The sequence below is a fragment of the Squalius cephalus genome, assembly GCF_949319135.1.
Source record: "Squalius cephalus genome assembly, chromosome: 9".
NCBI lineage: Eukaryota > Metazoa > Chordata > Actinopteri > Cypriniformes > Leuciscidae > Squalius > Squalius cephalus.
The window spans coordinates 44,831,786-44,903,874 of record NC_137130.1 but is presented as its reverse complement, the minus strand read 5'-3'; the positions used below and the strand labels follow the sequence as shown (position 1 = coordinate 44,903,874).

Here is a 72,089-nt window from a genome sequence, read left to right as displayed (position 1 = left end):
CAATCTTAGGTCGGGGTCCCCGCGGGGGAGGCGGCCTGTTGCGGCTGGTCGAGCGCGATCTAGGGCGGCTGCCCTGTCGTCGCTGCGAAGACGGAGGTCGAGCTGGACACTGTGCTGAGCTCTGCGCAGGCTGGTCACGTGGATGGTGTGCAACAGAGCTAGAGCATCGAGGCAGGAAAAGGTTCATAGCCTGCGTGGTCTTTTGTACCTCCGAGAAACGGTCGACGATCCCGTTGACCGCTGGGCCAAAGAGGCCGTGGGGGAGAGCGGGGCGTTGAGAAACACTTTGCGCTCAGTCTCCCTCATGTCGGCAAGCGTCAACCAGAGGTGCCTCTCTGTGACGGTCAGTGACGCCATGCACCTTCCAAGAGCCTGGGCAGCGGATTTCGTGGCCCGAAGGGAAAGGTCCGTCGCCCTGCGCAGATCCATAATGAAGACAGGGTTCGAGCCTTTCTCGTCCAGCTCACGGAGGAGATCAGCTTGGAGGACCTGTAATATTGCCATGGAATGCAGGGCTGATGCAGCTTGTCCGGCGGCAGAGAAAGCGCGGCCGACAAGGGTAGAGGTGGTCCTGCAGGCTTTAGACGGGAGGGCAACCTTTGAACGCCAACCAGAGGGCGGGCAAAGGTGCGCTGCGACCGCCTCTTCCACGGGGGGAATGGCATTGTACCCCTTCTCGTGGAGAAAGGGGCGTTCCACGATTTAGAGAGTTCCGCATGAAGCTCTGGCAGGAAAGGTGCAGTCCTGGATGCGGGTGCCCGGCGACGGCGAGAGAGAAAGCAGCCGTCGAGCCTGTTCGGCACTGGTTCCTCAGGCGGCGACCACTTAAGGCCAAGCTGGTCAACGGCCTTGGTGAGAAGGCGCAGAAGCTCCGCATCCTCGCCGGCTCGAGTACGGCCGGGTTCCAGAGGCCAGGATAGAACAGCTGTCAGTGGCGGCGTCCTCCTGTAGTTCATCTGCCTCGTCCCCTGAAGCGGCGGTGGCGCGGGCGAGTACCGGCGGCTGCGCGGCCGGGAGGGGGGGGCGGAGAAGGAGAAAGAGAAGCTCGAGGGAACGGGTCCGGCGAGCTTCTCGTTGCCTCAACGGCCTCCGGGGTCTCTGGGGGCGGCGCTTCTTCCTGCGCAGCCCCGCAGGGACAGGCGGAGTGACAGCTTTATCGTCGAAAGCTTCAAGTCCAGCCCGCAGGGTCGACATTGAAAGCTCTTCGCACTCAGGGCAGCCGCCCGAAGAGAGTGCGGCAGCGGCGTGCTCGCAGCCCAGGCAGAGAGCGCAGATGACGTGGCGCTCTCCACTGCTGAGCGGGGCTTGGCACGAGCCGCAGAAAAAACAAGGCATTTTTAGAAAAAAGCTTTGCGCTCATTTAGGAGAGAGAAAGTGTGTGTCGCGGGGGCGAACACACACAGCAGAAAAGGATATGTCGCCGGATGGTGTAGCAGGCACGGATGGCTGAAGGCGGCGAAGACGGCCGGCTTAGTCAGACGCTTCCTAGGCTTGCTGGTCTCTGAATTCAACGGCGGCGGCTCTCAAGATCCAGCGATGCGAAGAGCTTTGCTGAAGACATGAAAATCAGAATTCCAGTCTGTGAGCCCCTCTTTTATACACGCTAGCCACACCCATTCTGGCAGGCAAAGCGCGTGGAGGGCGCAACGTCACTCGGGGCTCACTGGTAGGCTGCTGCAGTTGCCGCAGGACAGCCAATGAGCACACTTTATCAGCCTGCTTTGGTCTGCTGTCTGCTGCACTGCGTTGACAATAAATACAAAATTAAGGATAATTTTTGGCTTCAGATCTCGAGAAAAGACAACTATACCCGTAGCGTAAGCAACTTACGCAATATGAGAGAACCTCTCGTAAGAGAACTAAACATGCGTGAGATGAAGAATTGCATTATTTCTCAGTGTAGATGACAGTGACACGGCTTTGTATTGATGTGTGTGTGTGTGTGTCAGGTGGGCGTATCTGGAGGTCAGGACCAGTGGCGTCTATAATGACTCTTTGCAGGCGTATGTGGCAGGACCAAGCGTGCCGCACAAGCCCTGAAAAGTGAAGCCAAAACGTCTCGATCGCCCCCCGGTGACTGGTCCTAGTATAGGTCATAAGCCCCGCCTCCCCGTGTTATTCAACGGGACGTGAGACCAACTAAACAATTAAATTACACTTAAAATATCTTTTTTCCAAAGGTGGTTTCTTTCATTTGCTGTCGTTTTTATCACGCTGATGTAAGTTCAAGTGTCTGTTTCAAAAATAAGTTGTTTTTTAGTTAGTTACGTGATGCGGTGGTGTAACGTCATGATTGACAGCTGTGATTGACAGGTCGAGCGAAGTAGTCACTGAAGCACCAACGGACATTTATTCCGGATCTTCGGAGGACTGAGGAGATTGTATTTACTTTATTTTAACAAGCCTTTTGTCGTACTGCAAACAATTTTTAAAAAAGTGAGCAGAATCCACTCTCCCTGAGCGCATTCTGCGAGAGTGAGGGCGGAGCGTTGATTTCGCGGCTTTACTTCCTGCTCACTACTGCGCAGGTCTGGTCCCGAGATCGCTACTGCGCAGACTCAAGTTCCAATATGTCAGCGCCATATCGGGACGCTGGTGGCTTCAGTTCTCATCAATGGAAGAGAGCGAAGGGGCGTCGTCCATCTTTTTTACAGTCTATGTGGAGGCCTCCGTCACCTCACAGGTGCACGTCTAATCCATCACAACAGAGATCAGAAACACAGCGTGCTCTTCATGACAGACAGCAGAGTCCATGAGTGTAAGTGAGCTAACGTCTTCTGTGTGCTGCAGCTGATCTACCAGCACTGGAGGAACACACTGATGGGTTACTGTGAGCCATCAGCACTAACCTGCAGTGGCTCAATCAGCAGATGGACACGCACGCCGACTCGCCATACTGGCATCAGGTGCGTGAAGAAGAGTTCCCCAAACACCGCTTCTTACGGGGGGGGGGGGGGGGGGGGGTGTCGTCACCGCCGGAGCCACTGCGGTTACACACACTGAGCGGCAGAAACACTGAGTGGAAGCTTTTTTTTCAGCGTGAAACAAACAAAAAACACATCTAAAACAGTAAAGAGCTTTGAGATCAACTGTATAAATAGATTTGATAAGAAATCTTTACAAGTATAAGTACAAGTACAAGTATAACTATACAAGTTTTAGAGCAGGACAATATGATGATATACATAGCATTAAAATAAGTGATCACCCAGACATCTGTCATACTGGCAGTCTCAGACGCAGCACTAACATGGTAAACTGAATTGGGTGTGGCTATTGATAAGGAGAAATGTTTTGACCTGTGATCCTGTCTCGCTACTCTTGGGATATAGAGACAGTAAAATCAGTCCTGGTTCAGGCAGACTATATGATATTCTCAACTATGCAGCACGCAAGAACATTTTCCTGTCATGGATTAGCGACAAACCTCCTTCTAAAACATCTTGGCATAAATTCATCACGGAGCTCTTTCCTTTGGAATACCTAACTTGCCTTCTTCATTCCACAAAAGTTTTCGCTTTACCAACTCTACTGTTGCATCTATATTGAATGGCGTCGCTATAGATTAATAATTTTTATTTGTATTGTGTCATATGTCCTGTATATTGTCCAGATGTATACTGTCCAGATCTTTATTGTGCTGAGCTTTGTTCTCTGTTTTTCTATTCTTGTTTGTTAATCCTAAATTTTTTCAAAAGAAAATAAAAAATATTTGAAAATAAAATAAAATAAGTGATCACATGGATTTAGACCTATATATTATTTTTATAATGCGTTCACAGGCAAATTTGCTTTATTTCCCCGGCGTCGAAATCAGGCTCAAATAAATGTCAGGAAACACAATTCCTGCTGCATGTCAATATCCATGATCACTGGATCGTTGGTAAGTTGTTAGGAACACTATATCGAGTCCAACCATTAGTTTAATAATCGTTTGTTTCACTCAGTCCGGATGGACAGTCCGGATGAGGGAGTGTGTTCCCATGGGAAAGTGACATCAATGCATCAATGTAATGTAAACATTACACCCTTAATGACATCTATTACCTTGATCACCTACTGACAGCAGTCATTACTGATTGGTCTTCCTACTTGAATTCATTTGCATACTAAAGAGTGATTGGTTGCTCTTGCATCAGTGTCACATGACAATGATAAAGCATCTCTCATGCACTAGCGAAGCCTGCAGGACTGCTTCTTCTAGTTCATGGCCTGTTCTCTCTCAGGTCCTCTTCTGGTTCATGGCCTGTTCTCTCTCAGGTCCTTTTCTGGTTCATGGCCTGCTCTCTCTCAGGTCCTCTTCTGGTTCATGGCCTGTTCTCTCTCAGGTCCTCTTCTGGTTCATGGCCTGTTCTCTCTCGGGTCCTCTTCTGGTTCATGGCCTGTTCTCTCTCAGGTCCTCTTCTAGTTCATTGCCTGTTCTCTCTCAGGTCCTCTTCTGGTTCATGGCCTGTTCTCTCTCAGGTCCTCTTCTAGTTCATTGCCTGTTCTCTCTCAGGTCCTCTTCTGGTTCATGGCCTGTTCTCTCTCAGGTCCTCTTGTAGTTCATGGCCTGTTCTCTCTCAGGTTCTCTTCTGGTTCATGGCCTGTTCTCTCTCAGGTCCTCTTCTGGTTCATGGCCTGTTCTCTCTCAGGTCTGCTTCTAGTTCATGGCCTGTTCTCTCTCAGTTACTCTTCTAGTTCATGGCCTGTTCTCTCTCAGGTCTGCTTCTGGTTCATGGCCTGTTGTCTCTCAGGTCCTCTTCTGGTTCATGGCCTGTTCTCTCTCAGGTCTTCTTCTGGTTCATGGCCTGTTCTCTCTCAGGTCCTCTTCTTCTGGTTCATGGCCTGTTGTCTCTCAGTTCCTCTTCTAGTTCATGGCCTGTTCTCTCTCAGGTCCTCTTCTAGTTCATGGCCTGTTCTCTCTCAGGTCTGCTTCTAGTTCATGGCCTGTTCTCTCTCAGTTCCTCTTCTAGTTCATGGCCTGTTCTCTCTCAGGTCCTCTTCTGGTTCATGGCCTGTTCTCTCTCAGGTCCTCTTCTGGTTCATGGCCTGTTCTCTCTCAGGTCCTCTTCTTCTGGTTTATGGCCTGTTCTCTCTCAGGTCCTCTTCTTGTTCATGGCCTGTGCTCTCTCAGGTCCTCTTCTGGTTCATGGCCTGTTCTCTCTCAGGTCCTCTTCTGGTTCATGGCCTGTTCTCTCTCAGGTCCTCTTGTAGTTCATGGCCTGTTCTCTCTCAGGTTCTCTTCTGGTTCATGGCCTGTTCTCTCTCAGGTCCTCTTCTGGTTCATGGCCTGTTCTCTCTCAGGTCTGCTTCTAGTTCATGGCCTGTTCTCTCTCAGTTCCTCTTCTAGTTCATGGCCTGTTCTCTCTCAGGTCTGCTTCTGGTTCATGGCCTGTTGTCTCTCAGGTCCTCTTCTAGTTCATGGCCTGTTCTCTCTCAGGTCCGCTTCTAGTTCATGGCCTGTTCTCTCTCAGGTCCTCTTCTGGTTCATGGCCTGTTCCTCTCAGGTCCTCTTCTGGTTCATGGCCTGTTCTCTCTCAGGTCCTCTTCTGGTTCATGGCCTGTTCTCTCTCAGGTCCTCTTCTTCTTGTTCATGGCCTGTGCTCTCTCAGGTCATCTTCTGGTTCATGGCCTGTTCTCTCTCAGGTCCTCTTGTAGTTCATGGCCTGTTCTCTCTCAGGTCCTCTTCTAGTTCATTGCCTGTTCTCTCTCAGTTCCTCTTCTGGTTCATGGCCTGTTCTCTCTCAGGTCCGCTTCTGGTTCATGGCCTGTTGTCTCTCAGGTCCTCTTCTGGATCATGGCCTGTGCTCTCTCAGGTCCTCTTCTGGTTCATGGCCTGTTCTCTTTCAGGTCCTCTTCTTCTTGTTCATGGCCTGTTCTCTCTCAGGTCCGCTTCAAGTTCATGGCCTGTTCTCTCTCAGGTCCTCTTCTGGTTCATGGCCTGTTCTCTCTCAGGTTCTCTTCTGGTTCATGGTCTGTTCTCTCTCAGGTCTTCTTCTGGTTCATGGCCTGTTCTCTCTCAGGTCCTCTTCTTCTGGTTCATGGCCTGTTGTCTCTCAGGTCCTCTTCTAGTTCATGGCCTGTTCTCTCTCAGGTCCTCTTCTTGTTCATGGCCTGTTGTCTCTCAGGTCCTCTTGTAGTTCATGGCCTGTTCTCTCTCAGTTCCTCTTCTGGTTCATGACCTGTTCTCTCTCAGGTTCTCTTCTGGTTCATGGCATGTTCTCTCTCAGGTCCTCTTCTGGTTCATGGCCTGTTGTCTCTCAGGTCCTCTTCTAGTTCATGGCCTGTTCTCTCTCAGGTCCTCTTCTTGTTCATGGCCTGTTGTCTCTCAGGTCCTCTTATAGTTCATGGCCTGTTCTCTCTCAGTTCCTCTTCTGGTTCATGACCTGTTCTCTCTCAGGTTCTCTTCTGGTTCATGGCATGTTCTCTCTCAGGTCCTCTTCTGGTTCATGGCCTGTTCTCTCTCAGGTCCTCTTCTAGTTCATGGCCTGTTCTCTCTCAGGTCCTCTTCTTCTGGTTCATGGTCTGTTCTCTCTCAGGTCCTCTTCTAGTTCATTGCCTGTTCTCTCTCAGTTCCTCTTCTGGTTCATGGCCTGTTCTCTCTCAGGTCCTCTTCTGGTTCATGGCCTGTTCTCTCTCAGGTCCGCTTCTGGTTCATGGCCTGTTCTCTCTCAGGTCCTCTTCTGGTTCATGGCCTGTTCTCTTTCAGGTCCTCTTCTTCTTGTTCATGGCCTGTTCTCTCTCAGGTCCGCTTCAAGTTCATGGCCTGTTCTCTCTCAGGTCCTCTTCTGTTTCATGGCCTGTTCTCTCTCAGGTTCTCTTCTGGTTCATGGCCTGTTCTCTCTCAGGACCTCTTGTAGTTCATGGCCTGTTCTCTCTCAGGTCCTCTTCTAGTTCATTGCCTGTTCTCTCTCAGTTCCTCTTCTGGTTCATGGCCTGTTCTCTCTCAGGTCCGCTTCTGGTTCATGGCCTGTTGTCTCTCAGGTCCTCTTCTGGATCATGGCCTGTTCTCTCTCAGGTCCTCTTCTGGTTCATGGCCTGTTCTCTTTCAGGTCCTCTTCTTCTTGTTCATGGCCTGTTCTCTCTCAGGTTCTCTTCTGGTTCATTGCCTGTTCTCTCTCAGGTCTTCTTCTGGTTCATGGCCTGTTCTCTCTCAGGTCCTCTTCTTCTGGTTCATGGCCTGTTGTCTCTCAGGTCCTCTTCTAGTTCATGGCCTGTTCTCTCTCAGGTCCTCTTCTTGTTCATGGCCTGTTGTCTCTCAGGTCCTCTTGTAGTTCATGGCCTGTTCTCTCTCAGTTCCTCTTCTGGTTCATGACCTGTTCTCTCTCAGGTTCTCTTCTGGTTCATGGCATGTTCTCTCTCAGGTCCTCTTCTGGTTCATGGCCTGTTGTCTCTCAGGTCCTCTTCTAGTTCATGGCCTGTTCTCTCTCAGGTCCTCTTCTTGTTCATGGCCTGTTGTCTCTCAGGTCCTCTTATAGTTCATGGCCTGTTCTCTCTCAGTTCCTCTTCTGGTTCATGACCTTTTCTCTCTCAGGTTCTCTTCTGGTTCATGGCATGTTCTCTCTCAGGTCCTCTTCTGGTTCATGGCCTGTTCTCTCTCAGGTCCTCTTCTAGTTCATGGCCTGTTCTCTCTCAGGTCCTCTTCTTCTGGTTCATGGTCTGTTCTCTCTCAGGTCCTCTTCTAGTTCATTGCCTGTTCTCTCTCAGTTCCTCTTCTGGTTCATGGCCTGTTCTCTCTCAGGTCCTCTTCTGGTTCATGGCCTGTTCTCTCTCAGGTCCGCTTCTGGTTCATGGCCTGTTCTCTCTCAGGTCCTCTTCTGGTTCATGGCCTGTTCTCTTTCAGGTCCTCTTCTTCTTGTTCATGGCCTGTTCTCTCTCAGGTCCGCTTCAAGTTCATGGCCTGTTCTCTCTCAGGTCCTCTTCTGTTTCATGGCCTGTTCTCTCTCAGGTTCTCTTCTGGTTCATGGCCTGTTCTCTCTCAGATCTTCTTCTGGTTCATGGCCTGTTCTCTCTCAGGTCCTCTTCTTCTGGTTCATGGCCTGTTGTCTCTCAGGTCCTCTTGTAGTTCATGGCCTGTTCTCGCTCAGTTCCTCTTCTGGTTCATGACCTGTTCTCTCTCAGGTCCTCTTCTTCTGATCCATGGCCTGTAGTTTTCTCTCTCAGGTCCTCTTCTTCTGATCCATGGCCTGTTCTCTCTCAGGTCCGCTTCTAGTTCATGGCCTGTTCTCTCTCAGGTCATCTTGTAGTTCATGGCCTGTTCTCTCTCAGTTCCTCTTCTAGTTCATTGCCTGTTCTCTCTCAGGTCCTCTTCTGGTTCATGGCCTGTTCTCTCTCAGGTCCTCTTCTAGTTCATTGCCTGTTCTCTCTCAGGTCCTCTTCTTCTGGTTCATGGCCTGTTCTCTCTAAGGTCCTCTTCTTCTTGCTCATGGCCTGTTCTCTCTCAGGTCCGCTTCAAGTTCATGGCCTGTTCTCTCTCAGGTCCTCTTCTGGTTCATGGCCTGTTCTCTCTCAGGTCCTCTTCTGGTTCATGGCCTGTTCTCTCTCAGGTCCTCTTCTGGTTCATGGCATGTTCTCTATCAGTTCCTCTTCTAGTTCATGGCCTGTTCTCTTTCAGGTCCTCTTCTGGTTCATGGCCTGTTCTCTCTCAGGTCCTCTTCTGGTTCATGACCTGTTCTCTCTCAGGTCCTCTTGTGGTTCATGGCCTGTTCTCTCTCAGGTCCTCTTCTGGTTCATGGCCTGCTGTCTCTCAGGTCCTCTTCTGGTTCATGGCCTGTTCTCTCTCAGGTCCTCTTCTTCTGGTTCATGGCCTGTTCTCTCTCAGGTCCTCTTCTAGTTCATGGCCTGTTCTCTCTCAGGTCTGCTTGTGGTTCATTGCCTGTTCTCTCTCAGGTCCTCTTCTGGTTCATGGCCTCTTCTGGTTCATGGCCTGTTCTCTCTCAGTTCCTCTTCTGGTTCATGGCATGTTCTCTCTCAGTTCCTCTTCTAGTTCATGGCCTGTTCTCTCTCAGGTTCTCTTCTGGTTCATGGCATGTTCTCTCTCAGGTCCTCTTCCGGTTCATGGCCTGTTCTCTCTCAGGTCCTCTTCTTCTTGTTCATGGCCTGTGCTCTCTCAGGTCCTCTTCTGGTTCATGACCTGTTCTCTCTCAGGTCCTCTTCTTCTGATCCATGGCTTGTTCTCTCTCAGGTCCTCTTCTAGTTCATGGCCTGTTCTTTCTCAGGTCATCTTGTAGTTCATGGCCTGTTCTCTCTCAGTTCCTCTTCTAGTTCATTGCCTGTTCTCTCTCAGGTACTCTTCTAGTTCATTGCCTGTTCTCTCTCAGGTCCTCTTCTGGTTCATGGCCTGTTCTCTCTCAGGTCCTCTTCTAGTTCATTGCCTGTTCTCTCTCAGGTCCTCTTCTTCTTGTTCATGGCCTGTGCTCTCTCAGGTCCTCTTCTGGTTCATGGCCTGTTCTCTCTCAGGTCCTCTTATATAGTTCATGGCCTGTTCTCTCTCAGGTTCTCTTCTGGTTCATGGCCTGTTCTCTCTCAGGTCCTCTTCTGGTTCATGGCCTGTTCTCTCTCAGGTCTGCTTCTAGTTCATGGCCTGTTCTCTCTCAGTTCCTCTTCTAGTTCATTGCCTGTTCTCTCTCAGGTCCTCTTCTGGTTCATGGCCTGTTCTCTCTCAGGTCCTCTTCTAGTTCATTGCCTGTTCTCTCTCAGGTCCTCTTCTTCTGGTTCATGGCCTGTTCTCTCTCAGGTCCTCTTCTTCTTGTTCATGGCCTGTGCTCTCTCAGGTCCTCTTCTGGTTCATGGCCTGTTCTCTCTCAGGTCCTCTTATATAGTTCATGGCCTGTTCTCTCTCAGGTTCTCTTCTGGTTCATGGCCTGTTCTCTCTCAGGTCCTCTTCTGGTTCATGGCCTGTTCTCTCTCAGGTCTGCTTCTAGTTCATGGCCTGTTCTCTCTCAGTTCCTCTTCTAGTTCATGGCCTGTTCTCTCTCAGTTCCTCTTCTGGTTCATGGCCTTTTGTCTCTCAGGTCCTCTTCTAGTTCATTGCCTGTTCTCTCTCAGGTACTCTTCTAGTTCATTGCCTGTTCTCTCTCAGGTCCTCTTCTGGTTCATGGCCTGTTCTCTCTCAGGTCCTCTTCTAGTTCATTGCCTGTTCTCTCTCAGGTCCTCTTCTTCTGGTTCATGGCCTGTTCTCTCCCAGTTCCTCTTCTGGTTCATGGTCTGTTCTCTCTCAGTTCCTCTTCTAGTTCATTGCCTGTTCTCTCTCAGGTCCTCTTCTGGTTCATGGCCTGTTCTCTCTCAGGTCCTCTTCTGGTTCATTGCCTGTTCTCTCTCAGGTCCTCTTCTTCTGGTTCATGACCTGTTCTCTCTCAGGTCCTCTTCTTCTTGTTCATGGCCTGTGCTCTCTCAGGTCCTCTTCTGGTTCATGGCCTGTTCTCTCTCAGGTCCTCTTATATAGTTCATGGCCTGTTCTCTCTCAGGTTCTCTTCTGGTTCATGGCCTGTTCTCTCTCAGGTCCTCTTCTGGTTCATGGCCTGTTCTCTCTCAGGTCTGCTTCTAGTTCATGGCCTGTTCTCTCTCAGTTCCTCTTCTGGTTCATGGCCTGTTCTCTCTCAGGTCCTCTTATATAGTTCATGGCCTGTTCTCTCTCAGGTTCTCTTCTGGTTCATGGCCTGTTCTCTCTCAGGTCCTCTTCTGGTTCATGGCCTGTTCTCTCTCAGGTCTGCTTCTAGTTCATGGCCTGTTCTCTCTCAGTTCCTCTTCTAGTTCATTGCCTGTTCTCTCTCAGGTCCTCTTCTTCTGGTTCATGGCCTGTTCTCTCTCAGGTCCTCTTCTTCTGGTTCATGGCCTGTTCTCTCTCAGGTCCTCTTCTGGTTCATGGCCTGTTCTCTCTCAGTTCCTCTTCTAGTTCATGGCCTGTTCTCTCTCAGGTCCTCTTCTTCTGGTTCATGGCCTGTTGTCTCTCAGTTCCTCTTCTGGTTCATGGCCTGTTCTCTCTCAGGTCCTCTTCTAGTTCATGGCCTGTTCTTTCTCAGGTCCTCTTCTGGTTCATGGCCTGTTCTCTCTCAGGTCCTCTTCTTCTGGTTCATGGCCTGTTCTCTCTCAAGTCCTCTTCTAGTTCATGGCCTGTTCTCTCTCAGGTCCTCTTGTAGTTCATGGCCTGTTCTCTCTCAGGTCCTCTTCTTGTTCATGGCCTGTGCTCTCTCAGGTCTGCTTCTGGTTCATGGCCTGTTCTCTCTCAGTTCCTCTTCTGGTAAACATTGCATCAATTTTAAAATATTGCTGATCACGTACAAAGCACTAAATGGTTTAGCTCCGCAGTACTTGAGCGAGCTCTTAACGCATTATAGTCCTTCACGTCTATTGCGATCTCAAAATTCCGGCCAGTTGATAATACCTAGAATATCAAAATCGACTGCTGGCGGTAGATCCTTCTCCTATTTAGCACCAAAACTTTGGAACAGTCTTCCTACCATTGTCCGGGAAGCAGACACACTCTGTCAGTTCAAAGCTAGACTAAAAACACATCTCTTTGACCTAGCTTTCACATAATACATTATAGACTTCTATAATTCAATATTAGGCTGCATAGATTAGGTCAGCTGGAACCGGGAACACTTCCCATAAATCCTGATGTACTCGTTACATCATAAGAAGAATGGCATCTACGCTAATTTTAGTGTCTTTGTTTATCCCGAGGTTTTCCCGCAGCCTGCCGGATCCAGGCCGTATCCAGATCTGATGAAGGACCTTCGCCTGGACCCGATGACAACGCAGTGCTGAAGTGCCAACTAGTCTCTCCCTATGGAGGATCCCTTTACCACTCTACAGATAAAGCGTTGTCGGGAAACTCAATTCGCGTATCTAACCCCGAATTGATAAAATAAAATAAAATTCTGTATCAAAAATTATAAGGAAACACCAGTACTTTGTTTAGGCTTGGTTTGTAGGGAATTACAAACCTGCATACATATATTCAAACGCACATAACTATAGAACCAATTCTTAATGCGCATGTGAACGCCATCAGCGTTTCTCACAGGTTTGCATTTAAAGTCTATGTAGAAAGAATTGTGTCGTCTTAGCGTCCCCTAATTTAATAACAAATGATTGTTGCGACGGAAGCGAATCAATCATAACTAACCTTAGCTGGAAAATAACTTTACTAAAGAACCGCTATAAAGCCAAAACAATCTCTGTTACCATAAATTATACGTTTATCTCTGTAAAGCTGCTTTGAAACAATCTACATTGTTAAAAGCGCTATATAAATGAAGATGACTTGACTTGGTTCAAGGCCTGTTCTCTCTTAGGTCTTCTTCTGGTTCATGGCCTGTTCTCTCTCAGGTCCTTTTCTTCTGGTTCATGGCCTGTTGTCTCTCAGGTCCTCTTGTAGTTCATGGCCTGTTCTCTCTCAGGTCCTCTTCTGGTTCATGGCCTGTTCTCTCTCAGGTCCTCTTCTGGTTCACCTTCCATTCAATATGCCATAGGTGTGTTTCTGGCTCCTGCACAGTATGGGCTTTCTCCATGAGGGTAACAGGACTGAGTGAAAAGTCAGGCACACGACTATAATATGTATTTTATCTCAAATATTAGATCGAATATTTATTCTCATGAAAAATAAAACATTTTAAACCATAAATGTTATATAAGCATTGGATATAAAGTCACACAACAATGCAAAAAAAAAAAAAAAAAAAAGATTTCTGAAGGATTTTAATAATTATATTTCATGGTAAAGTTTAGAGATAGAGAGTGGGGACATGCAATAAATGCTATTTTAGTGTTCCAAGTAGTCTGTATTAAAGTTTTTAATTATACATTTTAAATGTTTAAATTTAATTTATACAGTGAGGACTATGCAGCGATATTTTACATGGATATTTTGGTTAGACCTAAAAAGCATTGATTACTTCATTTGTGTCTTTGTTCTTTTGTATTTATTTGTGCTATTGCTGGTAATTCTGTAGAAAAGGTTATCAGCATTGAGGACTGCATGTGCCCCAGATTGCGATGTACAAGTAGAAGCCAAAAAATAAAACTTTTTTTGTGGATTTCCCAATTAGGGTAAAGTCAGAGAAATGTTCATGTTATATATGTTGTTTGCATTTGTGAGTTAATAAAATGTAACTGGTTGTGTAAAATGGTAATAATACATATAATATACACATAATATCAAAATATTGATATACTGATGATGAATATAACCCTAAAAACTTATCAAATCGTAATTGTATCACAGAATTTTTTGAGGTATTGGCAAAAGTCATATTGCTGTCTATGATAATTGATATCAGATCATAATATGTGTAATGGTCACCAGCTGGAGTGCCCTTGAGAGCCACCAGAGGGCATTCCACATAAGACTATTATCACTCACAAACTACATTTCCCATAACTCACTGCCCGGACTCATCATCACTTATCACTGATCACATTCACCTGTACCTCATTCACTGATTGCATTCACCTGTGTCTCATCATCCTGTTAGTCTCAGTCTATTTATACCATGTTCATTCATTCACTCACCGCAAAGTCTTGTTTTAGTGTTACATTGCATTTCTGAGCATTCTCCTGGTTTTCTTGTCTCTTGGTTTTGGATATCTTGCCCTGTTTCCTGGATTACTCTCTTGCCTCTGGTCCCTGGATTACTCTCTTGCCTCTGGTCCCTGCCTGTTTTGTTTGTTTCTTTGTTTCTTTGTTTTGACTGCCTGCCTGTGTATGACCCTTGCCTGTACATTGGATTACGCCTCTGGATTGCCCAATACAATAAAGCTGCGTTTGGATCTCAAACCTCGTCTCGGAGCAGTTCATAACAGAAGACTTCGCCACACACCCAGATCCAGCAGCTATGACCTCCAGGAATCCAGCAGTTGAGATTATGCGTCTCTGTCAGGAAAACCGTCCCATTGAGGAATATATTATTGACTTTATTTAGCTGGCACCTTTAACATCTTTTGATGAAGTTTGCTTAATGATATTTTTCCGTGGAGGACTATCTGAGCCGCTTAGCTCCTTTATGCCACTTCATCACCCTAGCTGGAGTCTTAAACAGTATATTGTCAATGCTCTTTTGCTGGCCGGTTCACCTCTCACTTTGGGTTTTGCAGAGGAGCCCCGCAAACCGACAGTATCCCCTGAGCCCGAGCTCCACGTCAGCCCTGCTGAGCCTGAGTCTCTTCACGTCAGCCCTGCCGAGCCTGAGCCTCTTCACGTCAGCCCTGCCGAGCCTGAGCTTCTTCACGTCAGCCCTGCCGAGCCTGAGCTTCTTCACGTCAGCCCTGCCGAGCCTGAGCTTCTTCACGTCAGCCCTGCCGAGCCTGAGCTTCTTCACGTCAGCCCTGCCGAGCCTGCACTTCACGCCAGTCCAGCCGAGCCCGCACTTCACGCCAGATCTGCCGAAGCCAAGGCAGTATGCGTCATGCCCGCCGCGCCTGAGACAGCAAGCGACATGCCCGCCAAGCTAGAGCCTTCACCGTTGGTCTCGTCCAGCACAGAGCCTTCTACATTGCCGCTGGTCCTGTCCAGCTCAGAGCCCTCTTCATCGCTGGTCCTGTCCAGCTCAGAGCCCTCTTCATCGCTGGTCCTGTCCAGCTCAGAGCCCTCTTCATCGCTGGTTCCGTCCAGCTCAGAGCCCTCTTCATCGCTGGTCCTGTCCAGCCCAGAGCCCTCTTCATCGCTGGTCCTGTCCAGCTCAGAGCCCTCTTCGCCGCTGGTCCTGTCCAGCTCAGAGCCCTCTTCATCGCTGGTTCCGTCCAGCTCAGAGCCCTCTTCATCGCTGGTCCTGTCCAGCTCAGAGCCCTCTTCGCCGCTGGTCCTGTCCAGCTCAGAGCCCTCTTCATCGCTGGTTCCGTCCAGCTCAGAGCCCTCTTCGCCGCTGGTCCTGTCCAGCTCAGAGCCCTCTTCATCGCTGGTCCTGCCCAGCTCAGAGCCCTCTTCATCGCTGGTCCTGTCCAGCTCAAAGCCCTTTTCATCGCTGGTCCTGCCCAGCTCAGAGCCCTCTTCGCCGCTGGTCCTGCCCAGCTCAGAGCCCTCTTCGCCGCTGGTTCCATCCAGTTCAGAGCCCTCTTCATCGCTGGTCCTGCCCAGCTCAGAGCCCTCTTCGCCGCTGGTCCTGCCCAGCTCAGAGCCCTCTTCGCCGCTGGTTCCATCCAGTTCAGAGCCCTCTTCATCGCTGGTCCTGCCCAGCTCAGAGCCCTCTTCATCACTGGTCCTGCCCAGCTCAGAGCCCTCTTCATCGCTGGTCCTGTCCAGCTCAAAGCCCTTTTCATCGCTGGTCCTGCCCAGCTCAGAGCCCTCTTCGCCGCTGGTCCTGCCCAGCTCAGAGCCCTCTTCGCCGCTGGTTCCATCCAGTTCAGAGCCCTCTTCATCGCTGGTCCTGTCCAGCTCAGAGCCCTCTTCGCCGCTGGTCCTGTCCAGCTCAGAGCCCTCTTCATCGCTGGTCCTGTCCAGCTCAGAGCCCTCTTCATTGCTGGTTCCGTCCAGCTCAAAGCCCTTTTCATCGCTGGTCCTGCCCAGCTCAGAGCCCTCTTCATCGCTGGTCCTACCCAGCTCAAAGCCCTCGCTGACGCTGGTCCCGTCAAGCTCAGAGCGCGCTGATCCTGATGCTGAGACTGAATCTGTTCCTCTTCCTCTTTCTGCGCCTGTGTCTTCGGACAAGATGGCCGACTCCACGCCTGTGTCTTCGGACAAGATGGCCGACTCCACGCCTGTGTCTTCGGACAAGATGGCCGACTCCACGCCTGTGTCTTCAGACAAAATGGCCGACTCCACGCCTGTGTCTTCGGTCAAGATGGCCGACGCCGGGCCAGTGTCTCTGGACAAAATGGCCGCTGCCACGTCGACTGAGCCCTCAGCAGAGATAGCCGCCGACACGCCTGAACCTGAGCCCTCAACAGAGATGGCCGCTGTCACGCTGTCGGTTCCTGAGCCGGTGTCTGTTCCTGTACCTGAGCCTGTTCCTGTTCCTGTACCTGAGCCTGTTCCTGTTCCTGAGCCGGTGTCTGTTCCTGTGCCATGGCCGCCTGAAGGGTCGTCTCCTCCCTGGCCGCCTGAAGGGTCGTTTCCGCCCTGGTCACCTGCACAGCCTGCTCCGCCCTGGTCTCCTGCACAGCCTGCTCCGCCCTGGCCGCCTGCACAGCCTGCTCCGCCTGCTCCGCCCTGGTCACCTGCACAGCCTGCTCCGCCCTGGCCGCCTGCACAGCCTGCTCCGCCCTGGTCTCCTGCACAGCCTGCTCCGCCCTGGTCACCTGCACAGCCTGCTCCGCCCTGGCCGCCTGCACAGCCTGCTCCGCCCTGGCCGCCTGCACAGCCTGCTCCGCCCTGGTCTCCTGCACAGCCTGCTCCGCCCTGGTCTCCTGCACAGCCTGCTCCGCCCTGGCCGCCTGCACAGCCTGCTCCGCCCTGGCCGCCTGCACAGCCTGCTCCGCCCTGGTCTCCTGCACAGCCTGCTCCGCCCTGGCCGCCTGCACAGCCTGCTCCGCCCTGGTCTCCTGCACAGCCTGCTCCGCCCTGGCCGCCTGCACAGCCTGCTCCGCCCTGGTCTCCTGCACAGCCTGCTCCGCCCTGGCCGCCTGCACAGCCTGCTCCGCCCTGGTCTCCTGCACAGCCTGCTCCGCCCTGGCCGCCTGCACAGCCTGCTCCGCCCTGGTCTCCTGCACAGCCTGCTCCGCCCTGGTCTCCTGCACAGCCTGCTCCGCCCTGGTCGCCTGCACAGCCTGCTCCGCCCTGGTCACCTGCACAGCCTGCTCCGCCCTGGCCGCCTGCACAGCCTGCTCCGCCCTGGCCGCCTGCACAGCCTGCTCCGCCCTGGTTGCCTGCACAGCTTGATCCGCCCTGGTGTGCAGTTTTAACAAGCTAAACATGTCTGTCGTTAAATTCACACACAGATACATTTCTGTGGAATAAAATGAAGGAAACACTTACTTTTTTTGCAGAAGCGTTTATAGACACAGCAGATGATGATGATGATGATGATAATGAGGATGATGATTACAATCACTGCTACGATTAAGCCAATGGCGAGAGCAGACATGCTTTCGCTGTAGTACATGCTTTCGTCGTTGAACATGCTTTCGTGGTTGAACATGCTTTCGCGGTTGGGCATGCTTCTGCTGTAGGACATGCTTTCGCTGTTGGACATGCTTTCGCTGTATTATGAAAATATCAAGCAATTGATATGATTACTAGCCAACATACACTACAGTGTGCACATAACACAAACAATACTGACCCTGAACACTGAACAGAGGGGAACTTAAATGCACAGATGAATTAGGGAAGACAAGGTGACACCAGCGGAACACGGTGAGTGATGCCGATGATGATCGCTGACAGGTGCGGGTAATGGTGGAGTGAGCCGGAGAGGATGATGGGACATGAAGTGCAGACGGAGACTAACAGATGACAGTGACACTCAGCTACATTTGTATTCAGACTTTGTATACATCAGTATTTGTGAACGCCACAGCTTTTTCAATCAAAAACATTTCGTTCTTTAAATATCAACTAAAGCATCTCTACAGGAGGTGGCTGTGAAAGTATTAACATGTCCCAGTCTGGAGACAAACTACACAAGTAAATTTCATTATAGAATTTCAGGTTTGAGGTTAACATCAGCAAACAGACGGCGAGAAAGAAATGAAAACAATAAGTGAACCAAAAATAACAATGATGAAGATTTTAAATCTCCTTGGTCCCTTAAAATGTGTTTAGTAGATGAAAGATCATTAAACGAGTTCTAAACGACATGAGGCTGTGTAAAAATAGGACTTAACATACATTTTGCATTAAGAGATAAAAGACTTACGATTCCTTCTGGAGTGGAGATGTTTTAGTCCTGCTCTGATAACTTCGACACTTGACAGTATCTGTTATCACAGCTTCCACAGCCAGTAAACGCAGTCAGTTCTCACGTCAATTGCAAGATGATTCTCCTCCCCAAATGTAGCCACAATCCTGTTCACTTAGAGTTGATTCTCCACATGCCAACACACCATTTTGTGGCTGTTTTTGCACAAAACGAAAAATTTGGGTGTGTTTTGGTCACCACTGACTCTTGAAATAAATGCGTCAAAAATAACAACCTGTATTCTCTTAACAAGTCTATGTGTCTAGCACAGCACATTTTGTGTTTATATATATATATATATATATATATATATATATATATATATATATATATATTAGGGGTGTAACGGTTCACAAAATTCACGGTTCGGTTCGATACGATACACTTGTGTCAAGGTTCGGTACGGTTCGGTTCGGTACGTTTTCCATACAGCAACAATAAATAAATGCCAGAGAAATTACTTTTTTTTATTATTATTTTATTTAATGAAACTAACATCATAAAGTATGATTTTTTTATGTATTTCTTTTGTTGCTTTTTTTTTACTGAGCAATAATGGAGCTATACTTGACTCTTCTTATGAGCATATAAAGCAAAACAGCTCCTTGGACAAAATGAAATGTAATATTGTAGTAGTAGGCTAGTTATAAACAAAGGTTTATTTTAGTTCAGATTAACATTTGAGGGCAGCAATTGTATTCATAATGTCAAAATAAAACCGACGTAATGTTACTTGAAAGCATTATAGCCCACTATTCCTGACAAACTTCCATACCTTGCAGTTAGTGTTACTACAGTAAATCCACGGTGAATGGTGCTGATCTGACACCGGCCAGTTCATTCATGGCACGATGTTTCTTCCTGGTTTCCACGTCAGCGCTGTTTGATCCGTTAATAACAGAGAAATGTGCATGTTTCGCACTAGCTGTCGCAGCGATGTTATTACTTCAGTGCCGAATTCAAAAAGCATTTGAAATTCAAATGCTTTCTTTACTGGTCTGGATCTCTTAGCGCTGTGTGGTGTTGCTTGATCAGGCTCGCGCATAGGGCTCGCGAGTCCCGCTTCACAGGTCAAAACTGATAAACGGTCCACACAAACACAATAAGAGTAGCTCAGTTTCGTTCCTTACATTGCATTTGCCAGTTGATGTTGTGGTCGTGCCAGCCTCTATGAGCGCGCTTGCCACCCGCGACGTGCCTTCATTTGAAATAACTATTTTTGTCGGCAGAAAAAATGGTCCAACGAACCGTTCGGTACGTAGTGCGTACCGAAAACCGAACCGAAAGCCTTGTACCGAACGGTTCGATACGAATATGTTACACCCCTAATATATATATATATATATATATATATATATATATATATATATACACACACAGTATATAACGTTGTGCAAAAATTACGGTTCAGTACTTACCTTGGTTTTAACCCTCTGGGGACCAAGGTGTTTTTGGGGCCCTTGAGATGTTCTGACATGCCTTGACATTTGTGCTTTTTTCAGTTATTTATAAACATGTTAATGACAAAGGTGTAAATTCACTATATATAGCACAAACAGGGCTACCATAATATGCGAGCAACTTGTATGTAGATGTTTGTATTTTTAAGAGAATAATGTTTATGCGTGGTTATTGGAAAAAATAAAAATGAAAGTTGCTGAATTAAGACCACAAAACACATATTAAATATGTGTCCACAAGACTTTTGACCAATGGATGTGGTCCCTTTGAGTTCTAGCTTCAAAATTATATGAAAATAGTCTTGCTTTATCGTTCACAAAAAAAAATACATTGATTTAAATGGTGTAAAACAGGTTTTGCTTGGAAAGCCAATATGCGAGGGGGAGGAGTAGTTCACACCCACTCTGCATAATGACTCTGTCTAATGAGCCATCCTTTCAGGTGTGACACTGACTGAGCCACAATGCAAGGACAAAGGATGTATTTAGAAGAAGACTTATATTGACCATTTAAGATTTTGCTTACATCTCTCTTGTAAATATGTTTTGCTATTTTATTAAAAATGTTACAATTACAACAATAATTACAATTTCAACAATATTTCAAGTGTACTCTTTCTTTGTAAAAAAGAAAAAGAAAAAAGATTATAGGCCTACATTTTATCATATGTATTCATTAGTTTGAATATAGCCGCATTGGAACATCTAACATCTTAGTCTATGACTTTATTTTTGACAAATATATATATATATATATATATATATATATATATATATATATATATATATATATATATAAAACGTTAGATATGAGCAGAAATTGCTAAACAAAAGCTTATTTTATGTGGCAGTATATTTTACAGTAGCCTAAAAACTGTACCCAAATCTAGTCAACAAGTGACTGACTGTAGCGTTGTTTTTATGAAATATTAGGGCATATAAATGCTAATTTGCAGTTTAATACGTTGCTTATACAAATACATTTTATTTCAACATATTCCAGTCGATTTTTACTCATCTCAGTAGGCTATAGCAAAGCAGTTTATTCTTTCACACACAGACGCGCGATTTATATTTAGGCTAAACAGTCTTTACAAATATGTACCCTTCATTCATCTCACAGAAAGGCGAGTCATATTATAGAAATGCGATTCATCTTTTTGCGGTTTGCATAGGCCTACACTAACGTTATTCCATAACGTTATTCCACACTTGAGAAAAGAAAACAGCCTACCTCACTCCTCAGCGGGATCTGCTCCTCATATCAGGATATATTGTTCCTCATATCAGCACTGTTCTGAGGAGTCTTTTCTCCATAAGGTAGGCTATATTATCCCTCACTCGATCGCGACGCGCTTTGTTTACAGCTGATGTGGGCGTTTCACAGATCTTCAATAGTTCTCAGAATTTGCGTTTGAATAGCACGCGCTCTCCGGGGAGTGGTCACATTACTGTGAATTAGCTCGTAATGAGCTCGACTGGAGTCGCTCTCTTTTTATACAGATTACAGAAGATGAGAATATTTGTTTTTTATATAAGTTACTTCATTTAACAGATGCGATCTCAAGCTTTATGCCCGTGGGTCTGTTTGCCTGTTTGACTGAATTTTCGCGGAGTTATAGATCATTTTCGAACGCGTTTCAAATGGGAGTTTACTGACAGTGAGAAGGCAGAAATCGCATCATGTTAATTTTTCTTTATTTGTCAAAAAGCAAAACACTTTATTTTTATTGTGAGTATACAGAAAAAAAATAGAAACTGAACAGGATCGTTTGATGTATTACACGAAAATGAAAGATCAAAATTAACAGAGCATTTAGTGTTTATTTTCATTGCTAAAAAAAAAAAACGAGCAAAACGCGCAGGCGCGTTTTTGGTCCCCAGAGGGTTAAAGTCTTGGTACGGCTTGGGGGTTGCTTCTTTTTTTAATCAAACAATGGTTTACTGAATAAATTCAATTATTTAGGGAAATGCTTCTCTCTAGAGTTAATTTCTCTAGCGAACAAGTGAGTTGTGGACACCAAGGGCCGGTTTCCCAGACAGAGATTAAGCCTAGGTCTAGACTAAAATAGCCCTTTAAACCAGATCTGGTCCTTAACGGATCTGGTAGTCTACGCATCGTATCGTTATCTACATAGTGCAGCTGATCGGTTGCTGTCGCATCAGCGGCCAATGAGATGCGGCTCAGCATTCAAACAAACAACAGTAGTGTTGCTGTTAGCGGTCTGCAGCGCGCTTTAGAAAGCATCTGAAATCAACATCTCAGAAGTGAACACTTTTACTCCATATCTCTGTTAAATTGAAAGAACTGCTTAAATTGTTATATTGCTTAAATCATGATGACGTCGCTCACCCACACTCAGTCTAGCAAAACAAAAGAAAAAAAAACAACCAAATAAAAAAATATGACAGGTGCTGCAAAACGCAACCCTTCACCTGGTAACCCCTCATACGGGAAAACACCCAGCACTCAGTTATACTCCCAATATCCTCAGCAACCACGGGCCCTGTAGAAGCAATTTAAGATCCAAATAGCTTTTTACTCAAAGTTATTAATTATCAAATATATTTTTACTAAAATCTACGCTAATGACAATTTGCTAACTTGATTTGCCACAATCATTTCAGAAATAAAATCATCGGTATGTTGAACGGTATGAACGGTAATGTTACAGGCTAAGTAACTGTACAAATAAAGCATATTTTAACCATTCTTACCATGTTCCGTGCTTGTCAACCTACCGGTTAGCTTTTCCACAGTGCGGAGAATATGATTCAGTGACGATGGCGACAGTTGAAATTAGGCGCGTTTGGTCAGCGGGTCCGCCCAGCGTCTGTAGCGAGTCCGCGAGGTGACAGCTGCGTCAGGAGGCGGGGCATATTACGTGCTCATGGCGGTGCGTCCGAAGTGCGGATCTGTATGTGATCCGTTCTGGGTCCTCCGATTAAAAGCGCAGGCGGGGCCGATCCTGGAGGCGGGGCTGATCCTGTTAACGCAGCGAGATCCTGTTAACGCTTGACCACTTTGTATCAATTCGCTCGTCAAGAGCAAAATTGACGCGCGTAAAAACAACCCAGCCAGCAATGACATGTGGGGCCCAGATGAGGGCTTCATGGGCGGCAAATGTGGGCCCCATTATGGGCCGTGGAAGCCCAGACGTACTAAAAGTGGGACCTGTAAGGGTACTGCATGGGTCTTAACCCCCTGAGGTCGACAATCGCGCCGGCGCGATAGGCTCGCTTTTTTTCAGTTCAGTTCAAAATAAATTAATTTTGCTCTGTTGACTTTGATATTACAAGCAAGTTTCATACATCAATCGATTCTGTTAAATGTGTATTATTTTTGTGTATACTCACAATAAAAACAAAGTGTTGTGCTTTTTGCCAAATAAAGAAAAATAAACGTGATGCGAGTTCTGCCTTCTCTCTGTCAGTGAAGACCATTCTGAAACGCGTCCGAAAATGAACTGTAACTCAGCGAATACTCAGTCAAACAGGCATACAGACACACAGGCATGAAGCTTGAATTATCTTCTTTTAAATGAGGTAATTTATATAAAAAACAAATATTCTCATCTTGTGAAATCTGTAGTAAAAGAGAGCGATTCCAGTCGAGCTAATTAGAGCTCATTCAAATGTAATGTGAACACGCCCACGGAGAGCGCGTGCTATTCAAACGCAAATTACTGAGGCAATCCAAGCAAACCTGTGAACGCCCCCATATCAGCTCGAGAAAACACAAGTTTAATCATACCATTGTAGCCTTCGTGTTTACACCATCTGGCAGCGCTGTGAGGAATAATAATAATGAAAAATCTACCTCAGAGTGCGGGTATTGCAGGAGAGAGGATCCGAATATGTAGTAAGTTTTTTTCCTTCTCAAGTTAATCGCGTTTCTGTGAATGAATGAACTGCAGCCGCAGAGATGCGCGCTGTTTATCACAGCTCGCAAAAAGACAGTTTAAATTTAAATTGCGTCTCTGTGTGAATGAATGATGATGTTTTAGCAAACTGTATTGCTATACCGAGTTGAGTAAATATCGACAGAAATATGTTGAAATAAAATGTAGGCTATTTGTATAAGCAACGTATTAAACTGAAAATTAACATTTATATGCCCTAATATTTCATAAAAACAACGTTACAGTCAGGCGTTTCTGTTTGTGAATGAATGTTTCGGTTTTAGCAAACTGTATTGCTATACTGAGTAAAAATCGACTGAAATATGTTGAAATAAAATGTATTTGTATAAGCAACGTATTAAACTGCAAATTAACATTTATATTTCTTATAATAAAAATGAAAGACCTATGTTACAGACATATGAAAGACAACATTTCGTTGATTAGTTTTGGATAGATTATACATTTTTACTGTAAAATATCTGCCACCTCAAATAAGCTTTTGTTTGCCAATATTTACTCATGTTAAATATAGTATGTTTTGTCAAAAATAAAGTAATCAAATAATCAATCAAATCCTTAACTTTGAAATATGTATGATAAAATGTATACTTAAGTTTTTACAAAGAAAGATTACACTTGAATTGTTGTTGTAGTTGTAACCTTTTTAATAAAAAAAATATATTTACAAGGTAGATGTAAACAAACTATTAAAAGGTAAATATAAGCCTTTTCTTTAAATAATTTTTATTGTGTGTTATTAGTGACAAATTTGGGGAGAGGATAAATATTCCAAAACTGAAAATACAGTATGAGAATTAACTGCACAATTACTAGACATGTTTTCCTTGGATATTATAGGCCAAATTGCAAGCACAATATGTGGAAAAATAAAAAAGAATTGAGATGCTTCCAACTGTTGCTCTTGCATTCTTGTGGCTCAGTGACTCACCTGAATGAATGGCTAATTAAGTATGCAGGCCCCATTGTCTCCTCAGGTGTGAACCACTAAATATGCATGATCGTTGACGCCCACTCCGCATATTGCCTTTCCAAACAGAAAGTGCTTTGCAAAATTCAAATCAATGTATTGTGTTATGTGAATGATTAGGCAGGGTGATTTTCACATCATTTTGAAGAAAAAACACTAGGTGATGACATCCATTAGTCAAAAGTCTTATTGGCACATATTTAGAATGTGTTTTATGGCCTTATTTCAGAAACTTTAGTTTTTAGTTTTTTCAATAACCACGCATAAACATTATTCTCTCAAAAATGCAGACATGTACATTCTTGTTGCTCACATATTATGGTAGCCCTGTTTGTGCTAAATAGTGTGTAAATTTTTTTTGCCATTAATATGTTTATAAGCAACTGAAAAAAGCACAAATGTCAGGGCATGTCAGAACATCTCAAGGACCCCAAAAACACCTTAGACCCCAGAGGGTTAAAGGGGTTTAAAATGGGCTTGCACCCGGGATCCACACGGGGGCCAGCCATGGATGCCCAGATGGGTTTTAAGTGGGATCTGTAAGGGTCTTATGTGGGTCTTAACTGGGCAATTCATGTCAGACCCATTTGGGGCCCACCTGTCTGAAGGGGTTTAAAGTGGGCTTGCACCCGGGATCCACACGGGGGCCAGCCGTGGATGCCCAGGTGGGTTTTAAGTGGGATCTGTAAGGGTCTTATGTGGGTCTTAACCGGGCAATTCATGACAGACCCATTTGGGCCCCACCTACCCAAAGGGGTTTAAAGTGGGTTTGCACCCGGGATCCACATGGGGGCCAGCCATGGATGCCCAGGTGGGTTTTAAGTGGGATCTGTAAGGGTCTTATGTGGGTCTTAACCGGGCAATTCGTGTCAGACCCATTTGGGCCCCACCTGCCTAAAGGGGTTTAAAGTGGGCTTGCACCAGGATTCAACCGTGAATGCCCATATGGGCTTAAAGTGGGCTCTGTAAGGATCTTATTTTGGTCCTAACTGGGCAATTCATGCAAGGTAAGCCCAACCATTAATTTAAGGAAACAATCTAAGAAAAATTAAAAACGAAGAATGAATGTAAGTACAAGATAAATACAAGACACTTGATGCTTTGAACTGCAAGAAATATATTAAATTGAACAACAAAAATTATCTTTAAAAAACAATGTCACAACATACGGTAAACTAAAAAATATATTTAAAAAAAATCTCTGAAAAAAAACCTCCAAAAATACAATACAAAATCCACTCATTATATAATACATTGAACAACAAACATAATCTTTAACAATTTAAATTTTACAATGTACCAGTAAATAAATAAAAAAAATATATTTTTTAAAAATGTCTGAAAAAAAGAAAACAAAACATCTCTCCAAAAAATACATCCAAAACAGTCATGGCGTTTGTGTTGTCGATGTTCTTTTTTCTCTTAGGGCTCTTGCAGCCCTCTCCCCGCCACGGTCACGTGCGCCTGTGAACCATTTCCCCAGTGCCATTTCCACATCCTTTCGGTTCACATTCTGAGTTATAGCGTAACTCTTCAGTGCACCTAAAAACAAGGGAGCACAAGTCAATTTAGCAAGGTTCTTTTTTGCTCCAACTTGCAACTCTTCAAATAATTTATTCAAGTAACACATTTCCACATGTGGTAAGCTAAAATGTTACCCCTAGGGTGACATTTACCATGGAGTTTTATGCCAACCTATAACCCTTTTTCCATTACATGTAGAAATTTAGCCTCAAATGCACACCAGATTTGAGCGACATTAGAAACAGTTTTCCATGAATATATCATGTCATATCACATAACTTCCAGTCTAATCACATACACGACAGCTGCCAGTGAAATGCGAAGCGCTGTCAGATGTTCAACACCAGCGAAACTGCTCATTCCAAATTACTACATTGAAGCCTCCGTGGGGTGATATTTTGAACAGTTTATATTGCAAGTTTGATTATTTTATTCAATGTTTCTGTCCAACAGCTAACTTCAATACCTTTGGATGTGATTGCGGGGTATGTGAAGTAGTTGTTTTAAGATAAGCAAAACTTTGTCTATCACAAATTTGTCTTCGACTTGATCAACAATAGGGGATTATCACGCTGAAACGTAGTACTTCTGCTTATAGTGATGTTTGTGCACTGCCGCTTCCGGTGACACAGTCATCAGTCTGGCGATGAAGGACCTTAAGTTTATTTACATATACTGCGTCTAGGCGATACTAATGCGATGTGGACCAAAAGTCATATCCCAATATATTTAGGCTGAATATGCCCCAGCCAGCAGAGCCATGTGGGGCCCAAATGGGTTTGACCTGGGCTATCTAACTGGGACCCAGCCAGTTTTGCACCCAGTTTCCATGTAGGCCCCACATGGATTTTCCCAGATGAAATGAACAATGCTTAGTTTGCACACTACAGGCTGTTTAATGTAACACTTATTCAGTGTTGGAGGTAATGAGATAAATAAGTGATTGAATAATGATTTTGTATTAGTGAAGAACACCTGCTGTTAACAAGCATAATCACTGAAGGAAAGAGAAACACAAGAACTACTTCCAGCCACAGCCTTGGATGAAATCAACTGAAGATAAAATACATTACATCTCTCAAGATCTGATTAAACAACTCCACAAACAACATTACCAGCTTCACTTATTACTAACCAGACTGACTTTATTTCTGTCAGACATCTACAGAAGTTCGTATTACAGTTTTTCTCAATTGCGTAAACACTATAACCAGGCTTTTGAACTAAAATTTCAAAACCATAATGCCATTTATCAAAAAGCATACCCATTTCACTAAACTATAAACACTATTCCCTGTTTTGACACATGAGTCAGATTTGTTGAACTGTCACTGCAAAACTCTACACACAAATCCCTTCATTTCTCATTGCCTAGACCATGTTGTCATTTAGAAAGCACTAGCATTCAATATTGTTCACTCAAGTCAGCACAGCTTCAGTTCAGTTAGCACACAATTACCCAGGTGGAAACACTAAGAGTCAAAATTTAACACCATCAATCAGATCCTTCAGTAGATAGATAAAAGGGTTCAAATCAGTTTACTGAGTTTTGGAACAATGGATCCAGAAAGACATGAAGGAAGAGATCGAGGAGGGATAAGGAGGAGGAGGAGGAAGGGCAAGGGCAAGAAGACAAGCAGTCTCAGATGAAATTCAAGCCACTCTAGTTGCCCATGTCTTAGTCAATGGTATGATATGAGGGAGGCTGGGCTACGTAAGGCCAAATTTGAGTCGCTTTACCGTCACCTCGAGAGCCTTCAGGGAGGTGTGGTGGCAAACAAAATTCTATCACTGAATAAGAGACAAACATTTTCAATAGTCTTTGATGAGGTTTATTTTCTTGCAAGAAAAGGCCAGCAGTCAGACAGTCAGACAGAGTGGCTGCAGAGAGTGACAGTGAAGGGAGGGCATCCTTCATCCTTTATAGTCTTGACTCCCAGAATGTTATCTTTCTAGGCCAATGATGGTATTTCAACCATATGTGGAACATTCTTAGACTTGTTCATCATATTGTATCCTTGAGTGGAGGCCCTCCTGTCACGTACCAACATTCTTTACCATTCCAATACAATTCCATATTAGAATAAGGTTTGTGTGTGCTCTTTTACTGTCATATGATGGTCACACACATCTTAAGTAAATATGAAAAAAAAAAATTAGAGGAGAGAGTAAAAAAAAAAAGAAGAAGCGTAAAACAGGAAAATAAATGTTTTTTTGTTGTTGTTTTGTGTGTGTGTTGTACTGTGTAGTACATGAATGAATAAAAATGTGCCAATGTATCCATTGGTTGTGTTCATCATGTGAAAAGGTTTGTGATGGGGGAACCACAAGCAACATAACTTACCAGTTTTGGAAATGTTGTTTTGAATTTATTGCACCAGTGTGTTAGACTATGTTGTAGTGTATGTGATTTTGAGGGCTTGTGTGTCCTGTCTGAGGGCAAAGTTTGGTTTTTCAGCAAGAGTGAATGGTTTTGAGTGTAGAGCTTCATTTTGACCTGAAAATAGGATGTTTGGGGAACTGGGTGAGACGTTATGGATTTGTGTTTACTGTTTTGAGAATACGAGGCATAGTTTCAAGAAACGTGTTTAAGCAATCGAGAAAAACTGTAAGAATTAAGAAGAGGCTTATGCCGAGTTCAGACTGCACGATTTTAGCCCCGATTTTGGCTCGCCGACAGGTTTTGAGAAATCGCCGACAAATGCCCGAAATCACAGGCAAATCGGTGCTCGTTCACGCGAGTGACAATCATGAATGAGCAAAGACGCGATCTGAGAGAATCACCGCCGAGTCGCCGACGCCCGTGAGATATTCGGCATGCTAAATATCTGGACCTGTCGGCGATTCAAAATCCTGCTGTGTGAATGAAAACTACATCGGCGATGACCGACAGCCAATGAGAGAGCAAGATACAGAGCATCGGGGAGGAGTTATAGGTCACAATATCAGTTATTAGATATATTTACAATTATATCAAACAGAAACAAAGCACAAACATTTGCTTGACCAGCAGCGACAGCAGCACATTGCAAAATTATTTATTTACCCCCAACTCTCTTTGCAGAACACACAGTCCTTGCTCCCCTTGTCTTCCCAGCCATTTCCTCATACATAATATGTTTTTCTTTTTCTCCTTTTCGCTGAAAATTAGTGCACAGACAATTTGGATCGCAAGCTTCTTGCAGGCAATCATTTTAAATAACAATTTCAGTCTCGCGCGAGAACTGCGGTCTTACGCACGCGGGATTTTGCGCTATTTCCTTATCACTTCTCACGTGTGTTTGGTTGCGAAACGTAGTTTGCGGACCAGACAGAAATTGTCGGCGATTCTTCCTCCTGAAAGTCATGCAGTGTGAAACCTCCTGTCGCCGATGCATCGTGCAGTGTGAACACACCAGCAACTGAATGTTACCCCAGATAGTCACGCAGTGTGAAAAGAACAGTGACCCGACTACTTTGAAAATCGTGCAGTCTGAACTCGGCTTTAGATGTTGATTACTTATTTGAAAGTAATAGTTTGATTTGATGTTACCATTGTGGCGATCAGTGTGTGCTTTAGTCAGGCTCTTGACTTTTTAACATTTGTTTTTCTCAGGCAGCTGTGTCTGTTTGTTATGGCGAGAACAGCAAGAGAAAATATAATCAGATGCTGTAAGCTGATTGATGATAAGAATATAATCATCATATATTGGCTTAACTCATTGATATTATGTGGGAGGTTTATACGGGTAGTATGTTATTAATTCTGTTTTATTGTTGTGATTCTACAGCAAGAGAATAATAGAATTTAATCAGAACATCAAACGATGTATAACACACCATTTACATATTTTGGGCTACTGTGAGTTTTACTCGCACACAGACATCAAGAATCAGCATATGAATCTCAACAATGGTGACATGCTTCATGGTGCAATGCATTCTGAGTGCATCATACGAAACTTATCCATGGCTCCCAGAATGCATTGCACCATTGAAGCATGTCACCATTGTTGAGATTCATATGCTGATTCTTGATGTCTGTGTGCGAGTAAAACTCACAGTAGCCCAAAATATGTAAATGGTGTGTTATAAATCGTTTGATGTTCTGATTAAATTCTAGTATTCCCTTGCTGTAGAATCACAACAATAAAACAGAATTAATAACATACTACCTATGTAAACCTTACACATAATCAGTCAAAAGTCCTGGGCCCCATTCCAAGTAGAAGGTTTAACAAATTGTAAAACCAACCCCGATCTCTGAGCTGATTTACCCAGCAAACAAAAACCCTAGGTTGTTCTTGTGTCCGCAGCCTAAGGAAAGCTATCATCAATGGAGCTCGGATACAGCGATTCACCATGACAACGAGGGAGAAAAGGACGTGTTGCTGCCATTTTTTCATCGGATGTGTCACAAGAAATGCCAAACCGCTGCGGCGCAAGATAGAATGCTCGTTACTTTATTGCATTTACATTCCTACACTTGACTAGGCTATTTCAAATACAGAGAAACTGTTTCAAATGTGAGAATTCCACTGTTGTGTAGGCTAAATGCAATCCCACTGTGTTCAGGCATAATAGGTAGCAGTTGAAAATGAAATATTTTAAAATATTCTGCTTGACATTCATATTTGGTGACAACTTCAGGTTTGTGAAACTTCACAAGAACGCAGATTTTAGTAGACCTGTGATTGTGAGTACTCTCACCCTTCAGTACTCTTTTGGACAGGGTGACCAGGCAGCTGGATTCAGTGCACCCTCACACCAGGATTTTATTTATGGACTTTTCCTCTGCTTTTAATACTGTACACACAGACACACTATTGCATCGTCTGGTGGAGCTTCAGGTCAATCCAGCACTGATTTTATGGATTAAGGTTTTTTTACAGAATAGCAGGTTTTAGTAAATGGTTTTAAATCCAGTAAGCTGTTTTTAAACTCAGGACTCCCACAAGGTTGTGTTTTATCTCCCATTCTCTTCTCTGTCCATCTCTTGCAGCAGTGAAGGAATGACTCTTTAAATATGCAGACGACATGGCCTTAGTAGCCCATCTGACAGGTGCCAATGCGCTGTCTGACTACCATCAGGCAGTTAGCAATCTGGCCAGGACTTTTAAGGCAAGTTTCCTCGAGCTCAACATTGGAAAGACCAAGGAACTGTGTTGTGGTAGCAGAGGAACACTTACCACGACACAAACACAGCTTTTCCAGCCGATCAGCATTTATGGCCAACCTGTAGAACAGGTCAAATCTTTTAGATACCTCGGAACAGAAATAGACGGATCCCTCTCTTTCTCCGAACACACAGAATATGTGTACAAGAAGGCCCAGCAGCGCCTCCACCCGAGAAAGCTCAGGACTTTTAATGTCAGCAAGGACATTTTAACCACAGTCTACACATCACTGATAGAATCCACTCTCACATTTAACATCTCTTCTTGGTACAATGCACTCACCACTAAATACAAAACAAACCTCACACGAATAATAACACAGGCTGGCAAAATAATTGGCTCCCCCTAAACCCCCCTATCAGATATTTACACTCACTCAGTACTTAGGAAAGCCACCACCATCACACAAGACCCCACCCACCCTCTTAACCAATCCTTTTAGTTACTGCCATCAGGTCGCCGTTACAAGGTCCCACTAGCCCGTAAAAATGTTTATAAGAAGTCCTTCATTCCCACGGCCATCACTAATAAGTTGAATATTCTGAAACCAGCACCTTAACTCCGACCTGTGTTCATTGTTGTTGTTGTCTGGTTATTGTTGTTTGTTACTGTGTACCACTGTGTGGCTATTGTAGTGAGTGTATTTGTTTTCTCTTTTTTTCAAATCTATATATTGTTGAGCCTGTCGAAGACAAATTTCTGTCACTTGTGATAGACAATAAAGTTTTTCTTATCTTATCTCTCCAAGACCATGAATGTTGTTTTAAAAAGTTAACATTTTTGATTTTGACTGCCTTAGTCTTAAACTAATCTTATCGAGAGTCTATGGAGGGGCTCTTACTTCCGTTACTAAATGCAATCGGAACGTCACAATGACGTAGGTCCAAAATGGATCTATAGGCCTACATTTTATTCGCCAGTGATTTAGGTAGGAGACCTGCACACAGTATAGGCCTACACAATGTTGCTAAAGTGTTGACGGGCCCCCCTTAGAAACAATTAAAGTATCACTGGACTAGTTCAGTTCACTTACACATTTTTGAATTTTTTAAACACAGTGTATTGGAGAAAAGTGGTAGTATACTTCAAAGATAAGACTAACTGTTAAAGTGTGGATTTTGCAGAGAAGAATCCTGATTCTGCGGAGAACAATTCTTGAAGTTGATTTTTCGGCCATTAAGGCAAATTAATGTAATAATTCAAGTCATAAATTTGGCATATTTTGACAAGACACGAAAATGGGCACTACACTCATGCCAGTAGAACGAAACCTACCAAATTTGAGATCGATTGGGCGAGTGGTTAGAGAGTTGCATGTGGAACAGACCAGTGGTTATAAGGCTGAAATTGTCCTTAATGTTATGTTAAAATGTTGATAATCTCCAACTAAATTGTGTTTTGACAAACTACTGTATCATTTAACTTTGGATAAATAAAAGAAAGGCCAAAGACAAGTTTCATTGAGCAATTAAAAAACTGAATTTACCATAGAAAACTTCAAAAAGACGCAGATCTTTGAAGCACAGCTTGCCCATCCGTCCGGTCACGTTGTACTGCCGTTGCAGTTCTGGCACCATCAGGAACTTCATCATCCTCCTGGTGGCATCTTCAAGTGAGGAACCCCCTATTGTCTGCAACCATGGCAACCTTAAAGGGGGGGTGAAATGCTCATTTTCACTCAATCTCCTGTTAATCTTGAGTACCTATAGAGTAGTATTGCATCCTTCATATCTCCAAAACGTCTTTAGTTTTATTATATTTATAAAAGAAAGATAGGCTGTACCGAGTCTTTCCGAAAATAACCGAGCGGCTGGGGGCGGGCCGTGTGGGCGGTGTGCTATAGCTGTGCTAACGCGCCGATAGCTAACAACACACAGAGACATTTGTTCAACAGTTTTCCTCACCTCCCGGTTCCAACCACGACCGCGAACCTTTATCATTGTGACTGCTCGATCCTTAAGCATTAGACGATCTGCAAATCCGTCGATCTGGGCTTTGTTTATAAAACAATACTGTTTGGCGTACTGCTTTCGCTCTCTTCTCTCTCTGGTCTACGAGTGCGCGCGCGGCCGCGGAGAAGTGCCCTTAGGACCCATATAAGGAAATTCCGCCCTATCTTACGTAAGACAGAGCCATACTCGAAAAAAACTTTCCGAAACTTGTGACAAACCGGAAGGAGTATTTTTGGAACAAAAATACTCCTTCAAACGTACAACTTAACTTTTGTGTACAACGTACAACTTTTCAAACGTACGTGTTCAAACGTACAACTTTTAACTTAAGTGTTAAACCAATTATGTGCTTGATAGCATAAAATACCAGTTCCCTAAAACCTACAAGACTGGCATTGTGAATATGGCTATAGACCGTAGTCTATAGGCCATATTCACAATGCCAGTCTTCCCTTTTCAGCATAGAGCTTCACAGCCAAACTGCCTCAAGGGGGTGATCTACTACAGAATGACCATGATTATGTCCATGGGGAAATGAAGACATTTTCCATCAAGCATAATTTTGTGTAGAAGTCCACCCTCAATATTTTTGACTGGAAGTTCCGGAACTTCCGCTACTAGCCTTAGCCCGCTAGCATTACACGCGTGGTCGCGCCTATCGATCGACTTATTTACACCCGTATCACTGAAAGCTATAATTCGCCATTATAGCACATCTGCTATAATGGCGAATATAACGGATGTGTGTCTAACGTTACCTTTGAGTGCAGGTGAGGACACCTTCGAGCTGCATTCTGTGCAGTTAGAGCTGGAATCCGTGGAGAAGCAGATCCGCGACCTACTAGAGAGACAGGCCGAGCTACGAGATCGACGTTTCGCGCTTGAAACATCACGCGCCGATGCTCACAAGTCAGTGGTTAGTAACCTTTTGACTCCGACCTCGTCTACTCCATGTGTTTCTCTGCCCAGGATGCGATCATCCCTGGTTTCATTCACTCCGGCACCGACACAACAACATGGACCCTGGGTGATTCCACAGCGGAAGACGCGGGCCAGGACCAGAGCTAGGACCTCTCCGCCCCTCCCGGCCTTCGAGATCTCCACCCGGAACCGCTTCTCCCCTCTACACGAGACGGAACGCGACGCTGTGATCATCGGCAGTTCCATCGTCCGGCATGTCCGTGCTACCATAGGTAAAGGTAAGGTTCGCACTCACTGCTTTCCTGGTGCTCGTGTTCTCGATGTCGCTGCACAGGTTCCCGGGATTCTGAACGGTGACGAGCCCGTCGGAGCTGTCGTGCTGCACGCGGGAACGAACGACATCAGGCTACGGCAGTCGGAGGTTCTGAAGAAGGACTACAGGAACCTGATCGAGACGGTACGCAGTACATCGCCTGAAACAACGATCATCGTGTCTGGACCGCTTCCCACCTACCGACTAGGACACGAAAGGTTCAGTAGATTATTTGCTCTAAATGAATGGTTAATGTCATGGTGTAATGAACAGAGACTGCTCTTTGTAAATAATTGGAATCTTTTCTGGGAGCGACCTAGGCTCTTCCGTGCTGATGGCCTTCACCCCAGCAGAATCGGAGCGGCTCTTCTGTCGGACAACATCTCCAAGACGCTACACACCATATGACTAGTAAGTCAAAGTCCAAATCACACTCTTTGCTGTCCAAACTTAATTGATATAAGTACCAATGTAGAACATTATATTGAAACTGTGTCTATTCCTCGTTTAGTGAGATCAAATAATAAATCTACTGCAGGATCTAAGAAAAATCTAATTGTGATTAAACCAGAAAATCTCAATATTAGTGAACAAAAACAATTTATAAAGCTAGGTCTTTTAAACATCAGATCGCTTACACCTAAGGCGGTTATTGTAAATGAAATGGTCACAGATAATAGTTTCGATGTACTTTGCCTTACTGAAACCTGGCTTAAACCAAATGATTATTTCGGTCTTAATGAGTCTACTCCTCCTGGATACTGTTACAAGCATGAGCCCCGTCTGATTGGTCGTGGCGGTGGTGTTGCTATAATCTATAAAGATATTCTTACTGTTACTCAGAAAACAGGTCACAGGTTTAATTCGTTTGAAGTACTTGTGCTAAATGTTACTCTCTTAGATGTAAGAAAGAAATCCATATTATCTCTAGCCTTGGCTACTGTATATAGACCGCCAGGGCCTTACGCTGATTTCCTAAAAGAGTTTGCAGACTTTCTCTCAGATCTTTTGGTCAATGTCGATAAAGCATTAATTGTTGGAGATTTTAACATACACGTAGATAATTCAAATGATGCTTTAGGGGCTGCGTTTACAGATTTATTAAACTCCTTTGGGGTCAAGCAAAACGTAACTGGTCCCACTCATCGTCTTAATCATACGCTAGATTTAATTATATCACATGGAGCCGATCCAACCGATATAGATATTATACCGCAAAGTGATGAAGTCACTGACCATTACATGGTCACTTGCATACTACGTACCGCTGAAATTTGTCATGTTGCGCCGCGTTATCGACCAGGCAGAACAATCCTTCCAACAACTACAGATCATTTCTCAAATAGCTTACCTGATCTATCTCAGCTGCTCAGTGAACCCAAACAAACAGATGAACTAGAGGAAATGACTAGCACTATGAGCACCATTTTCTCTAGTACATTAGACATCGTTGCACCAATTAGATTAAAAAAGGTTAGAGAGAAAACTAAAGCACCATGGTACAACAGTGTTACGCATGTTCTAAAGAGAGAAACTCGTAATTTAGAGCGTAAATGGAAACAAACTAATCTAGAGGTCTTTAGAATCGCATGGAAAGACAGTATGTCACGTTATAAAAAGGCCCTAAAAGCAGCCAGGGCTGAGCATCTCCGCAAACTAATAGAAAACAACCAAAATAATCCTAGGTTTTTATTTAACACCGTCGCTAGACTAACAAATAAACAGACGTTACCGGAGCAAAATATTCCGTTACAGTTTAGTAGTAATGATTTTATGAATTTCTTCACTGAGAAAATAGAAAGCATCAGAAACACAATTGTAAATGTACAATCTTTAATGGTGTCTTATGATTCAGCCTCAATTATCACCCCGCAAGAACAATTACAGCGCTTTGCAACTATAGGACAGGAAGAGTTAAATAAACTTATCATTGCATCTAAACCAACAACGTGTTTATTAGATCCAATACCAACTAAACTACTGAAACAAGTGTTACCTGTAGTGGAAGAGCCTCTTCTCAATATTATTAACTCGTCTTTATCCTTAGGTCATGTTCCAAGAATATTCAAGTTGGCAGTTATAAAACCTCTTATTAAGAAACCACAATTAGATCATAATAACCTAGCAAATTACAGACCCATTTCAAATCTTCCATTTATGTCTAAAATACTAGAAAAAGTTGTGTCCGCTCAACTGTGCTCTTTCTTGCAAGAAAATGATATCTATGAAAAGTTTCAGTCTGGGTTCAGGCCGCACCATAGCACTGAAACTGCGCTCGTTAAAATCACAAATGATTTACTTTTAGCTTCTGACCAAGGCTGTATCTCTATATTAGTTTTACTTGATCTTAGTGCTGCGTTCGATACTATAGATCACACAATACTCTTAGACCGACTACAAAACTACACTGGTGTTCAGGGACAGGCATTAAGCTGGTTCAGATCATACTTATCAGACCGTTACCATTTTGTCTGCGTAAATGGGGAAAAATCGAAGATAACGTCAGTAAACTACGGTGTACCGCAAGGATCTGTGTTAGGCCCTCTACTATTCTCAATATATATGCTGCCACTTGGTAATATTATAAGAAAACATGGAATTAATTTCCACTGTTATGCTGATGACACTCAATTATATATTTCATCACGACCAGATGAAAACGCTAAATTATCTAAATTAACAGAGTGTGTTAAAGATATAAAATACTGGATGACATGTAATTTTCTGCTATTAAATTCAGATAAAACGGAGGTATTACTTATTAGTCCAAAAAACTGCCCACAAAACCTCTTACAATACAACTTTAATTTAGAAGGGTGTCCTGTTACTTTATCCTCTACAGTAAAAGACCTGGGTGTTATATTAGACCGCAACTTGTCTTTTGAAAATCATATTTCATATGTTACAAGAACAGCCTTTTTCCACCTTAGAAACATTGCTAAGCTACGTAACATGCTATCAGTTTCTGATGCAGAAAAGTTAGTTCATGCATTCATGACCTCGAGACTAGATTACTGTAATGCCTTATTAGCTGGTTGTCCTGCATCCTCAATAAACAAGCTACAGTTAGTCCAAAATGCCGCCGCTAGAGTTCTTACTAGATCAAGAAAATACGATCATATAACACCAATTCTGTCGTCTCTACATTGGTTACCTATAAAGTTCCGTATCAATTACAAAGTATTGCTACTGACCTATAAAGCCCTAAATGGTTTAGCTCCCGTGTATTTAACGGAACTTCTATCGCCCTACAATCCATCGCGCTCTTTAAGATCACTAAATTCGAGGCTTCTGGTCATTCCTAGGATATCTAAGTCCACTAAAGGAGGGAGAGCTTTTTCACATTTAGCTCCTAAACTGTGGAATGGCCTTCCTGATACTCGCTGTCCCAGTTTAAAACTAGATTAAAGACGCATCTCTTCAGCCAGGCATTCACATAATACTTACATTTTATACTACAGTTGAATCAGATTGAATGCATTAATATTGCGAACAGCAGCTACGCTAATTATTTCCCATATGCTTTTCTGTTGTTATCTCGGGACGCTAGTCCCGAGGTAAATACAGATCGTCAGCTCCAGTTTGTATCCAGCCTCTCATGGAAACTACAGATTCTCCAACACCCGTGCAGAGACGACTCGGCGCCTGTGAAGAGACGACTCGACGCTGGCGATGTTTATGCCCTAAATCAATACATGATTAACTAACTGTATTTCTCTATGTACATTTCTGAAATGCACTTTCTGTAAAGCTGCTTTGAAACAATATGTATTGTGAAAAGCGCTATACAAATAAATTTGAATTGAATTGAATTGAATTGAAGTTATTTTGGCACTTTCCAGTAGGGGTGTGCCAAAAAGTCGATAAAGATCTTGATACGACAAGTGACGATTCGATTAAGATTCTTAAACTCTGGATAATCGACCATGAATAGCCTATATGACAAACACGCGGAGCAAAAATAACAGGTGGAACCAACAATCTCATTACCTCAATCACTACGTAGTTTATATTAGAGATTTTTCAGGTTCAACAGCAGACAAAAGCCAGAAGAGGGTGCTGGCCACATAAATATTTTTTAGGTTATTGTATATTGTTCTCATGTGTGTCAAGTTGTACAAGACTGTGTTTTGTAAGTAATGATATAATATTTCATTCATAATTTTAGTTTTATGCACTTAAAAGTATTGAATATAAAAATCGAAAATCGCATCGCAATATTTGTCAGAAAAACTTGTGCAAAATTGTGCACCCCGCCAAACGCTATGGCGATTTCAATCAGTAGTCATGTAATGTTGAAGTCTTGTACTACTATATTGTTTGTGATCCCTACCTAGTGCCTACCACACTTCTTTTACACCAGTCAAATTGGTGGAAATCGGAGGATTACCAGTCAGCGACGACAATATAGTTGTTGGGGTTATCCGGTTATTGAGGGGGTGGGTTGCTGAGTGAAAATATCACCGTGGGTCCTCAATCCTGCATTCGGAAAAATGCCTATTATAACACGGGAGTCAATGGGCAAATCAGCATTGTTTTCCCCAATATGGTGCACGTGGCGGGGGCGGGAGCAAGGCTGTTGGGGCGTATCCAATTTTGCCGACTGTAGCTATACAAATATAATGGTCTTAATAACTTGTCTATTTAGCTAAGGACTGTTTTGCTGAAGACAATTACCATCAGATTTGAAATTAAGATTAGTCAATGCAGCAGTGAACTGATGTTCAAGTATACTTAAGTCTCTTCCGTATTGGGACTACATGTAGGTGAAAAATGTTAAGTTGTAGCAGACATGGTTGATTTGAAGCAACCTGGCATGGGACTTGAACTCTGCAAAGTTTAGTGATTCATTATGCATGGGAAGGATTTTGTCAGAAGAAAGAAAAATAAAACACAGGAAAACAATAGGATCTGGCCCCCAAAAACTTACCACTGCAGACATGAATTCAGGGTCTGAGAGCTTCTCATTCATGGCGATAACGTCCTCAACGTTGGCCAGGGGGAAAACAGCACCATCCGGTATCGCCATGACTGGCATGGAATCTTTTTTGAGCAGTGTGTTTAGCATCTGCCCATGCAGCTTCAGTGTGTCCTTCACTTCTTCTAGCAATGTCACTAGTGTGATGAACATTGCTCCATCAATTTTTTGGCGGGCTAAACTTTGGCCACGCAGTAACTGGGCTGCTCTGTGGCCAGGAGACGGGGTGGGGCTGCCGCCAAGTAGGCTCATGCTGAGGCCACTTGTGGGGGACCCACAGGGGTTTCTCGGGGTCAGACTCTGTCTTGCTGGGCTGACCCTGGTTACCTATACAATTTGGAAGCAGAAACTTTGACTTTAAGGAACATTTTAATACCTCTAAACGAAAACAAAAAAACTAATACAAATACTGAAATGGCAGATCTACAAGCTCATAATGCATTGTAACATAAGGCGTTGTGAACTCGCTCACCCTCCCAGAAACGTTGGGGCTGCGGGATCCCTGGGACCTGCTCCGCCACCCGGAAACGTGAGGGCTGCTTAGTCCCCTCTGGGACACACAAGGCCTGCGGCTTCCCCTCTGGGACACACGAGGGCTGCGGCTTCTTCTCTGGGACACACGAGGGTTGCGGCTTCCCCTATGAGACACACGAGGGCTGCTGAGTCCTCTCTGGGACACACGAGGGCTGCGGCTTCTTCTCTGGGACACACGAGGGCTGCGGCTTCTTCTCTGGGACACACGAGGGCTGCGGCTTCTTCTCTGGGACACACGAGGGCTGCGGCTTCCCCTATGAGACACACGAGGGCTGCTGAGTCCTCTCTGGGACACACGAGGGCTGCGGCTTTCCCTCTGGGACACACGAGGGCTGCGGCTTTCCCTCTGGGACACACGAGGGCTGCGGCTTCCCCTCTGGGACACACGAGGGCTGCGGCTTCCCCTCTGGGACACACGAGGGCTGCGGCTTCCCCTCTGGGACACACGAGGGCTGCGGCTTCCCCTCTGGGACACACGAGGGCTGCGGCTTCCCCTATGAGACACACGAGGGCTGCGGCTTCCCCTCTGGGACACACGAGGGCTGCGGCTTCCCCTATGAGACACATGAGGGCTGCTGAGTCCCCTCTGGGACACATGAGGGCTGCGGCTTCCCCTCTGGGACACACGAGGGCTGCGGCTTCCCCTATGAGACACACGAGGGCTGCGGCTTCCCCTCTGGGACACACAAGGGCTGCGGCTTCCCCTCTGGGACACACAAGGGCTGCGGCTTCCCCTATGAGACACACGAGGGCTGCGGGTTCCCCTCTGGGACACACGAGGGCTGCAGCTTCCCCTCTGGGACATACAAGGGCTGCGGCTTCCCCTATGAGACACACGAGGGCTGCGGCTTCCCCTCTGGGACACACGAGGGCTGCGGCTTCCCCTATGAGACACATGAGGGCTGCTGAGTCCCCTCTGGGACACATGAGGGCTGCGGCTTCCCCTCTGGGACACACGAGGGCTGCGGCTTTCCCTCTGGGACACACGAGGGCTGCGGCTTCCCCTATGAGACACACGAGGGCTGCGGCTTCCCCTATGAGACACACGAGGGCTGCGGCTTCCCCTATGAGACACATGAGGGCTGCTGAGTCCCCTCTGGGACACATGAGGGCTGCGGCTTCCCCTATGAGACACACGAGGGCTGCGGCTTCCCCTCTGGGACACACGAGGGCTACGGCTTTCCCTCTGGGACACACGAGGGCTGCGGCTTCCCCTATGAGACACATGAGGGCTGCTGAGTCCCCTCTGGGACACATGAGGGCTGCGGCTTCCCCTATGAGACACACGAGGGCTGCGGCTTCCCCTCTGGGACACACGAGGGCTGCGGCTTCCCCTCTGGGACACACGAGGGCTGCGGCTTCCCCTATGAGACACACGAGGGCTGCGGCTTCCCCTCTGGGACACACAAGGGCTGCGGCTTCCCCTCTGGGACACACGAGGGCTGCGGCTTCCCCTCTGGGACACACGAGGGCTGCGGCTTCCCCTATGAGACACACGAGGGCTGCGGCTTCCCCTCTGGGACACACGAGGGCTGCGGCTTCCCCTATGAGACACACGAGGGCTGCGGCTTCCCCTCTGGGACACACGAGGGCTGCGGCTTCCCCTATGAGACACACGAGGGCTGCGGCTTCCCCTCTGGGACACATGAGGGCTGCGGCTTCCCCTCTGGGACACACGAGGGCTGCGGCTTCCCCTCTGGGACACACGAGGGCTGCGGCTTCCCCTATGAGACACACGAGGGCTGCGGCTTCCCCTCTGGGACACACAAGGGCTGCGGCTTCCCCTCTGGGACACACAAGGGCTGCGGCTTCCCCTCTGGGACACACGAGGGCTGCGGCTTCCCCTATGAGACACACGAGGGCTGCGGCTTCCCCTCTGGGACACACGAGGGCTGCGGCTTCCCCTATGAGACACACGAGGGCTGCGGCTTCCCCTCTGGGACACACGAGGGCTGCGGCTTCCCCTATGAGACACACGAGGGCTGCGGCTTCCCCTCTGGGACACACGAGGGCTGCGGCTTTCCCTCTGGGACACACGAGGGCTGCGGCTTCCCCTCTGGGACACACGAGGGCTGCGGCTTCCCCTCTGGGACACACGAGGGCTGCGGCTTCCCCTATGAGACACATGAGGGCTGCGGCTTCCCCTATGAGACACATGAGGGCTGCGGCTTCCCCTATGAGACACACGAGGGCTGCGGCTTCCCCTATGAGACACATGAGGGCTGCTGAGTCCCCTCTGGGACACATGAGGGCTGCGGCTTCTCCCCTGCACAATATGGAAGCAGAAGTACAGCATTAACACCATTTCAATATCCTAAGAGGAAGAAATACCGGTAACACTGCAGCAAATTAAAAACACAACACTACCATTAAATAACTAGACCAACACATCATAGGTCAAAGACCGGGGTCTTGTAGCGCCATGTCAGTGGTTAATGGTGATCTGCAGGGTTTGTGGCTAGATTGGCTTAATCGGATTGATGCTGACTTCTGTGCTGCAGGGAACATTGTTCTGTCTCAGTTTAGGATACTTAGACTAGCCTACTTTTTTACATGTCACCAAAGGCTGTTGCAGTGCTTTAGAAGTTAAGGAGCTTTATGATTCTGCAGAAATATAGGCTACATTGTCAAAATACAAATTGCAGCAATTTAGCCATCGTGTAGGTTGCTTGTAATTAAATCATACAAGTCTGCAGATTCACATTTCAATAACTATCGGCTTTCATTGGAAGATTAGGCTACTGAAATCGAGTTTGCCTTTTACCAGAGCTAAGGATCTTTATCATTGGGCGACAAAACGTAGCCTAGGCCAATGGTTCTTATCCTAGGGATTGCGACCCCCAAGGGGGTTGCAAGACGTTTCCAATGGGTCGCGAGATGCTCTCCATGTATATTGTTGAGAAAAGAGCAAGAGAAAATGAAGATTTGAATAAAGTGTCTTAAAATATTAATGTCTTACAATATAGCCTACTGAATGAACGAAACAGCATTTCAGAATTTTCTGTCTGACACTATAAACAATCGAATGCAAAGAGACAATTTATCTTATCGTAGGCGACGTTTTCAGCATGTGATATTTCCCCTCTGTGACAGAATGCTGCAGATTCACCTTAATTTGTGAATGGATAAGCTATTCTCTGACAAAAAAGTTTTAAGAACCACTGGCTAGGCGATATGCGGGCAATCACTCGAAAGTCAATGGATGGGTCAGTGCATCAATTAAATAAAAAATAAATTAAATCCTGACCATATAGCCTAGTATATCTACATTTCTCATTGAAGGAGGGACATTTTCTCTTCTCCTTTTGTAGGCCAATATACCTATTGTAGGTCTTGTTTCACTTAATCACTTCACACACTTAATCACTAACCCTGTTTTTTGTCCGGGCTTCACCTGCACCCCACATTTTCTTAGACACAAACGCCTCGGGAGGAGTAGGTGGCAAGACATCTCCCTCAATGTCTGTTTCCTCCTCACTGGAAGCCAGCAGGGGTTTTGGTGCTCTATATTCAGTTAAAAGCATACATTTAAACTTTTACAATAGAATACACTGAAAAAAGCAGTTAGAGGTGTTTGTTATGCCCCTTTTCCCCTGCACATTTTCGTAACGGCTCCGCACGGCACGCTTTATTTGTGTTTTCACTGGGGGGAGACCCGGGACCCGTTACGATTTTTCGCACCCGTTTCAGAGGTGGCTCTAACCGTGCTGAACCAACACAAAACGTGACGTAACAGGCTGCTGTCCACTGATTGGTTAGAGAAAATAAGCGCGACGAAACACACAAACAAGGAAGTGAGAGAGAGAGGCAGAGGAGTTGATGACAAGTCCAGATGAGCGGTGTAAAATTAATCTTAGAAGTGGAGAAGTACAGGGAGTTGTATGATCCCCAGCACATGTTCTACAAGGACAACAGCTGATCAGAAGCGCTTGCCGACCGTCGCAGAGAAATACGTGTCTGGTGTAAACAGGGGGGCAGCAGATCGAGTGTGATTTTAGCAAGCGCCATGTGTGTAAAACACAACAGAACACACAACACAACAGCCTCACCTCTTCTAAATGTTCCTGGCTCTGTCTTTTGGCGTTTTCGCTGACTACAAGCCACAGAGCAAACAACAGCAGCAGTAACGCCTCTAATGCCTCCATTGTTGTGTTTACTTTACTGACCACGGCGTGACAGTACATATGCCGTCTAATAAAAACGACGTCACAGCAGTGTCGCCACGCTAACTACACCCACTTCCAGGTCGTAACGACACTACCTTCTGTATGGAAACAAAAACCGTCCTGGTTGTCCAAAGCGTGTGGTGCTGTACCGTGCCATACCGTGCCGTACCGTGCTGTACCATGTTGCAGTGGAAAAGCGGCATTAGAGGCATACTGATCTAGTTTTGGACTCTAAAATATTGGCATCAATATTGCTTTTTATGATTTATTCCCACCGAAAGGAGTTTTTTATACTGTATGTGGCTCAAGGAATTTTTCTAACAACTGCCATATTTGACGTAAATGAAAAATGGAAATTAAAGGGAAAGGAAAAGTTTTTTTGAACCTGGACCTTATTTCTAGCACGAAATAAGTTCATAAACTCAGCCGGAGAAGTTTGGAGTAACCTGATGTTGTTCGCGAGAAATTTACATCCATCTCAGTGAGTGCTATTCCAGCAAAACGGTTGAGGTCAGGGCCAGTAACATTACAGCCTAAATAAAACATTATCAGTAACAACACGTCTTCTTTTCACCAATATGTAGTTATACATCGCTAGTGCTATCCCTCGTTGACTTTGGAGCAGCTTGGTTGTCTTCCAGGGCTTTTTAAAAAATTCAGCAAACAAGCCTAAGGTTAGTTCTAGATAGCTTTGGGTTGACAGAAGACGTCGATGACGTCACTTCCACAAAATTGTGCACAATGAAGATGTCCAACATATCCTCAAAATCGGATATTCTGCTATATTGTACTAGCAGTAGCAAGTTAGCAGGCCATTGGATGTAGTGTACAAGGCTGAAATAAAATAATCATGTGGTGGCAAACGGCAATGACGTCATCGGCTCGTATTGACAAATCTTTTTTTTAAATGCCTGGATGACAAACAAGCTGTTCTGAAGTCATCGAGGGATAGCACTAGCAATGCATAACTACATACTGGTGAAAAGAAGATGTTTTGTCACTGATAATGTTTTATTTAGGCTGAAATGTTACTGGCCCCAACCTCTACCGTTTTGCTGGAATGACATGGATCTAAATATCTCCAGAAGGACAAAAAGTCACTCCAAACTTCCCCGGGTAAGTTTATGAAAGAAACATGCTAGAAACAAGGTTTAAAAAAACAGTACAGGTTAAAAAACAGTACTTTTCCTTTAATGCCAGAAATTCTGCAACGTTAATTATATAACATTATATAACATTATATATTCTGTGTATTACATTACCTCCTTTTCGCCTTGCAGGCAAATCATCACCATCTGTCTGTAAGTCAGACGTTGCCTCCGCTTTTTTACATTTTTTGCGAGCAGCCTCGAAAGTGTCTTAATAACAAAAGGAAAAAGGGTATTAGTATGCAATCTATACTGACCGTGATAAAAAAATCATTTTGGTATTTGCACCTATAAATAATCTCAAATGCCTGGAGAAAAAATATTGTTTACCATTTATGATGACTGATGTTGGTTCAGAAAAAGACAATTGAATATAGAAATCACAATTTTACAGCCTAAATTTGAAAAGTACATTATTGGCACTTATAGAAATTGATGCCTTATTGACATTGAGCTAGATAGATGACAGACAGAGTATTTGTCAAATTCAGAAAAGAACCTCTTACCTGCCCATCCAAGTACCCTGATGGAGTATTTCGGCCACGATTCCTCTGGCTTCTGTCGGTCCTTCACAGCCTTGGTTACATTACGGCCTGATGGCCAGAAACACTCATTTTGTTCTTCGGTCATCCAACATGTTGGAATTATATCCACCACAGATTGGCCATCGTAGGTCTCGTCAATAAACTCGACAACACAGAACAGGGGCATGCTGCAAAGTTCATAATGGTTACTGATTGTGTAATTGGACAAATGCAACAGCTCCATCCTGCAATGGCAGAAGTATTAGTCTCTCAGTTAAATCTGTGACTGACACACCATGCAGCTGGTGAGACAGCCGTGTCACTGTTCTAATCCCCACACACGTTGACTCAATAGGGTAGTTGTAAAAGCTGCCTTCTTTTTCATAAAACTGACAGACTGCGTACATACCCCCTGATACCAACTCAACAGTGTTCCGCACCACAGCAACTTTGCCCTTAACATTAAAACAATTGCTGCCTTCACGACGAAATGATATTGCCCTCATGTCTGTACTTCATGTACTGCATGCGGACAGGAACATCAGGGAGAGTCGGACCTGAGAAATGTGGCTGTAGAGGCTTATTTGCCCTCTCTTATCCATCTTTTAAGGGAGAGTGAACGCTGCTTTTCACTGAGACGTCTTACGAGTTGTTGAACTGCGCCTTGGGGCCGTCTCACTAGCCGCTTTATAGTCCCCAGATGGTTTTCGAAAGGGAAACATGACACGTTGTCTAGGGCATCAAAGTTTCTGGCATCATCAGCAAGATGGATGAGTGAGTGAGTGTTATAGACTAGCTGCTCTGATCCATATATCTGTCCAAAATTTGTCACATAACATTTCAGTAGCTTGTCTGCATATTCACAGTGCTTAGAGCACAAGGCTGGACTGAGAAGTATCCTCATTGCAACTGAGAGTAGCATAAAGTTTTTGTACAGCCTTGTTGGTAGGCGTCCTTTCAGTACCACAGGACCTGTGTACAACAGAAACTGCCGATATTCAGTGGCCTTCCAATTTCTGTATTCTCGAAGTGACCTGGGCTTACGTGAAAAATTCTGTGGGAGATTTGCTCTGATTGATTCCAAGTGATCAGAAATCATGTTGATTGTGGAAGCAGAAAGACGACTACTTAAAGGTCCCTTGGTCCAAAGATATACAATTCTTCTAACATGTCCTAAGCATACCAAATGCATATAGTCAAGGACAAAGCTTGAGACCATTGTAATGCCAAGCTCTTGTAGCGGTGAGACTATATCATTATGGTGATGTTCACTATCAAGCTGCTGATCAAAGGTCAAGTCTGTCCGAAGCGGTGCAGTCAATTCTGGAAACACAACTGTACCTAAATGAACCCCATACTCAGTACATCGCTCACAGGAGCTGTAGCCAGTGTGACCTTTGATGCATTTCAAGTAGGCACGAGCAGGTGCATCACAAATAAATGCATCTGGAAGAGCAACATTGTAATGTCTTTCATTGTATTCTAGACCATCACGCATTAATAGCTTCAACTCCTCAATGAAATCCTTCAGGTATTCATGAACCGATTGAGGCTTTGTTGGGCCTGCAAACAGACCAATGACACCAACATTACCCTTACGAAAAAGAAGTATACTTAAAGTTCATTTTATGAATTATACTTAAGTAATGTTCAAGTATATTTTTAAGTATACATTATGTAGTAGGTATACTAATGTCAATATGTACTATTAGTAAACTTGTTAGTGTACTATTTTAATACCGCTTGGGACTAAATTGGCCCACTTTTAGTATATAAAAGTATATGTTTAAGTGTACCATAAGTGTAACAGTAGTAAACTTTAAGTGCACAACTAGTTCATAATTGCGTTTCTCATTTGTACTGCAAGTGAACTTATGGGTATACTAGTAGTTCACTATTTTAATACTTGTAGCAACTTTGAAGTATACTCTCAGTAAACTACTAGTTTAGTAGTTTTATACTGCAAGTATACTATCAAGTTTTATTTTAGTGTACTCTCAATAAACTACTAGTTTAGTAGTTTTATACTACAAGTTTTCTTTAAGTGAACTTAACATTATACTTATAATTTACTATTTATATATAATTTTTGCACTTGCAGTAGGCCTATACTACTGTTCAAATGTTATTTTTTATACTTGAAAAATACCTGTAACTGTACTTTAATTTTAAAAACATTTTATTGTCACACCACTGTATGAACGAGGACACAGAGTAAAGGATAACAAAGGTTTATTTAGACACAGTATGCAGCTCCGGATAACTGGGAAGCACAAAAGGGTCAAACTCAGGGAATATAACGTAGAACTAGAGTCTTTTAGAATGCATGAAACATCGGAAGTCACTCGGGCGTGGAACTGGATAAATGAAGCTTAGCTGGTTGAGACAAACAGGACTGGTCTGGATCTTGAGGGATTTCAGGAGATCACCGGTTACTGAGGCTGGCAGGGAACACACAGAGAGAGTAATGAGAGTCTTGAACTTGAGATATACTTGCAAATGTGGAGCATGGAGAATAGCGCTGAAGAGTCACGGGTGTCTGAAGACGAGACCGGACAGTGAGCTGTGGTGTGACTGGGGTTTATATCCAGAGTGAAGTGATGAGTTGCAGGTGCAGACAATCAGAATTCGGGTGAGTGAGATCGCGACCAGGTGTGTTGAGTTGACGCTGGCTGAGGTGTGCTGAGTGGATCCGTGACATTTATAAGCTCCATGCATCCTTTTTTATCAATACTTGAATGTTGGTAAGTTTCATAAAGAAAGGCAACATTTTTAACAAAAAAGATGAGAATTTTTTGTCAAAGACTACACGCCTTGATCAGATTCAGAACGATGATCAAACACAGATGGAGTAGATCGATTCCGACACCCCCAAAGCTTCACAGTCGTTTTCTCTTCATGGGTTACGCTTCATTTAATTTGGAAACATTAAGCAGTTTTAATTTACAAGCTGTTTAATGTTTGATAATCACATTATTTTACATTTGAGTGAGCAATCTTCTATCACTTGTTTCAGCTTCTTCTTCTCCTGTGTTTTGATCCAGAGATTCTGCACTAGAAGATGTGTCATAGCGCCCCCTACCGTATAACAGTGAAAACATGGATAGCTGGAAAATTCAGTCAATGATGGGGACAGAGTAAAGAATTAAAGTAAATTCATTTGTGCACTACCAGTGGACTAGCCTACCCCAAAATTCAGATATGCAGAATTAGAAACATATCTGTTTTATATCAATATTTTAATCAATATTTTCAAACAATGTAAGTTTCATAAGACTGTATATGAAAAACTATGTAAAAAAGTATATTTAATAGGCTACTCAATCAAAAGAGTTAACACAATTACAAGCCAAGTATACTTTGAATAATTAAACTTTTAAGTATATCTCGATCAAAGATTGAGTACAAGTACAGGCCAAATATACTTGGACTTTTTTCTCAGTAAGTCAAGTACACTTAAGTGTAATTAAGTATATTTCTGAGAAGTACATAAAGTATATTTTTGAGAAGTATATAAAATGTAGACTGAAAGTATGCTTTCTTCTTTTTAGTTGAAAAGAAGTATAGTAATAGAACACTTGAATAAACTTATTTTTCGTAAGGGAATTATTATCGCTGTGTACAAGATCGGGTTCAGTTTCATGCTTATTTTATTTACTCTATAAGCTCTTCCACCCGAAAGCTTGTTGTTACTATATAAACTTGAACATGTTAGTTTATAAGACAGTGTGTAATATTATGTTTTTTAAAAAAATATATATTTAATAAGCTACTCAATCAAAATAGTAAACACAAGTACAAGCCAAGAATACTTAGTATACTTAATTATACCTTTAAGTATATCTCAATCAACAAGTATAGGCCAAATATACTTAGACTTTTCTGTCAGTATAGGTCAAGTATACTTAAGTGGAATTTGAAGTATATTTCTGAGAAGTACATAAAGTATATTTCTGAGAAGAACATAAAAAGTAGACTGAAAGTATACTTTCTCATTTTTTAGTTGAAAAGAAGTATACTAATAGCACACTTGAATAAACTTCTTTTCCGTAAGGGTAGCTCTGGGAAGTTCCTTGATCTTAGCCAGAATAGGCCATAACTCCTGTTTAGAGCTGCCTGAGAGGGGTATACCATCAATGTTAATGCGCAGTGTTATAGTGTCTACTGAGGAATGTGCTTCCTTTGACAGCGCTGAAATGATTAAGTTAGACACTCCAATATGGCAGTAGCATCCAGTTCCGATGTCTTTGATTACGTAGGTTGTTGAGGTTGACAAAAGAGTTCTTGGATCTTTTGGTAACTCTAAGCCACACTGCGATAATAAGTGCAACAACTCTGACAGGGCACTATGTGAAATATTGTGATTTACTGCCCAGTCTCCCAATTTCCTACAAGGGTCTGATTTGTCACCTGTGCTTTCCGAATCAATCTGATCATTTGTGGCTTCAAAACTGTGTTTGGAAACAACTTCAGAATGTGATTCATCACTTTGAGACCCCAACTCTTCACTATGATGTCCACAGATCTGTCTGTCATTTGAATTGTTACTTCCATGAGACTCCAACTCTGCCTCAGATGCAATGAAATCCATATTTGTTGGCACAATGTCCTCGTCATTATGGCAGTCTTCCAAAAACTTCAAGTGCTCCTGTACTTTCATTTTAACACGTCTTCGTTTAGTCCAACGACTGTCATCATAATCCATTTTTCTTTTTGATCTGTAACAGACAAAGCTTTTGTACTGTATAAAACCGACAGACATATTGAGGTGTTTAAGTTAAAGACCTGCTGACTGTCACACACATGTGTGTGTGAAATTAATTGTGGCTCAGAGATAATATATTTCAATATCCAAAGATCGTGACACATCCCTAATCTGTGATGGTTTGTTTAAAGGAGCCATATGTAAGATTGTGGCCAGAACTGATACTACAATCATGTTTAATTGAGCAATATCAGGGTTTTTCCTTGGCCAAAAAAGGAGAGTGGCGGTAACCCCTCGCGGAGCACGCGGCATGGTGCGATCATAGCTACAACGGTGGGGGGGTGCTAGCGTAACTGTAAGATCCAGAAATAGCATGAGTCGCGCAGAATAAGAAAAACCAGCGCACCCGACAGACAGCGCTTGAAGTATTTATTTTGGGATTTCCTCATCGTGAGGCGGTGGCGGCAAGAAATAACGTGGTGGCGGCCTCCACCGAAATCTCTATGGAGGAAAAACCCTTCATGTAAGAAATTGATAAAAATGGGCAAAATGGGTTAAATAAAATATCCACCCAAATTCTGAATACTTTAGAGCCCTCCTCTCCCTGATTGGGAACTTTCATCAAATATCAAATGTAAACAATATCAGTTGTGGGCTGCACCTCTGCTTTTGAAATGAGAATATCCTGGTTAAACTACTGTGATATAAGTCATAAGCATTTGAAATTAACATAATTTGTCAACGTCTTGTAACATATCAGGAGCATTTAAAGGAAACTTTAAGGTCGATGTATGGAAACTTACGCCATATTTATGAACAACAGGGTACACCTCCTCCTGTCTGGCTGGCTCCTGTCTGGTTGGCTCCTGTCTCCTGGCTGGCAAGACCTTAATGAAATTAGACAAAAATTGAGCAAATCAGTGTTCAACAGGAGCTTTCAATAAAAAGATAAGTAACCATTTAATATCAAATAACCAGCTTACATGACACTAAGTGTGTGTGTGTGCATGTGTCTGTGTGCATGTGTATGCGTGCAGAGCACACAGGGACATTAGTGTGTGCAAGCGTCCACGATAAGCAAGGCTCACGTGTCACTCAGCAATATGCGTAGTTTAGGGCTGCAACGATTCGTCAATGTTTTCGACAAAAATCGATAATAGAAATAGTCGACAATGAATTCCATTGTGGACAATTGTCGCCAGACATGTTTTTCCAACGGAGTGAGGCATCTCACTACAATCTCTGCCGTGAGTTGCACATGCACAATAGCATCTCTGCCGAGCGGTAGCGTACAGTAATGGCGGTGTCCTATACAGCAGCTAAAGTTTGGGAGCTTTTTAGCCTGGATACAGCGAATAATTTTAGACTGGTGAGAATTGTAAAGTTCTTTTGCAACAGACTGTGCAGTTGTCCACTGAATGTACTTCACAAAATTCACTTAATATTTGTTGTGTTCACTGTTTAACTGCTGCTATGTGCCTGCCCTTGGTTTACAGGAAAACATGTTCACTTGATTTTAATTTATTATTTATTTTTTTATAAAACACATTAGCCTGTCCTTAAAAAATAGATAGGTTTATTTGTTTATGGATTTATGTCTATACTGACCGAACACTGTGCCTAATTGGTTCTCTTACGAGAGGTTCTCTCGTATTGCGTAAGTTGCTTACGCTACGGGAAAGTCTTCTTTCTTCGAGATCTGAAGCCAAAAAATTATCCTTAATTTTGTATTCATTGTCAACGCAGTGCGGCAGCCGGCAGACCAAGGCAGGCTGTATGAGCGTGCTCACTGGCTGCTCGGCGGCAACTGCTTAAGCCTATCAGTGAGCCTCATGAAACGTCCTCCACACCCTTCTAACCGTCAAGATGGGTGTGGCCAGTGTGTATATAACCAGTGCTCACAGGCTGAATATCTGGTTTTCGTAGTCTGAAGCGCAAAAGCTCGTGGCGCGACACGGCAGGTTACGCAATACTCGTTCCCTCTTCTAGAGAGAACCGAGGTTACATTAGGTAACCGAGTACGTTCTCTTACGAGAGGTTGCTCTCTTGCTGTCTCCTTTACACTTATCCCCATAAATCTGTCCCAATCTGGGTCACTGCACCAATGAAAGTGTTTATGTGAATGCTCCATGCACTGTCGGAAGGCTTTCTGCAGCTTTATTCTTTTACTTAAATTGAAAGGGCGTCTGTCCTTAAAGGCCTACTTCTTTAACTACCTCAGCCCCTCCCTTTACCGTCTTAAACCATAAACCATGTATATGTCAATGCATCCTGAAGATCTTCAGATAGCCTAACCAAACAGATCTACTGTACCTTTTACAGCCAACACATCAGTCGTTGGTGTATGAGCTACACCTTGATAGAAACACATGCTACTCCTTGGTCCAAGGACATCTAACAACACAGAAGTGGCAGACAGATTGATGATGAGGCCTCCTGCAAGTCCTTTTTTTTCTTTTTTTCTTTTTTCCTCTTGTCCTGTCCAGCATCGAAGCAAGCAGAATGATGCTCTGTCTGCCATGTTGTGACGAGCAGATTTTGCTTTGCCAAGAGGAGCTTGAATGATAAGGCTCCTCTTGATATCCTAAGTTAAGCTTATTTTATTTTATTTTATTTTATTTTATTTTATTTTATTTTATTTTATTTTTGATGCTTGTTTGTAGATGAGCTTTACATAATATTGCTGGACCTGAACCAATCACCCAAACCCATGGCCATGCAGGACCCATATATGTGTTCCCAGATCAAAGCCATGCCCATTCGGCCCATAAATATGCCATGCAGGACCGGTTTATATGTACACAGTTCAAACCCATGGCCACTTGGCCCATAAATATGCCATTCAAGACCCATATATGTGTTCCCAGATCAAAGCCATGTCCATTCGGCCCATAAATATGCCATGCAGGACCCATATATGTGTTCCCAGATCAAAGCCATGCCCATTCGGCCCATAAATATGCCATGCAGGACCGGTTTATATGTACACAGTTCAAACCCATGCCCACTTGGCCCATAAATATGTCATGCAAGACCCATTTATGTGTTCCCAGATCAAACCCATGCCCACTTGGCCCATGCCTGTCCCTTATGGGGCCCATGTAATCAGCTCATATGGGCTTCCTATGTGGGACTCGTACTACAAAACCTACATGGGACCCGCTGATTTCACCCAGCCAAAGCCCATGCCCACACAGTACCCATGGAACCCGTAGTTAACCCATCTGGGCCCCACGTGTCATTGCTGGCTGGGAAAAGTTTGAAGCGAAATTTCGTCCGGTGTGAACGCACCATATCCCAGCTAACAAAAAAAGGTCCCCAGAACGTCCCCTAAATGGCCTGTGCGAACGTCCCCCCGAACGTCCCCATGTGGAGTCCGCTTGATGTCCCGCGGACGTTTGCGAAGACGTCCTCCGTACGTTCAAGAGGACATTCACAGGACCACCAGCGGCCATTCGGAGCGTTTAGGGGACTTTCGCGTTTAGTCCCCTGAATATCATTTTATTTTATTTTACTTCTGGCTAACCAAAGAAAACACACACGTTGTAAGGAACAAAGTAAATGTATTTTATTTGAACAAAGGTGTTGTGCTCTCATCTCATCATAACGTTAGCTTCGTAGTGTTAGCATACGGTTAGCAGCGGTACACGGCAGACAACTTAAGCAAACGTTTTAAAAGGTAACATTTTCATATAATTTAAAGATGGACAGTGGTTACGGTAACTAATGTATACTAATTTAAAAATTAAAAATACCTTTTAGACAGACGAAAGAGAAAACACAAGGCTGCGTCTGAGGAGGACCGTTATAACTGTCACTAAAGCTGAGCGTTGCCATGGATACATGCTGCGTACCATAAGGAATGACGTCACTCGCTTAGGTGCACTTGATCGTCACTTGCTTGTTTCTCCGTGTAGCACTTTTTTTGTTGTTATTTGAGCTGCGTGCTATCAGTCTTAAGTGCAATAATTAGAATAATTTTGAATAAAACCAGTCACCTTCGCCTGACCAACAGTTTGATCATTTAGGATAGGATAGGACAGTTAGGATAATTTTATTTGTCTTACCTGTGTTATTCTCCACTTTCTTCCTAGCAATGTGCTTTTCCATTCTTCACATTTTCCTTGGCTGCATTCATCATTTGAAGTCGATGCATTCTTTTAGAGCTCCTGCATTCAACCTTATTTTCTTCATGCATGAATAGCCTATAAATTGTAGCTTATATGTGACCCTGGATCACAAAACCAGTCTTATGTTGCACGGGTATATTTGTGGCAATAGCCAACAAAACATTGTATGGGTCAAAATTATAGATTTTTATGCCAAAAATCATTAGGATATTAAGTAAAGATCATGTTCCATGAAGATATTTTGTACATTTGCCACCTTAAATACAGTCATGGTCAAAATTGATGGCACCCCTGATAAATATGATAAAAAATGGCTATAAAAAAATAAATCTGCATTGTTTATCCTTTTGATCTTTCTTTCAAAAAAATTCACAAAAATCTAACCTTTCATTGAAGTAAAAGAACTGAAAGTGGGGGTAAATCACATTATAAAATAAATGCTTTTCTCCAAAACACGCTGGCCATAATTGTTGGCACCCTGTTATTAAATACTTTCTGCAATCTCCTTTTGCCAAGATAACAGCTCTGAGTCTTCTCCTATAATGCCTGATGAGTTTGGAGAACACCTGACCAGAGATCAGAGACCATTCCTCCATACAGAATCTCTCCAGATCCTTCAGATTCCCAAGTTCATGTTGGTGCTTCTTCTCTTCAGTTCACTCACTCATCAGGTCAGGGGACTGGGACGCTCATGGCAGAAGCTTCTTTTTGTGCTCAGTTACCCATTTTTGTGTTGATTTTGATGTTTGTTTTGGACCGTTGTCCTGATGGAAGATCCAGCCACGGCCCATTATAATATTTCGTGCAGAGGCAGACAGGTTTTGATTTTTTATCTGTTTGTATTTGCTAGAATCCATAATACCATGTGTCTGAACAAGATGTCCAGGACCTCCAGCAAATAAATAGGCCCACAACATATAAGATCCAGCGGTATATTTAACCGTAGGCATGGGGGACTCTTCATCCCTGTGTGCTCCAAACACATCTGCTGGGTTTGCTGCCAAAAAGCCCTTTTTTTGTTTCATCTGACCACAGAATCCGGTCCCTTTTGAAGATCCAGTCGTGTCTGACAACTGAATATGCTGGAGTTTATTATTGGAGGAGCGAGGAGGATTTTTCTTGAAACCCTCCCAAACAACATGTGGGGATGTAGGGGTTGTTTGATCATTTTTTATTAGGCTTTCTGACCCCAAGACTCAACTAATCTCTGCAATTCTCCATCTGTGACCCTTGGAGAGTCTTTGGCCACTCAAACTTTCATCCTCACCGTCCATTAAGACAATATAGACACACGTCCTCTTCCTGGCAGATTCGTAACATCTTTAGTTGATTATAACTTCTTAATTATTGCCCTGATGGTCAAAATGGGGATTTTCAATTCTTTAGCTATTGTCTTACAGCCACTTTCTATTTTGTGAAGCTCAACAATCTTTTGCTGCACATCAGAACTATATTCTTTAGTTTTACTCATTGTGATGATTCAGGGAATGTGGCCTTTGTGTTTCCTTATATTTAAACTCCTGTGAAACAAGAAGTCATAGCTGGACAATTTCATGTTCCTAGTCACCCTGGTGTGCTAATAAAGGTAAATATTAATGGGAATATACTTCAGAGATATTTTACTCGTAAAAAATTCTAGAGAAATTCTTTTCTCAATATTTCGATTTTTCCTATCCTAACAAACCATACATCAATGGAAAGATTATGTATTCAGCTTTCAGATGATGTATAAATCTCAATTAAAAATTTACCCATACTGTTTTTTGGTTTTGTGGTCCAGGGTCACATATTAAAATATGATATTTTAATCAATTATCATATTTTGATGTTTAAATTATAACGCTGAAAACAGTCTCGTGATTTGATTACATCTTTAATTAGTGATATAAGTTACTAAGTTTATTATCTTAACATAACATTAAAACAATAACATTTTTAACAAACTTAATTTTACAATTAATTCAAATATTTTTAATATTTGCATTTATATTTTTGTTTAATTATTATTTTGTCTGAGTTGCAAGGTGTCAGGTCTGATGATAAAAGAAAAGGCATGTGCGACTGGATTTTGCAAGTGTTGTCATGGAAATGGCAGGTGAGGGACGAAATAGGGATGTTCGCAAACTGGCCCGGACAAATGTCCTCAGAACGTCCGTCAGCGAACGTTACAAAGCGGACCAAATGCGGACGTCATCGGAATGTCCGTCAGCGAACGTTACAAAGCGGACCAAATGCGGACGTCATCGGAATGTCCGTCAGCGAACGTTACAAAGCGGACCAAATGCGGACCTAAGGGGACGTTCGAAAAGTCCGGGGGACGTCCCTTGTTAGTAGGGATTAAAGGCTATGCGTGTGATGTGATAATCAGTGGCGGATTTAGCAAATTGGGGGCCCAAGGCGAAGGTATGTATGGGGGCCCCCCCATTCGATCTTTAAAAGAGAATGAAATTTTTTTTTACCGACTGAATGGTGGATAGGCAGGTAAAGCTAATCTACGGTAAAAGTAAAGGTTGGAGAGGAGAAAAAAAAACCTTCCCTTTTAAACCCTGCATACACTTCTTTACCATACCATACCATACATGGAAAGCAGAGAACACACAAAGTGTAGCACTACACAAACTAATAGTTACGATGGAACCCAACAGAGAATAAGGTTTCAGATAACACCTGAAAAATCTTGCATCACAATAAGTATTGTGATTGTCAAAACATTTTAGTAACTAAACAGAAACATGTTACAATGTTTACATGGTACAATTGAGGCTGTCATTCTATTTTGTCCTGTGGATTAATCCGTAACGTTAACCCTAACAACCATTATATATATATATATATATGATTACAGTTGTTCTGTTTTCCTACTTTGTCCTCAATGTTATGATTGTTGTTCAGTCTTTGACTGTGTGCTGTGTTTTCACAAGTAGAGATAGGGTAATGTTGTCCATCTCAAAACTTTCCCATGAGAAAGTTGTGAAACAAGGAATGCCTATCTCTGTGCTGGTCAGATGAAGTCAGAGAGAAGGACAGAAGTTTACTGAGACCTGGCTGAATATGTAGAGAAGTGGACCTGGACCTAGGATCGGCATAGTCAGACCTGGATCTCTCGCACTGGAGAATGGGGAGGCCTAAAAAAGGAAAACTCAGATCGGATCTGTGGGCACAGGCCGGAGGGATCGAGTCGATAATAAAGAAGCTGCAGAAAGCTGATATTTTGAATAGAAACACCGAATATTCCTCAGAGATATGGTCCCAGCTTGCCATAGATGTACTTAATGAAGACACACACAGAAACCGGCACTGGTTATGGGTCGTCTGGAAGTACAACCGCAGACGGCTGAGAGAGAGAGTGGGACACACACACCTCACCACCGGGACTGAAGAAGTCCCACACGCACATCAAGGTAAAGGAATTAAATCACAATACTGAAATAAATAAAGTTTTTACAGTGGGCTTAGTTATTTATTTAAATATTTTGTATTGTTTGTTTAACATTACACGCGTATTAGAGTTTTTTTATTTGCTTTGCTACTGTTTTCACAAGTAAGATGTACATTTTCAAAACTCTTAGTGCTAAAACCCAAACTGATCACACTTATAACAGCTGGTCATTCTCTCAAAACCTGATCTCATGCCTTCATTACAGTTATACACTTTTCAGTCCACATAATCATTGTTTCAAACACAAGATTATTGTAATATGTAATGAGAATATTTGCTTTAATCACAGAAACACAACAGTGTGATCTTCTTTCAGTTTAGTACTTTTAACAATCAGCTCATTCAACAGCAAACAATGCAAGATACATGTTTCAGATCACACCTGTTGCTGAAAGAAGTACTGTAATACAGGCTACAGTTGACACATTAGAAAATACACGTGCATAACATAACTTATGTAACTGAATCCATAATGTTTGTAATAGTATCTATCTAGTGTGTCATCAAAAGCTGCGATGAAGTTATGAAACTGCCATGGGTTTTTGTGCTACAGTTTGCTGGCTGTACAGTAAATGTGTCCACTGTGTCTTATCCTCCTGAGACCCAGAACAGAAGACACACACACACACACACACACACACACACACACACACACTGTCACTCAGAACACACTGAGAGTAAAAACACTAGCCTCAAACACCAATACAGAAAATACAATCTTTTCATCTTTACAGTTTGAACAATTTCAGTGACTTCATACAAAGTAATATTTTCTTCAAAGAAAAGAGTGACATTCTTTCACATGATTTATTTAAATTTTTAGAACATAACAATTCTTTAAGGTAAATGAAAATTAGCAGTTTGCTTCAATAGTCTGTAGTAATTTACGGAATTACAGTAATGAGAAAAAAAGGTAGAAACTAAAAGTACATACTGTAATTCAAACAAATAACTGAGGGGCTAATCCTGCCTCTCTCTTTTCATCAACATCAGTTCCCATCAAAACCCGTCTTCCTGGTTCCATTTCCAAAATTAGTCTTTCTGAGCTCTACCTATATACAGTATATCTATATATATATGTGTGTGTGTGTGTTCACTAACAAGTCTAAAACAAGACCCCTGCTTAGCCTTTCAGCTGAGATTGCAGTCAGCAGTGTTTGAAAGGCACAAGGCTGAAATCTATTCTGTTTTGAGTGTGTGGTTCACAGTTTTGACAGCAGTGTGTTAGCATTTGAACAAAGTGTTCAAGCAATGAAAAACGAGCTAGAGTTTGGTCCACATGAACTGCTGCTGTGCAGACAGCAGAGTTTTGCACATGCGACTCCAGTTGTGCTCACTGTCGTTTAGCAATCGAAAAAAACTGTAACTACTGCAATCTTGGTAACATGACAACTCTGCGTGACTCTCTGTGAAAATGATATTATTATACATTATATTCAACTTTAAATATAGTAGTTTAATGTAATGTCACTGAAACTCTGTAAACTTTTTTCTAAACAGTTTATTTGGAGCGGGTTTTATAGCTATAAGCCACGCCCATTCTGGCGGTCTCTGACGTGCTTGGCGCCAAGCTGCCTGATTGGTTCGCGCGTCTGAGCTGCCTCGCCATAGGATGTGCAGTTGCCTCAGCTCAGCCAATGGGTGAGCCAGTAGCTCGGTTGGTATAGAGAGCCTAAGTCCCTCCCCTCCGCTTCCTGCTCATGGGACTTTATTTCGGAAAAAATATGTATGGAAGTCAGTGGCAAGAGACAACTTATCTTTTTATTCCGTCTGAACTGTGCCCTGAATTACACATATGAGGTTTGTCAATTTAAAAGATAATTATGAAAATCAAGAAAGTCGCAGTTTGTCATAAAACAGAAGAGTAACATTTAGTTTTATGTGAAAATCGCTCTATGAACTACATCTCTCGTCACCAACATGGCTGTCACCTTAGCGCGTTTCATCTCGTTCTTCCAGAGTATTAAAAGGGGTGAAAATCACTACAAGTCAGGTCATGTTGAGAGCTGCAGTAAAGTTAGCTTCATTCATTGAGAGAAAAGGTATGATGTCACATTGGGTTTGTAGTCCTTTGTATTATACCTCAACAGTTTTACATCAAACTGCGACTTTCTTGACTTTAAAATGTATCTTTTAAATTGACAAACATCATATGTGTAATTCAGGGCACAATTCAAACAAGATCAAAATACTTCTTGTCTCTCGCCATTGACTACCATACAATATTTTTCCGAAATAAGGTCCCATGGTGGTCCACCGGAAGGGGAGGGACTCAGGCTCTCTGTTGCTGTGCAGCTGCACTGCGTTTTACAGTATAAGCTTCAATATTCTCGAGGAGAGGAGTTCCCCACTGGTATTAGCTACGCAATACGAAGTGACCGTTCTCGAAAGGCAACCGAGGATACGTTAGTAACTGAGTACGTTTTTGTGGGAACTCAGTTCAGACAGCTCAGCAATTAAATTTAGAAACTAAATAACAGGGTTATGTTTGGTCCTAATTAGGGATGCACTGAATTTTTGGCCGCTGAATATTTTCGGCTGAAAATGGCATTTTCGTTTTTTGTCCGAAAAAGAAAAAAAGGCCGGAAATATTCTGCCCCGCCGGTGTGATGTTTAATATTATTTCAATATATGGCTATTTTCTGTCCAATTTTTGTGTTACTCTAAATAAAAGTGTGGTTATTTTATTTTATTGGCTTGAAGTTTTTTTTTTTTTTTATTCAGATTCAATAAAATGATTGCTTTTAATTTAAATGTCTAATAATAATAATAATAATAAAACAATTATGAAAAAATTATTTAAAATAAAAAGATATTTTCGGTTTCGGCCCACAATTTTCATTTTTGTGCATCTCTAGTCCTAATATTTGATTTATTCATAATAAATATATAATGTTTTCAGTCATTTTCCATTTATTAAAATGTAGGGTCAATATGACACCACACATTGAAATGATTGGTCAAATTTGCACATAACTGGAGAGTGAGTATAAATGTGTTGGAAAATGTATTAATTGATTAAACTGGTCTACCACAGATACAGAAGTGGCAGACATGGAAACCCAGTGTGACACAGAGATTTTGGAAAGAGAAACAGACTTCGACTCACAACCTAAACACCAGGAGCCCGACACTGACTCGGAGGGTCCAGAGAGAACACCTGAGCTCACGAGGGTACCGGAGGGAGAGCCTGGGGGAAACGTTCAGAGACAGTGTCCAGAGGTAAAACAAATGTTTTTCATCTCAATGACAAGAAAAATGTGGGATGGGATCAAGCCACTGGAAGGGTCCTCAAAATTAAGACCACCTTGGACAGAGCATGTGTATGACAGCTTTAAAGAAACAAATCCCTGTTGTACTCTCTCCTTTAAATATCAACATGTCAAGACTCCCTGGAGCAGAAAAAAAAATCTTCCATATTTACATATAAAGGCAGTCTGCAGATTCCCGTCTTGCCCAGCCAAATACTCTTTCACAATGCAAAATAATCCTGCTGCACTGGGTCAAGATGTGGACATGTTAGTCCAGCAAACTGGAGATATACAACACAAACTTTCAGAGAAGAAGGCTAGGCCAGCAACCTACCTGAAAAGAGGAAGACTAGCAAAGGCCCTCATGCATGGACCCAGTCAGTGCTTTTACAGCACACTTCAGTCAACACCAAACCAGCGACTCCTGGCTGGGAACAGGACTGAATGTCTCAGTAAAAAAGTGTTGAAAGTGATAGGCTCAGAAATGAGGAAAAAGAAGTCCATTCACTCCGACGTCATGATGGAGATATCCTTGATGCAGACATTGCTCACAATACCAGGCTACGTACAGCTCTTCAGTATGAGTCCGTTCATTGTTCATTTGTTCACAGAGCGTGGCGTCAGCATTCTCGTGCATCATTTGCGAAGCAAGTCTCCCGTGTGTCTGTATCTTGATGCCACTGGAGGAGTCGTGTCAGACATACCTGACCAGCCGAAGCGTGTGCTGTACTACGCACTCGCTCTTCCAGGGAACGCTCGAGGTCCTCTTCCCATCTGTGAAATGCTCTCCAATGATCACTCAGTACCACCAACCACATATTGGCTCATGCAATTCACATCGCATTTGTCAAAATACACACAGATAAATGTTCACCAGGTCGAGACTCATTACAGCTGGGCTTTAACCCCCTGAGGTCGGCTATCGCGCCGGCGCGATAGGCTCGTTTTTTTTCGTATGAGTGCAAAAAAAAAATAAAAAAAAAATATTAATTTTTATCTTATATGCTTGTGTTATACATCAATCGATCCTGTTTAGTGTGTATTTTTTTTGTGTATGCTCATAATAAAAACAAAGTGTTGTGCTTTTCGCCAAATAAAGAAAAATAAACATGATGCGAGTTCTGCCTACTCTCCGTCAGTGAAGTCAATTCTGAAACGCGTCCGAAAATGAACTGTAACTCAGCGAATACTCAGTCAAACAGGCATACAGTCACACAGGCATGAAGCTTGAATTATCTTCTTTCAAATGAAGTAATTTTTATAAAAAACAAATATTCACAGTTTATATAATATGTATGTAAAGAGAGAGATGTCAGTCGTTCTCATCTCAGCTAATTAAGTTTTAATGTGACTCCGCCTACGGAGACCGCGCTATTCAAACGCAAATGTGAGGCGATCCATACAATCCTGTGAAACGCCCACATCTGCTGGATAAGGCCGGTGAAACACTGGATGCGTGGCGTAAGCGTCTCAGCTGCGTGGCGTGTCCGTTTTTATTTCGGCTCCCATCCATGTTAACAGTTTAGAGTTTGCACACTGCCTGTGTGAGACGCGCGTCTCAGGCGCGGCACGAGCCGCGTGGAAAACGCGTGCATTCTAGAAATAGAACCGACGCCTATTTTTCACGCGACACGCAAGCGTCTTGGAAGCGTTTCCATGCAAAATTGAATAGGAAAATCTGTTTATTTGTCATTTTGACACGAATACATATTAATAAATGTCCTTTTGATGTTTAAAAGTGTCTAGGTTTTGACATAAATGCAAATATAAATGTAATTTTACAAAATATGATCGATTTTCAAATACTGCTGTATTGAATGAACAGCTTTTAGCAAACTCTATTGCTATACTGAGATGAGGAATATATAGGCTACTGTATGTGTTTTGTCAAAAATAAAGTCATCAACTAACTAATGAATCCTTTACTTTGAAATACGTATGATAAAATGTATACTTTAGTTTTGAAAGACGTTGACTAGTTTTGAAAAGATTATAAAGTATGTATGTGCATGCATATATATATGTGTGTGTGTATATGAAGAGTTCAGATGCAAAAGCCTCTAAATGCCATCTGAAATTTTCTCCTAGAATGATCATTTTTATGAAGCTTGTATATTTAAGTTAGCTATAGGTGACACGTCACCTGAATGAATGGCTCATTAAGTATGCAGGGACGTAGTCTCACCAGGTGTGAACTACTACATATGCATGATGCTGTTGGAGCGTTTACGCCCCATCCGCATATTGGCTTTCCAAACTAAAAGTGTTTCACAAAACTAAAATCAATGTATCGTTTTTTTGTGGATGATTAGGCAGGATGATTTTCATATCATTTTGAAGAAAAAACACTAGGCGATGAAATCCATTAGTCAAAAGTCTTATTGCCACATATTTAGTATGTGTTTTGTGGCCTTATTTCAGAAACTTTAGTTTTTAGTTTTTTCAATAACCACGCATAAACATTATTCTCTCAAAAATGCAGACATGTACATTCTTGTTGCTCACATATTATGGTAGCCCTGTTTGTGCTAAATAGTGTGTAATTTTTTTTTGCCATTAATATGTTTATAAGCAACTGAAAAAAGCACAAATGTCAGGGCATGTCAGAACATCTCAAGGACCCCAAAAACACCCCAGACCCCAGAGGGTTAATACAAAGTGTAATGCTTGCTTTCAACAAAGAGCACATCAGCTCTTACCTCGACAGAGCATACGAGTTCTGCATCGGGAAAACATCATGGGATGAAATGAAGTCCTATACGGTCTTGCACATTTGCTCTGCGCACATTTTGAAAGCTGTCAGGCAGACAATCTCTAGGCAAACAGAAGACAAAGGACTGAGAGACTTTGCCACGTGTGCTTTCGCAAGACTCCAAGAAGCCAGCAACATGACTGAGTCAAGAGTTGTGTTCCGTGCGTTCTGTGCCCTGCTCACATCCCCACACAACACACACCTCGTCAGAGAAAGTCTGTGTGTTTTGGAGAGTGTCATTTCAAGATCCAAAGAGGATACACTGGAGGAAACTTCCCAATCTGAAGACTGGGAAATGTGTGAAAGTGAAGAGAGAAGACATGCAATGACCATCATTGGCAGATCAGCGTTCTCTGCTTTCTTCCAGCAGATCATGAACGAGGTGAAGGAAGAAGAGGCAGGGGATGATGAGACATGTGTGGCCAACCCATACTTCTGTCCAGGCATCCTCACTGTCCTCTTTGATGCCTACCTTGGCATTTTTCCTCTTTGGAGTGGCTTGCTGTTGGGAGACCTGACTACCGGTAGGGATGAATCTTGTGAACAGGACTTAGTGACAACATTGACACTACCAACAACAAGAGCTACCAGCTGTCACATGGAAAGGTGGTTTGGAATCGTCAAACATTCCATAATGCATAACAAAAACACAGTCAAACCAGCAACCTTCATAAGAAAACGGCATCAGTCTCTGCAAGCAAGATATACAGATCAGCATAACCTTCCTCAAGAGCTGCTGCTCCAGCCTGAGCCACCTCTGAACCTGGATCAGTGTCAAGAAACCTGGATGAAGAAGAAGGAGGAACGTTTCCCAGACACCAAATCCAAATTCTTTCCTGTTCCCCAAAACATGCCTGTTCCCCAGAAAAAGAAAAGACTGATCCACAAAGATGAGGCAAAGAGCCAGAAACGGTCAAGTCCTGAACCAGTTCACGTTCCTGCAGAGGCACTGCCTGTAGAGGAAGAGGTAATCACGTTAGTACAACAATGTTCTGCATATATTCAGCTAACCTATTTACTGTATGAAGTGTGTGACATTCACAGACTGACATGTTATGGACAAAGCCGGCTAGTGCGCTGGTCGTAGCCGTAGTGAAGTCTGCCGATCCGAGTCTGGAGTTCCTGTTACGTCACGAGGAGTTCCTGACACTGAGGCCGCAGGGCTGGATACTCGCAGAGGTGCACATATATAACACACAGATCTAGGACATACTCAATTATACATATTTTTGTACCTAAGACAAAGTACTAAATGCCATGCACTAAATATTTTTTTCTCAATGTATGTACTAATTTAAATAAATGGAATAATTTCAATGCTTTATCACTTTTCCCAGACAATCGAGTGCTATATAAGAGCTGTGCTTAATGCAAAGGGTGCAAATCTCTACCAGCTCAGCCATTACACCACAGGCATCATTTTAAATGGCACAAAAGACCAGATCATACGGCAAGGGTTGAAAAAAGTGAGTGCAACTACTTGCGATTCTGCATTTTTATTTGTACATGTATTTATGAATATGTTCATTTACATTTCTGAAATACAGGTCAACTTTGAGCAATATGATGGGGTCATCTCTGTTGTTAATGTCACAGGCATGTGCTGGAGGTTTGTGGTAAGCTATTACAGATCAACATGGATACACCCATACACAGACGTTTGATCTTTTCACAGACATTTAATTGAATGACTAATTAATCTTTTTTTTTATATTTAGTATCTACATGCTATAACTAACACCATATTCATCGTGGACCCTGAGCGTGGGAATAATGAAGTGACATTAGCCACACAAGCCTGCACAAAATTTGGGTATGTTATGTTGTTTAAAAAACCTGTAACCTTTTCAGATCTACAACTCTAATACTGGTATATTAGCATATTGATGTTGCTGAAGACCACACACTGTATTTGTCCTACAACAGGGAATATTTCCGGATGAGAGGAAACCAGTACGGAAGGAAAGACTGGGTGGACACTGTGTGGAAGCCTGGCACAGTCCACCACTCGTTCCAGGAGGATGGTTTCAGCTGTGGTGTCTTTGTGATGCTGGTAAAGTACTTTACATAAACATTGTTCTCAGCTTTCCCCACATGAGATTATTAATGTTCTCCGCTCTCCTTCTAGATGGCCAAGCAGGTGGTGGGACACTTTCCGAACATTCCCGAGAGCATCGATATAACAGCCAGCGAGGAGGAGATGTGCCACACTAGGAAACATGTGGCCAAAGTCATTCTGCAGGCATCAGGTATTGGTGAACTATTTTGAAAGAACAGTTTATTTCCAGACACAGAATGATGGAGTATAATTATCTACATGATCATAATTACAGTGTCCAGAGAGGAGTATTGCTCCGTATGTGGAGAAACAGACACAAAGGCAAACGGCATAAAGGACCACACAGAGGAGCTCTGCACCTGGGTATTCACTGCGCCATTCTTGCCTATATGTAGAAAGACATGCGTTTTCACAAATAAATCTCATAATTACAACAGTTTCTGAATAAATCTAACAGCATGTCCTATTTTCCTTCCAGGTTCAGTGTGAATTATGCCAGCGGTGGTTTCATGTCCAGTGCCTCAAAATCAGTCTGCCCCCAGAAGAAGAACCGTGGGTTTGTGCTTTGTGTTTGTAAGCTATTCAGTTAGAGGAGCTTATGCTAAAAGTGTGTTTAAATCATACAAAATATGTATGTATTTGATGAAGCAGATGAAGCTTGCTTATGTTTTATCATTTAATCATTTGGATCTTAAATATAATTTAGCCAAATCTAATCAATCATATTCTAAGAAACATTATTATCATGTTGATGTATTTCTCATTTCTATCATGTTGATGTGTTTACCATTATTATCATTTGAAATGTATGTTTGATGCTTTTCTTTTATTAATCTTGTGCTTGCTGTTTAGATGAGGGCAAGAGTCTGTAAGTTTCCATAGACAGAACACAAACGCTCGAATGTCTCAGAATAAAGTGATAAACGAATGTTCTCTTAGCTAAACATCTTGCAGAAGGGACACGTTGTGCAGTAGTTCTGTATTGTATTAAGATGAACACTAAGATAAACAACTTTCTGACACTTTTAAGGTACCAGACGATGTGGGTATAGCCCTGTGCGGATCAGCATCTGCATTAGAGGAGAGTATCGTCTGTCCTGGTCAGTCTGACCTCGGACTCAGACCTTGCTCTCTTTTCAAAGAGAGATCTCTCAAATAACTTACTTTTACTTGGGCAAGAATATTATACTCAGAGTGTGTTAATTATGTTTTACTTAGAAATATTAGAAGCGATTTTAACTGTTCATTTCATATTTCTTTATTCAACTTGTGATCCTGATTATGGATAATTGTACTCTTCATTTATTATTTGATTGTCTGCTGTTAAGAAAGGAAAATGTTTTACTTAATCATCTGACTGGATCTCCTCCAGGCATCAGTATTGATATGTTGTATTGACAGTATTGATAACTTTTTTAGTATTCTGTTTATGTTTCATGATGTTGTGGTGCTTGTTGTCTTCTGCTGGTCTTTTATGTGAATGCATTTTGAAAAAAACACACTTGCATTTGTGAGGGAAAAATAAATGTGACATTTGATATTGTAGCGTCTGGAGGAGATCGTGATGATCGGTTCAGTTCTTCAGAAAGCTTCTAACCTTTAGGACTAATTCATGTATATCACAGGCCTATAGCCCCGATGAGTCTGGATCACTGTCACGTCAGTGGAATGGCAGAGGCTAAACACAGAAACACCTCGAGCTCCGTGTGAGCCTCAAAAAGATCTTAATCAAGATTAAGGGACTTCATAAAAATTTTTGGTAACACTTTAGAATACTGTTCCTTCTTTAATGAATAACTACACAGGAACAAATGAGTAATGCATTAGTAACACTCTAGTAACTACTATTAACTAACAAGAAACTCTGATTAACGAATTAGTAAGTAATCGCGCTCAGTCGGATGTGGTAGTTCACTATTAGCTAATCAATAACTACTATTTTTCATACCTCACTGAAGACTATAAGAACTACTATATACAGGTTAATAATTAATATTTATAATGCACAATGTTTAATATAAGGTAATGGTAGCCCATTAGTAATGAATCAAGTGTTACTACATCATTCTAAAGGAACTACTAATGATTTGGATCAGTATTCTAAAGTGAAGATCATGGGAACACACTAGTAATGACTAAAGTGTTACCAAATCCATCGGAAGGAATTACTATTCAAAATCTCACAATGACTTCAGTCAATATTAGGTAGTTATCATGTTTTTCACTTTAGAATACTGATCCAAATAATTAGTAGTTCCTTTAGAATGATGTAGTAATACTTGAGTCATTACTAGTGGGTTACCATTACCTTTTATTATAAATTATGCATTATTCATGTTAATTATGAACCTGTAGATAGTAGTTCTCTGGGAGGTATGAAAAAAATAGTAGTTATTGATTAGCTAATAATGAACTACTACATTCATCTGAGCGCTATTACTTACTAATGTGTTAATCAGAGTTTCTTGTTAGTTAATAGTAGTTACTAGAATGTTAATAATTCGTTACTCGTTTGTTTCTGTGTAATTATTCATTAATGAAGGAACAGTATTCTAAAGTGTTACCATTTATTTTTTTAGTTGAATCAGGGTGTTGCGTATTTATAACATTGAAAACATGATTAAGCTAAAATCTTTAAAGTTTTTTTGATCAATGAATGAAATGTACCAGAAACAGCAGTTCCCTTACGAGAACGTTCTCTCGTACTGCGTTGCAAACGCTGTGGGAAAACTCCTTTTCTCGAGAATATTGAAGCCTTTATTTTAAAACGCATTGCATGCAGCACAGGCGAGAGCATCAGGCTCGCGCGAGCGTGCTGATAGGCTGTGCTGTGGGCAACTGCACGAACCAATGGCGGATCAGCAGAGGCGCGCGAACCAATCAGGTCGCTTGGCACACTGCCAGTGTCAAGCGCGCGAAACTGCACGTGATCAAAGCATATAAATATAGATAATAATCCGCCATTTGACAGATTTAATCTCCTTCAGCTCTCGACTCACCTCGTCGCTGATCTTCTCCGGATAGAAGCCTCTCGTCGTCGAACAGCCGTCCAGCGGAACAGCTTCGCATCCCGGCATCTGCCAGCTGAGCGTTTCCCTGTGGCATCCGACGAGTATCCTTTTTCTCTATCTCTCGCTTTCTAAAAGAGCTAAATCGCTGTTTTCACAGCGCGCGGCGTTGTTTCAAATGCCGCTCTCTATTTGTGAATCCTGCGGGGTTCCCCTGCATGTGTCTGACAGACACACACAGTGTGCGGCCTGCCTCGGCCCTGAGCACGCCGAGTCAGCGCTCACTAAAGGCGGCTGCCTTCTCTGCGACGGGATGCCTGTTTCTACTCTCCGCTCGAGACTCGCGCTCGCTTCGTCGGTGAGTGATTCCGCCCATCTTCCATCTTCGGCGCCTCGCGAGCCCCGTAGGAAGAAGCGGCGCGATCAGAGGCGTCCTGAACGTGGTGAGTTTAGCGAATGCACGCCGGGCCTTTCTCCACGTGCTTCGCCCACGCCCTCTTCTCCAGTTCTGTTCTCTCAGAGCGACCAACGCCCCTCGTCTGAAGCGGCGGGACTCGTCTCTTTTGGCGGATCTGTTGAAGAAATGGATGACGCAGTTTCTGTGGCGGCATCTGAGAGTGAGGATTGGTCGGGCTCCGCGGACCCCGCCCCCCCCTCTCAGTTAGATCCTTCTGACACCCAAGCGAACATCGACGCCGAACTCTTCCGTGTCATGTCTCGCGCTGTCGACGAGCTGGGACTCGACTGGCTTTCCCCAGCCGAGCCCGCCAGAAGCCGCCTCGACGAGTGGTACCTGCCGGGGCGCCAACAGGCCCCTCGTCAGCGCGCCGCTCCATTTCTGCCCGAGGTCCACGAGGAGCTCACTAAAAGCTGGCGCGCGCCCTTTTCAGCGCGAACGCGCTCATCGGCTTCTTCAACGCTCTCCACTGTTGACGGCGCTGAAGAAAAAGGTTACGTGTGTCTCCCCCCACTGGAGGAAGCGGTCGCTGCACACTTATGCCCTCCCACTGCAGGAAGTTGGAGGTCTAAAACTGTGCACCCATCCAAGCCGTGCAGAACTACTTCGGCCATTGCCAGCCGCGCTTATGCTGCCGCCGGTCAAGCCGCCTCTGCTCTTCACGCTATGGCGACCCTCCAAGTGTTTCAGGCAGAGCTCCTCCGCTCTATGGACGAGTCAGGCCCTGACCCAGACACTTTTAAGGACCTCAGAAGTGCGACGGATTTGGCGCTACGGGCCACAAAAACCACCGCTCAAGCCCTGGGCCGCAATATGGCCAGCCTGGTTGTTTTAGAGCGCCACCTGTGGCTGACTTTGACGGAAATCAGGGACGCAGACAAGACCGCCTTCCTCGATTCTCCAGTCACGGCATCTGGTCTCTTCGGCCCATCTGTCAGCGGCTTCGCAGAACGCTTCACTGAGGCTCAAAAAGCTTCCAGCGCTATGAAGCATTTTCTACCCAAATGCTCCAGTTCGGTCCAACGGCGCCCCAAGAGCACGCCGCGACCTGAGAGGGTAGCTTCACAGGTCCTCCAGCCCCGCCCAGTGGCTGAGACCAGCCAGCGCCTGAAGCATGCAAAGCGGTTCCCGTTCCCTAAGCGCCAGTGCCCGCGGCCGAAGCTCACGCTCGATCACGAGCCCAAGAAGCCGTCCTAACCAACATAAAGAGGGGTCATTGTCCCGCCGCGGCCGGACCAGCCCCGAAGATCGCTCGAGTGCTACTCTCAGCCCCCTCTTCAGTTCAGGCGGTTGGAGCAGTTTTAAATGCAGTACATGGGCCCGTCACCTGTCACGCACCCCTGCACACAAACGCTGTTTTAACAGCGACCCACAAAAAGCACAAATCGAGCAAAATTTCCCCCTCACATACATGTCAGTTCGAACCCCCAACACTGGGCGTTCCAGATATGATAATGCCTCTGGCTCTGTGGGCTCTAGCTTGGCAAGCTATCCCCGGAGTTTCAGAATGGGTGATGAACATCATAAAGCGCGGTGACTCGCTTCAGTTCGCCCGCAGACCACCGCGTTTTCACGCGGTTATACAGACCACGGTAAGGAGCACACTGAGTCATGTCCTCCGCACCGAAGTGTTAAGTCTGCTGGCCAAAGGGGCCATCGAGAAGATCCCCCCTTCTCAGAGCGAGTCAGGTTTTTACAGCCGTTACTTTCTTGTTCCAAAGAAAGACGGCGGCCTGAGACCCATTTTAGATCTCAGACATCTGAACAAGGCTCTCATGTCACGGCCGTTCAGAATGCTCACGACCAGACACATCCTGGCGCAGATTCGCCCAGGCGACTGGTTTTTCTCAATAGATCTAAAAGACGCTTACTTTCACATTCAAGTGAACCCCCACCACAGGCCATTCTTGAGATTCGCCTTCGAGGGGCAGACATACCAGTACACAGTCCTACCATTTGGACTGGCACTGGCACCTCGTACATTCACGAAGTGCATGGATGCAGCTCTCTCCCCCCTGAGACAGCGGGGAATGCGCATCCTGAACTACCTCGACGACTGGCTCATATTGACTCAGTCAGAGGCGGAGTCACATACTCACAGAGCCTGGCTCCTCAGACATCTGGAATGTCTAGGGCTCAAGGTCAATTTTGCCAAGAGTATTCTGTTGCCCAGCCAACATATCACGTTCCTGGGAACAGTTTTCGACTCCGTAATTATGAGAGCATGGCCCACACCGGCCCGTGCTCTAACAATTCAGCAGCTCGCGACATCGTTCACAGAGGGCTCTTATGTACCCCTCAGAACGTTTCAGAGGATCCTTGGCCTCATGGCCTCTGCATCATCAGTACTCCAACTCGGCCTACTGCGTATGCGTCCTCTTCAGCTGTGGCTAGCACCTCTGGTGCCACCCCACGCCTGGCACTCAGGCCACTTGATTATCAAGGTGGACCAGCGCTGTGTTCAAGCCCTGGCCCCTTGGAAAGACGCCAGCTGGTACCAGCAGGGCGTAAGCATGGGGGTGGTCTCAGAGAGGAGGGTGATTTCAACAGACGCTTCCAACTCGGGTTGGGGAGCTCTGTACGAGGGCAGGCCTGCCTCTGGTCGAGCTCGGAGAAACGCCTACACATCAACTGCCTCGAAATGAGAGCAGTTTTTCTAGCCCTAAAAACCTTCCTCCCTCACCTGGCTGGACACCACGTGCTGGTCCGGACGGACAATATGTCGGTGGTCTCTTACATAAATCGCCAGGGTGGCCTCAGGTCCCGCAACCTGTTTGCCATAGCCATGCAGCTCCTACTTTGGGCTCACACCAACCTGCGCTCGCTCAGGGCAGCTCACGTGCCAGGCACGTTGAACACAGGAGCAGACATGCTCTCTCGGGGCACAGTTCCCCCAGAGG

General features: G+C 43.8%; 1 protein-coding gene and 2 long non-coding RNA genes across 3 annotated transcripts; 1 reads left to right on the top strand and 2 right to left on the bottom strand.

The window, feature by feature from the left end:
• Positions 1-32,467: 32,467 nt before the first annotated feature.
• LOC307165002 lies at positions 32,468-39,595 on the bottom strand. Its single transcript, XR_013822383.1, has 3 exons — positions 39,489-39,595; positions 38,969-39,343; positions 32,468-32,499 (listed from the first exon to the last, which is right to left on the bottom strand). It is a non-coding gene; the product is annotated as an uncharacterized lncRNA (long non-coding RNA).
• A 5,437-nt stretch (positions 39,596-45,032) lies between these two features.
• Positions 45,033-50,942, bottom strand: LOC307164906. The gene is made up of 3 exons (XR_013822357.1): positions 50,897-50,942; positions 45,371-45,576; positions 45,033-45,074 (listed from the first exon to the last, which is right to left on the bottom strand). It is a non-coding gene; the product is annotated as an uncharacterized lncRNA (long non-coding RNA).
• Positions 50,943-57,304: 6,362 nt separating this feature from the next.
• LOC307164706 (uncharacterized protein) lies at positions 57,305-61,826 on the top strand (the record flags this gene model as incomplete). The annotated part of the gene is made up of 2 exons (XM_079881764.1): positions 57,305-57,624; positions 60,700-61,826. Exons 1-2 carry the CDS (start codon positions 57,339-57,341, stop codon positions 61,824-61,826), a joined length of 1,413 nt encoding a protein of 470 aa, XP_079737890.1. The 5' UTR covers positions 57,305-57,338.
• Between the last annotated feature and the right edge of the window lie 10,263 nt (positions 61,827-72,089).